We start from the raw sequence: 72089 nt of genomic DNA on the forward strand, positions 1-72089 counted from the left end.
CTTATCCTGTTGTACCCATGGCTGTGGTCCCAACATTGGGATGTGGTTTAACTGGAGATCCTCGTCATTAATTTTAAACCAACAATGCTGCAGCAACTATGTGATGCTCTAATGTTAATGTGGACTAAAATCGCACAGAAATGTTTCCAACACCTTGATCAATATACGCCAGAAAATCAACAGTAATTCCTGAAGAAACAAAGGGGGTCCAACCTAGTACGAACAAGGTCAAAATAATAAAGTGGTGGTTGAGTCTATGCTCCTCATTTGTGCTATGAAGATTCAATATTGCCGAGGATTTTTCCAAACCATACTGTAAAAGATGATAGTACCCTACCACTCAGCCCACCTTGTTTTAAGGTCTACCTTTTTTTTTCATATTACTGCCTTAACACTAAACGATGAACCTAAAAAAGGCCGGCATACCATAAGGTGCAGGTTTAAGATTTAAAGCTTTTATTTAAAAAAAATCTATTTTCAATTGCATTTCATCAAAACTGGGCATATGTTGATTTTAGGCCAAGACAAACCACTTTTTTAAAATAAAGATCACATTTTCAAGTTATTTTTCTAACTTCGCTCAGCGTATCACTAGAGTGGCTGTAGCCAACAGCCAGGACCCTTGCCTCTCGTCATCTTCAGCCGAGTAACGGCCATCAGCCGTGAGCTTCTAGGAGCCGGGCGGAAATAATGGAGGAAGAATCCCCATCCATGCCTCCGCGGTTTGAGGGCTTTTTGGACAGTGGCAAACTCAAAGCTGGCGGTGGAGAAACAGAGGGTGTTGCAGCTCCTTGAACTGGAGGACATAGAGGAAGATGAGGACAACTCCACCTTCCCACGTCAAAACTCCAGGCCTCCTAGTGGGGCGTAATTTGAAAACAGGAGGGAGAGGTTTTTAACATTTGTCTGCCTCATAAGCCAAGTCAAACTCTTCGTTAGGGACCCAGACCTGGTTTTGTAGCTGTGGCAGTGAGAGTGAAACAAGTTGGAGCCAGGACTTCAAGGAGACCTGCCTCACAGCCTCCCAAGCAGAACAAAAGGGGAGAACCCAAGACCATGGGGGGAGCACTCTTTTGCAGCAGGCCACCTAAAACTTCTATCCACACCCTCCCCTTTGAAGAGGAGATTTCCAGACTGCAGAGGAGGCCTCTCAGTCCGGGGATCAGATGCTCTGGTAGTTCCCGGTTCACCAGGTGCCCCACAATTACTTCTCTCCAAACATGAGAAGGAGAGAAGTAATTGTGGGACAGACAACACTATGTCACCAAGCACTTCAGCAGTGTAATCCAACACTTCACAATATCTTGTCAGTGTCACCAAGCACTCAGCAGTGCCCCATTGCCTATTTTGTTCCGGGGGAAACAGAGAAAATAAAATAAGCTTTTCTGCAACCAGTCATGTTGCCAAGGGTAAAATGCCCCACACAAAAAAGAGATAAAAATAACAAAAATAGTTCTCTGCCACTCTCCTCTGCGCACAGCAGAGGGAGCTTGTGCTCTTCAGAAGAAAGCCGAGCTCAGCAGGGCAGAGGGGATGACGTCACTCGGCAGCGACGTGGGCCCTCTCTGCTCGGGCAGATCTGTGGCATGCATGCGCAGTCTCTCCTTGGGTTTTAGCCACAATTTCAAAGGGATACAGACTGCTGTTTGCCATGACACCTCCGAGTGCTCTTTTCAGTTACCAGTTGGGATTCAGCACACATCCTGGAAGACAAAATTGCATCCTTAGTAGACAAAAAAGCGATCAGAGTAATACCGAATGAGAAGGTTCATCAGGGCTTCTACTCACACTTGTTTCTCATTCCAAAGAAAGACGGTATACTTACGCAAGTATACATTCAGGATAGCAAGGTTAACACACAAGGCTCTATACCGCTCCATTCATCCGGGAGATTGATTTATAACAATCGATCTCTCGGCATTCCCCCCCCCACACCAAAGGTTTCTCAGGTTTGCTTATCAAAGCACAGCCTATGAGTTTCGAACCATCCTGTTCGGGCTGTCATTAGCTCCAAGGGTGTTCAGCAAGTGTGTGGAGGCAGTGCTGTCCCGTCTGAAGACGAGCGGCGGCATCAGAATATTTTCGTACATAGACAACTATCTAATTTGCTCCCGATTGAGCCACCAGGAAATCAGTGACTCTTGGGAGATGATGAGCCACCTCATCAACCTCGGCTTCAGTACAAACTGGGCAAAGAGTCGCCTGGTCCCCCGTGGAGTATTTGGCTCTCAGAATAAACTCCCTCGGTTATCGTGTCACACTATCAGATGGGAGGATCTTATCATTCACTCGGTGCATGGCACAGTTTCGGTTGGGAAAATTAATTTTATTCAGACTTTGCCTGTGGCTCTTAGTAAAGACAGACAACTCCACGGTGGTGGGTAATATCAACTGTCAAAGCGGGACCAGGTCCCTGCAGCTACACAGACTGGCCAGGGAAATCATTCTGTGGTGCAGTACCAGAGTTATTTCGGTTCATGCAACACACGTACCGGGACTTTTGAACAGAGGGGCCAATCTGTTATAAATGGGGAACCCTCTTGACGGGGAATGGAAGCTACACCCCCAAGTGGTGGAACAGATCTCTTCATCTCATGGGAAAACACTCATTGCCCCGTGTTTTTCTTCCTGTCAGATCTAGATCCTCCATTGGGCATGTATGTGCTGGCGTACTCATGGCCGAATGTGTTGCTCTATTCTTTCCCTCCTCTCAGCCTGATGTCCCCAACTCTAGTCAGAGTGAGGGAGGAGGGCTTGTCCTTGGTTCTGGTCGCTCCATGGTGGCCATCGACGCCCTGGATGGCAGAGATAATCCAAGTTCTGTCAGCAGAACCATGGCCCCTCCCCATTCGCAGGGACCTGGTGTCTCAGGCTCAGGGGGAGATTCATCATCTTCACCCAGGTCACCTGGCTCTCTGGGTTTGGCCCATGAAAGGTGGAATTTAAATGCAGCAGGTCCATTGACACAATACAAAATGCTAGGGCTTCTTCTACTCACTCTCTTTCCAGTAGCAAATGGCGTGTTTTTGAAGAATGGTGTGGGGAAAGACAGGCCATTCCTTTTCAGTGTTCGGCTTTGGAGGTGCTCTGTTTTTTGCAGAGCTTCTTGGAAAGGGAAGGCCTTTTCAACTTTTAAGGTCTATTTAGCTGCAATTTCACCTTATCATGTAGGTTTTGGAAACAGACCTGTGGGTCAGCACCCTTTAGTGTGTCGTTTCAAGAAAGGGGCACAGCATAAATTGCAGATCTCTAAGCCCCTGGTGTTATTATGGGACCTCACTCTGGTGCTGGAGGCCCAGTGCCACCATCCCTTTGAGCCTTTGGAGGGTGCTGGCTTGAAATGTCTTCCATTGAAAACTGCATTGCTCTTAGCCCTGACCATGGCTAAACTGAGCTAAACTTTCAAGTATGCAGGCAAACTAAAGTCAACACTAACCACCCATCACCATAATCTCTGATCCTAGATAGATCACAAGCTGTATCAGAATCCTAAGTTTCTTTTTCTCTTCTCACTGCAATAATTTTGATTTCCTTGTATGTAATTCTGGTGTTGATTTCCTAGAAAGATCCCATGCAGTTTCCATGTAAAGGTTTTATGTTTATCTCAATAACATAATTTCATATTCAGATATTTTGTGGTAAAACAAATTTCACAATACTTGAGAGTATAGTGGTGAAAGTGCAGTCAAACAAAGCTAAACCTAGAAGATTTTATAATTTTTTATCACTTTTTTTAGTTTTACGAGAAAGACTGAAGTAAAGCTGCTGAACATGAAAATGTGGAATGTTACAGTTTAGATTGGACTTGAACTTTTCTGAAGGAAACTTAAATTTGCATTATGTAAAAATTAGACTGTTTCCGGGTGGAGATTGAGAATTTCACAACCTGTTTTTATTTTTTCTATATTTTTCATTGGATGTGGTTAAAACTGGCTTTACATTGAAAAACTTCATAAATAAAAACAACATTTTTAGCAAGGAAAAACAGATTTTTAAAAGTTAAGATTTTCAAATAATTTACTCTGCTGAGAATTTTGGTTATTGATAGAAATTGGTGAACAATGTCAAACTACAAATGGACTGGTTTAGGGCCATGGTTCTTAAACTGTGGTACAAGTACCACTAATACTTCAGAAAGGTTAGGTAGTCTGTGCTCCATTTATATCTTTTATATCACTGTGTCAATGTTTCTTTTTGTGCCACACAAAGAATTGAAAAATGATTGGAGCTTCTTCTATGGGTTTTGACAGCTAGGCTGATGAGCAGGCTTTGTTGCTTAACTACCAACTTAAGTTAAACACAATGTCCTTTCTTACTTCGAAATAAGAGTCTTAAACAGATATACGTGATGTCAAATGTACTTACTGCACTCACTATCTAGGGCTCATAATGATAGGAATATTGTGTTGATATCACAAAATGTCATGCCAGGCTATACATTCCTACTCAACACCCTCATATTTATATATATTTTTTATCTGTCCTTTAATTTTTTTACTTTCATAATTATTAACCTTTCTAAGCAACATATTTGGGAGAGACGCTGACACCGTGGTCACTTTAGCATCTCTGAGTCACTTCTTGCTAATGTGATATTATTTAAACTTTTTTTGGAGGAGTAAATGTTCTGTTATCTTTCACATCCAGCAGGTGGTTGTCTGACAGTGGAAAGAGAACACAGTAACAGGCAGAGCTCCAGCGCTTGAATTGTCAGTCAGGGGCTTCTCATAGACTTTTGTGACAGTTTTCTGAACAATATGACACGTTTAAGACAAGGAAAAATAAAGTTTTTTGTGTTACAAATGCCTTTAAAGTCACAAGAACTTCCAATGGACTGTGAAGTTCAACTACCTGGAAGGCATTTTTTTTATTCAGTGGATTTATTTATAATGGTAAGTCCAATGTTTTCCTCCTAGGTTTAACATTACTGCACTAGCATGCATTCACAGCAATTTATTCACTCAAAGTTGTTGTTTTGAAACCTTAAATGTGACTCGAAAATCTTCCAAGCCTGACACTATGTGTATGCCTCAAACACTAATGTCTTTCACTGTCAGTGCGGCAAGAAAAATGAGCTGCAAGCTAATGTGGCTGTACCCTGGTGTGTTGTGTAACATGCCCGGAGAGTTTTATATTCTTGTTTTTATACCATCTCTCCCTCAAAACACCTAGAATTTCTGCAGTGCAAGAGTTTTTCTTCTGAATTTAGACCTCTTAATTTGGTGCAAAACACTAAATGCAGAGCAATTACAGCTTATTTACAAGTTCTTGCATTGAGAACATTGGCAGGTTTTACAAAAGGGCTCCTGATGTGAGCTCAAGAGAACCTCTCCAAAGTTCTCTCAAGATATAGCCCAAGCACTTTAACAATAAATTACTTTCAAAAGTCATATTGTTAAAGTCTGTCCTGAGTGTGCATTATCCCCTCATTTCGTCCTTGAGGCCCTTGAACTGTCTGGTCTACATGAATGTGTAGGATATGAAAAGACATCAAGCTGGAGGACTTAATTGGCCCATGGGGGGCTTTTCTACGAACAGTATAGAGTTGAGGGAAGTGTACATTGACAGAGCAAAAGCAAGTAGGTCAAGGAGAAAAGACCCAAAATACGCCAATAAAACAGAACATTCCAATGATAGGAGATGTCGGAAAGGAAGTTTGTTAAATAAAAGGAGGAGAGATGATAGACAGGTGGAGGAAGTGAGACAGAGCTTGTCTGAAAAGGCTGTGGAATAGAGGTTGAGGAAGATTAAGAGATAGGGCTGATATGGAAGCAGCTGTGAAGGAAACTGAGGGAGGGAAATGAAAATGGATTGAATGGGGACAAGAGGGGAGAAACAAAAGAGGAAAAAATGAGCGATGGTAATCGACGGGATGTGTACGGGGCTTCAACTGACGAGAGCAGAAGAAGGAAGGAAAGGGCTTTCATGTCCCTTTTTTGGTCTGCGATTCAAGAATGAATTATAGTCATGGCAGAGAGCTGAAGGAATATTAACCTGACACTCATCGTGAATTCAGATTTCGTTCCTTGCTATCATTCACTCACATAACTGCCATCCTTGTACTTACTTTCAAAGACTGGATTAGAGTTCATTTGTGAAGACCCCGTCTTGTCTAGATCATCTTAATTTACAAGTAGAAGGCTTCAAGACAACATCAGAAAATGGCTTTCACATTGAAAGTTAAAGTTAAACACCTTAAATTGCATCAGTTTTGAAAGGATCTTATATCCACTGCTAGGATCATTTTTTTAATTCCTAACAAGCTGAATAAAAATTCTCAATGAAAATTAGGCACCTGTTATCAACACTGCTTTTCTTTTTCTGCTCCATGTTATTTTCATTGACTTTCCTTGTCTCCATGTGACGGCTTACTCCATTTCTGCCGGGTCATGCATAATATGTGCCCGCTCATGAATAAGGTTTATAAGGCTTATACGGCATACAGACACCCACCACTTTTTATATAATTCATCAGGCACTGGGACGTGTGACTGACTGCAAAGTCATTCCTGCGACGTGGGCGTGAATCACTCCGTAAGTCCCCTTGATCATTTCAGGCCAGCGGCTCGGGGCTTTGCTGAGACCGGCACTAGTTTCAATTAATTTTCATCTGGGTGTCCTTGTCTGTATTGTTTGCATCAAACAAGAGATGCCGAAAAGAAGGGCATGCGAGAAACTACTTTTTCTCCATATTACTGCTGGCACTGCCTTTGTCTTCCCTCAATAGGATTTCAGGACTAGAAGGTTCAGTCTTGGAAAACGTCACCAGGAGAAGAAAAAAAATTACCGATATATTGGCAAGTTTGAAAACATATTTTTACAAGAACATGTTTGTTTTTTTTTTGTTTTTTTTGTTGAGAAACCCAAAAAAAACCTGTAGGCTAAAGGAGAAGCCTTTAAGATTAAAACTGACAAAGCAACACGTAATATTTTTTGACTCAAGTGTATCTGCAAGGTTTTATATCCTGTGTGAAGCTTTATGTAGCTTTTTGTGTAATTTGGGACTGGTGTTATCAAAAAAAAAAAAAAAAAGCAATGAAAGAGAAATAGAAATAGCCAAACACTTGTCTGAGGTTGCCGAGGAGGGACAGTGTAGTGAGAGGAAGACAGCACAGCAGGCAACACAGCAGTATAATGGATTCTTACCAGATTTCCACAGCATAACGCTTAGATATAATTCTAAAATAACAAACAAGCAAACAAAAAACATGTTTTCGGTGGATGCTAATGAGAAAATATCCTAACCCCTACATACATCACACTGTAGGAGCAAACACTTACATTTCGCAACATCATTCTCTGTCATCTGTCATCGTTTTTAAGGCCAATTTGACCCACATGCAGAGAACACTTAAACAGAGAAACATTTAAAGAATTTATTAACAATTTGTGAAATGTACAAGGAGTGACGTTTTTGGGTGGGGCAATCTGCCAGGGGGGAAATGGTTGCGAGTCTGGGACCGTGAGGTAGTGCTGATTCCATTGATGATCCAGGAGGAACCGTAGGAGGGTGGACAGGGTTCGTTTAACCAGACAGAGGTATCCAGGGTGGCCCGCTGCATGGAATGAATCCAGAGTCCAGACTGTGATCAGAGGTTTTCTTGAGATCTCCAACAAGGATCAAGGCTGAGGTGCCATGAAGGGCAAAAACACTCAGGTGCAGAAGTGCAGTTGAGCCGCCCTTATATAGTCCTCTGAACTGATGACTCAATGAAGAACACCTGTCACACCTTCGGTCCTCCAGCTCTGTGAGCTCTGTGGCCCCTACCGGTGGAAAAAGGAAGCAGCAGGCACGGAGACAACCAGACTCTGACACTATGTAGTACAGATTAACATTTTTTATTTTACCAACCAGCTCAAAATGCATGGCAATCTCAAAATGCATGATGAATGTTTAACACAATCTATCAATGATTAAAAAAAAAGGTTTTTTGATCATGGTATACATTTATTCTAATGATTATGGTTTATATCTTGAATGATTGTTTTGTAAAACAAAAAATAACTAAGACAACAAGGACTACAATTAAATAAAAAACAGACTATATATATAAAATAAATCTAGTTCAAAATCAAATACACACTAATTCAAAAATTTTACTTATTTGGGAAAAAGGGAAAGTTTTTTTTGTTGTTGTTTGTTTCCCATGTAAGCTATGATTGTTTAAAATATTATTAAAGGTTTATCTTTTGCCGAGGTCCTCTCTCTGGATTTTAAAGAAACTGCTTGCAGTCTAATTCTTAGTGATAATTTCTAATGATATTTTGACAGGGAGAGTTTAGAAAAAGAAAAAAAAAAGAAAAAAACATGGACGAGTTAATTATTTTCCTTACAGCTGGAGCACCAAAAACTACGATAGCAGAAGAAGTAGGACTCCTTACAGTAAGCCGGATCATGTTATGTCAACTCTCAATGAACCAGATTGGGTCTCTTACTCTAAAGGTTCTCACTATCTTGTTTCCAAGCTTGGGTGATTGGAATAAACCACAGGCCAAAGATTGTTTAAACTGGTCTGAAGGCTGTTTGGAAAGGAGAAAGCAGTTGACATAACCAGCAAAAGGTTGTTTCGAGAGTTTCTCAACCAAATATGTCAAGATGATCAGATTTAATTTAATTTGCTTCTCAAGAAGGAGATGTCACGGGGTTCTGGTCAACAAATTAGAAGTGAACTTTCAGAAATGTTTGGCTACGTCATGCTTGTCAACCAATGAGAAGATCCTATTTTTTTCCCACCACACTTAAAACTCAAAGAGAGTGGGACAAATACAAACAATTACTGTAGGCAAAACTCTTTCCTGGCCGTAGCTGCTTTCCCATTTAGGGTTTATATAAGTAATAAGTCATTAATCACTATTTAGAATGAACTAATTATGGATTATTTAAAAACATTTTTTTAGAATTTCCAAATCAGCTACATAGGATGATACATTTAAGGATACTTTGATACACATTCTGACTAGATATGTTTTGAGTGTGACCCTTCAGGTTTATAACAACACTGAAACTGTAAATTCATGACTTCATTGGTCTGTTATTAAAGGTTGTTATGACTGCCTACAAGAGTTCACAGTGGCATTTTTAATGTTCTTCGATGATAGCAGTTCTTGCAAGTGGAAGGTTGAATTTGGGTATTCATGAACCCCATATTGATATATTTAATATATACATATGAATTATTTTCAGAATGTGTGGCTTTTAAACAGGATCTAACAAATATATTTTTCTTTGTTTCCAGAACTGTTTTACGTTGCCTTTACCTGTCTCCATTCTTTCGCCACTATGTGGCTCAACAGATTAATATGTACAGTACTTATGTTTCATAACTAAAAGCTATACAACTCAACTGATGACCTCAAAGCATTCTTTATTCTTTGGAGGCCTTTGACCATGAGCCATTATGTGATGAAATAGAATGTGTTCAATTTGTTCAGGTCGTTATTCACTCCCCCGGCCTGTGTTGTAAAGCTGAAGCATTGATGGACCCATGTACTGTAAACGAATTGGAGTGTCTACTCCCACCTGATTTTCATTCCATTGATTGTAAACACCTGAGTCTAATTTCACCTTCAAATTACTGCTAATCATAGAGCCTCTCATACTTGTGCCACAAAGTGCCGTCTTCCATTCTGCTCTTCGTCTTCCATTCTACAAGTAATCTTTATCTTTGAATGGCTCTGCACAGGCAGGCACTACATGAACTGGCTGACATTGATTGTAACAACACAAAACCACCCTCACATGTCTGACAGAAGGAAAATAATGAGAGTGGATAGAGGGACAGAAGAAAAACATTTCTCTATAAGAGCATACATGGTGTACATTCACATGAACACACACACTTTACTCCAAGCCAGTCAGTGAGCCAGCCAAGAAGCTAGCTCGCTAACAAACCAGGAGAGTGCGTGGGCTGTCATCCCTATGTTTCTGTAGCTCCACAAGCATAAATTAAGCCCCTGGGAGAGACTGAGAACCAGATACAGAGGGATAAAGAGTGGGAGAGAGAGAGGAAACCAAGAGAGCAAGTAAGGGAGTCAGAGATGAAGAAGGAGATGGGAGGAGGGGGAAACAAGGCCTGGAGACAAGGCAGAAGCCCCAAAGACTGAACACAAGAAAGGGAGGGAGGCGGCAACCCACTCTCAATTTCCCTCTAAAACCTCTGCCAACTGTGCAGCTGAGAGCTTTCATCATCTCTATTTTTTATTTTTTGTGGGGCCATTTTCCAACTCGAAATGCATCACATCATCAACCATGGGTGCTGAAGAAACCACCCACACCGATTTGGATCATTTGTAAGGTTTATGATATGCAAGCAATCCTTGCTTCCATTTTACACCAAATCAATGGAATGTTTTATTTCCAGCACATCAATTATTGAAGGATAAACCCTGAAGTTGAGACTTACATCATAAATGAAAGTGCCCAATGTCAGCTGTCAGTTAAAGGACAATAGCAGTCTCTAACTGACCTCAGTAGGGAAACATTACTTCTTACTTTGCTCTCTGAAAGTCACCTCCAAAAGTGTTTTGTTGTTGGATGTTATCCATCACTCGGCCATCAAGGGAAAGACATTGACACGTTGTACTATTGACGCATCTCTCTTTATCTTGCTCTAAGTCCAGATTTTATCTACATATCGACTAAATCCGTTACAGGTTCTGGGTTTCCAACACAAGCTGGTTGACAAAAATCATAATGTTCACAAAAATATCTAAGCCCTAAAAGTATTTATCGCTTTTTGTTTGCAGGCACTTTAGAGGACAGATCATGATAAATGTTGAGGAGTTTGAAGATGGCAATTATATAGAAGGAACCAACACACTTTAACTTTAAAATCATACAGAGAAGATGAATGCTGAGTGACGGTCAATAGTTCCTGTAAGAACACACAATTGTGTCAAAGTTTCAAGCATTGGCCCCAAACTTTCACCCTCTATTACCCCCTTGTTCTGAGGTGCGTCTCAGAGCAATATGTTTTGGTGCGGCCTCTTTAAATGTGCTTGAGGCACTTCACACCCCTCAAGGTCACAGACCGCTCCACTTTGACCCGTTCGGCTATTGTTGTAGTTTAATAACAATTATCTAGCGGCGCAGAAACAAGACAAAAACGGCAAAAACAATGCAAAATTGTTAATGTAATAATAAGAATTCAAAACACGCTGTAGGGTTCGGTCCTCAAGTAGCTAAAGGCAGCACACAGGACTAACATAAGCAGAAGGTACGATGCTGTTGCTATCAAAACAATGGTCAGGACGTCATATCAATAACAATTTGACTTTTCTGCACTCCTACAGACTCTAAGTACACAACAACATATATTTAAAGGCTAGAAAAGTGGATTTTGCATGATATGTTCCTTTAAAGGAAAACTATAAGATGTTCGGATTGCCACAAGCCACATAGTGAACATCAAAACATGCAGAAAAGGTGTAATTGGTGAGCAACTTTTTGGCGTTCATGCAAAAAACTACAGTATGTGTATCAGAAAACTAATGCTATATATCAAACTGAATACACCATGCTTACAGTGAAACATGGTGTTGGCAGCATCATGCTGTGGGGTGCATATACCCAGAGGCCACCACTTCACAGTTCTACATTACTTTGCGATGACCTGTTAAATAAAGTCTTAATAACATATGTGCTTTGAAGTTTGTGGTGGTGAAGTGACAAAATCTGAACAAGAATAAGGGGTAGGAAGAATTTTGCAAGATATGGTAAGGATGAATTAATTCTTAAGCAACATTTCGCTAGCTAGATTATGCCTTTTTAAGGGATGGCCTATTGTCTTATTTAAAAAGATAAAAGTGTCACTTTCAGATGTCCATAATGTCTGTACTGTGTGTCTGTGGATAGCAAGAAGTCTGACGAGGGAATTCTGGTATCAATAAAAGCTGAGGTCCAAGAGAAGAACTCTGCCTTTGGAAAAAGTAAATAATTTCAGCTTATTTCTTACAACAAACCGCCTTGGGTTCTATTTGACTCTCACTCAGAGATAATCTAAACTTAATTTATCCTCAGATGGATTCTTATAGCAATGAACAGATGGTCCCAGTGCCTTATATATAACACGGTCTCCACATCCAGCTACCACAGTGCTGTGACTTAAAAATATTGAGGAGAGGCCATAAAATGATACACCTTTTGAACTGTTTCAATAGGGATTTGTATTGGTAGGTTTTTGCCTTTCTGTTTGCTGTTTATGCACTTGTTACCCTCGTGCCAGTCCTCTATCATGCTGCATCTCACATACAACTGGCGGCAGCTATCCCTGAAGGTCTGCTCATGTTGCTTTTATTTGCTGAAACAGAATCAGTGGCTGTCTCAGCTCACCAGACCACTAACCACAGTGGCTGTCAGACAAGCTATTTCGTGTCATTTCTGGGTAGTCTTCTGAAATGAGAACATGTACCAGTTGAGCCTGGGGAAGATTAAGAGGCGATTAAAGCAAGTAATCACACAATTAGAAAAATATCTGTGGCTCATAAATATGACACCTCAGAAGCAGCTCAACAGAAAGGTTAAGAGAGGCTGGGAATATAGCATCAAACATTAAAATTTGGCTCTACTCTCCTTCCCACTGCTGGCGTCTGATTCTCTGAATCACCAAGAGTATCTCCTCTCAGAGCATAGTTATCTTAACCACTGTGTATTTTTTGGAGGGCTTCCCAAATACGGAGTGACTCAAAACACAAGATTGCTTGATAGGGAGCACTGGGAAAAAGCCAGATTTTTTTTTATGTAGCTACCATTCAGAAAGAGAGAAAACATCAGAACCGAGGTGTAGAACTTGCGTTTGTGTGGCTCAGCCGGTGCAAACGGGGGCGCAGATGCTTCTGTGAAGACCCTTTGGTCAGGAAGGTGAACCTAGTGGGTCTCATTAGACTTGACATCACACAGCACTTATCCTCTTATCAAGCATGGGTGATTGAGTGGATGTCATATGAAAAGCTTTGTGTCTGTGAGGGTAAACAAAAGTTTCATTTCCATGAGAGCTAACAATTTAGAACCCCCAGTTTTGATGCCTGAAAAATGTAATGTTTTATGCTGGTCACACAGTCATGGTACAAAAGTACATCCTTTTTAAGTTCCAGAATTTTTGCAGAGCTCTCCTAAGTCATGTTGTGGTCTGGACTTTGACTGGACAATTGCAACTTTGATTATTTTCTTTTTCAAGTATTATGTAGATGTACTACTGTGTTTAAGACCAGTGCCCTGTAGCTTGATCCCTGCTACATGAAACACTGTTGCAATTAACCCACATTTCCCCCACTCTTTTTTCCCCCACTCTTTTTCCACCACTCTTTTTTTTCCATCCTCCACCTCATCTCTCCTTTAATTTTATCATCTTGAACATTAAGATCTATAAAGCAGAGCTTGTATGCATTCCATCTGAAATTTACCTACCAAACCTTTTAACCAGTCCTAAGCAACTGCGATTATGCATATACAAAAACTTCAAGGATGATTCTAGACAGTATTGTGCACCTGAACAATAAAGATGTGATCCACGTAACTGACAATGCAAATTTTATAAATCATTGGGAATCTCTTCAATTTTTACTCCACTGGTGTACCATTTACACTAAAAGTTTTTTATTACTGATTGCTATATAAATATTATGTATTAACACATTTCTTCAATTTCTTTATTAATGCCCTTATTAACTTCAATACTTATCAAATATAAGACATATTAATGACATCTCAGAATTATTAACGTCTTTGATGCCAGTTTTGGTGATTAAGTACTCTATTTAAAAAAGGAGGTGTATTCCAAGATGATTGATGAGTGAATAGCATAAAAAATGCCAATGTGTATGTACTTCTTACATTAAAGGCCATAATATGGTCAATTTGTCCTACGTTATGCAAAAAAAAAAAAAAAATAATGTACACACATGATGCACAATGCACAAATCGAGTACACGATTTTAGTTTTGTCAATAAATACTTTCTTTCCTTTAGCATGAAGAGAATATTTTTATTGTAGCCCACATCTCTGTTTACCTGTTGATGTCTTGGCATAGTGTTAACATGTACTCATATTTTAAAGACCAACAAACTGCCAAACTCCCTGTGCTGATATTGTGTTATTCAAAAGTATTTTATTAGCACCAACCTCCTGCTAATTTTCCTGATATATCCACAGTTTTTTTTTTTTTTTTTTCCTTTTTCTTTACTCACAACTTTCTGGTTTTGTTTTTGTTGAAGGGTAGCAAATAATGACTGCAGACTGTTGTGTTTTTTGAACACTCGAGGTTTATAGACCAGATCGTTGTTTAATTATCTTTCCAATTTTCTGAATAAATTAAATGAGAGTGAACCTTTTTTTGTTGTGACTGCAAACATTGTATTTGCATATTTGAAAGACACTTTAATCAGTCCAAACTAACACTGTTCCACCCCGCTTTTGTTGCTGTTTGCAATCACTGGTTTCATCTTGTGTAATACATGTTTTCCCTTTTAACCACAACAGATTTATGTGCAGCAGAGCCGCAACCCAAACCCCTCTAGCTCTGGGCTGCCACCGCTTCGCTAACTTGAATTCCAGCGCTGCGAACACAAAGCAAGATAAAACCTCTTAATCTGCTCATCGACTGCTGTCACTACCGCTCAAAATGTGCAGGCGTGTGTGTGTGTGTCTGTGTGTGTGGCTGAAGCGACTGCTCTACTGGTCTTTGTACAAAAGCGGGCTCGAATGCCCAGGGCATCTGTTGACCCAGCTGGCATTTGCTGAGCGGTTGTACTCCGCCAGGTTTAAGGACAAAATTTATCCAGCATCCATTTGTATTTCCTACTCATGTGTATATAACAGAGACGGATGTATTGTAGCTGTTTTTTGTGTGGGTGTGTGTTTCTACACTGTGGGGTGAGGTCAAGTGTAACATTTCCATTTTTTCTCTTAATTTGAGTGAGGAACATTTAAAACACATCTGAATAATGCTGAAAGTTATTTAGCAGCTAAAAGCTCTTGGCAACTGCAAATTGCCAGGAAACAAATGCCAGCATAGCAAACTGTGTATAAATTGCCAGGAACATTTTTTGAAATGACTGCTTAGTCTCAATCCACCTGGTTTTTGTGTAATAAACCCCTATCATCTTATGTCTTGTGCATGAGTGCCATACTAGCTGCCTTTTTAGCCTGTACTGCAAAGAAACAATCCGCTTGCTGTTTCTGTCATATTTTGTTTTGGAAGAAAAAGTTAAGAATATGTTTTGATTTAAGAATAAAAGTCTCTCAGGCAGTTAAAAAAAAAAGAAAATGAGTTGTCTTGAAAAGCAGTGGCAGCTTTGACAGTGAAAGTCTTTTTGCATACAGTCAAAGATGCAGAAACACAGCTAGAGCTTCCAATAACATGCAGGAAATGGCCATGTGCAGCATTTTAAAATCATTTTAAGGTTTTCCACTTTCTACCGAATGTGCATGTTCATTTGATTGATAAATCATACGTGTGTATGTGTTCTAGCATTTGTTACTGTGTACACCCATTTTTCCAACGTATACTTAATTGCGAGGACCCACTGCTTCTTATGGGGCAGAGGCTTTCTCTCTGCAGACCTGATAATGTATGTAGCTCACTCCACACGAGTTTTATGTTTTATTGTTTATCACAAGGTAACGCTATTTCTTTATGTACTGTAAGTCTATTTTTTGAGATTTTTTCCAAGACAAAATTTAATCAAACCATTTACACAAATATAAACTCTACTTCTGGGAAGCCAGCAAAAAAGGGAAATTATGGGGATTATTGTTTTTCATTAAAGAATCTTGGACTCTTAGTTGCTTGGAAATGACGTAATAATCTGATGATTATTGAAGGTCTATTACACCTGTTACAGTAAGCACTTAATTTTACACACACAGTACTTCTGCTTTATGGCGTAGAAGTAATGACACTATAAATAAACTGTGTTGAGGCTCCTCTGAGGTTGCTTGGGAACTTGTAATAATTAGGGTATTTTTGATTATGCCTTGATCATGCCTTGGGTCCCCCTTGGAATGGAATAAACTGATAGACTGCATCCTAAAGTCATTGCTATTCTGAATCCTCTTTTATCGATTCACCTACTGTCATCATAGAGTGACAAAAGATATGCCACATTTATCCAAATTGATGTTTTTGCTGAGCTAGACCAATAGCAAACAGCATGGTTAGGAAAAGTAAAAAGGAAAAGCTAACATGTGTGTGACCTTTTATTTTTTTTAATTTTTTTTTTACTTTTTCACCATAAGGCAGTGTTTGTGTGTCAAGGAAGCTTTGTCATGTAAGGTCAGTCATGGTATTTTCTTCTTTCACTGTTCACACAAAAACATTTCATACACCAAACACCTTCCTCTCCTCAGACCCACTACCTGGACTTAACATCCATGAGGAAGAGGTAAATAGGTTATTTCAGCATCAGAAGAACAGGAAAACTCCAGGACCTGATAATGCCCCTCCTCTCATGCCTGACCGCTGGCCCCAACCAACAGGCCCCCATCCTTACTTAGATCTTCAACAAGTCTCTGGAACTATGTGAGGTTCCCTCATTCTTCCAATACACCACCATCATCCCGGTCCCCAAAAAACGCAACATCATGGGGTTAAATTACAACAGGCCTGTCGCACTGATTTCTGTGGTCATGAAATCCTTTGAGTTACTGGTGTTGAAACATCTGAAGGACATCACAGTCTCCCTGCTGAACCGCCTGCAGTGTACTGGGCAAACGGGTTGTGAGATGATGCAGTCAATTTGGGACTACACTTTATCTTGTATCATCTTGACAACCTAGGGACATTCACCAGGATTATCTTTGTGTACCCAGATCAGCAGTTGAAACTGGGGAACATATTTTCCTAGGACAGAACCATCAGCACTAATACACCCCAGGGGTGTGTTCTCTCCCCACTCTTCTTCTCTCTGAACACAAATGACTGCACCTCAGCAGTCCCTTCTGTGAAAGTTCTGAAGTTTGCAGATGATGCCCCTGTTATTAGTCTGATCCAGGACAATGACGAGTCTACATACAGACAGGAGCCAGATCAGCTGGTCCAGTGGTGCAGTCAGAACCACCTGGATCTGAACCCGCTTAAGACAGTGGAGATGATTGTGGAACTCTGGGAGAAAACCCCACTCTGCCTTCCCCCACTATCCTCAACAACATTGTGTCTACTGTGGTTTACTTCTGGATCCTAGGAACCACCATTTCTCAGGAACTGAGCTGGTCTTAACACATAGACATTGCTTGGAAGAAGCTGGATGTCATCCTTTACACTGCCATTATTTAGTCTGTCCTGTGTTCATCCATCACTGTGAGGTTTGGCTCATCCACAAACAGGACAGGTTTAAAGTACAACAAACATTTAGGTCTGCAGAGAGAATTGTCAGTTGATGTTGACTTCCCTCCTTCCAGGACAGGTCTAGGGTCAGGAAAAGGACAGCTAAATCTCTGCAGATCATATCCACTGTGAGTCATATCATGTGATACAAGTCCCACCTACTATTACACATACAGGTGTTGCCCATCGGCTCTGACGCTGATTCTGACACTACGGGTGTGTATCCAATGAAATTCCTGTCATAACAACATACAGCATATGCAGCCAAAATTGCAACCAACTTAAAAAAACACAATAAAAAACAAAGTATATTTCTGCATCCCTGCTGCGTAATTGTGCATATTACCAGGTGAATTTCATTCAGAGCTGGTCAGCAGCAAAGGACAGCAACTTTTCAGAAGAGGACCCATTCAGAACGGACCAGAAGGCGGAAGAAGAAGAAAAAATTTTGTCCCTGACCAGTAATTGAAAACTTTTAAGTACAGGTACAATTTGTTTATAATTTTTAGCTGGGGAACACTGTAAATACGAAAATAAATATGTCGTCGAGAGGAGTTTAGTGTTTACTTTTGTGTGTACATGGTGTTGAGGGATGGAGAGGTGCTTTGCTTACTTGTGCAAAGTGGTACAAAACCTGTTTTGTTTTGTTTTTTACCACTTTTGTTCCCTTATGTTTGCTGTATGACTGTATGTTGAAGGAATTAGCAATTACAGCCTTTGAAGTTTCTAGATTAATTTTTGGCCATTTTGGATGCCCCTGGAACATGTAAATATACCCACAGAAAAACCCCTCCAGAATAGTTATTTTTTATCATTAAATTTGAACTTTCAATAGGTAAGATTTGTATCTATAGCCCCATTTGATTTCTGAGCCCATATCTTTAGCCCACCATGTACAATCACATAAAAATAAACCAAACAAAATCCAAATGAGGGAACTAATTTTAAATGTTTATGTGTTCCAACTTGAATAACTACAAAATAGTCTTGGTTACAAAAAGTTTGACTGCTCAGGTTAAATATTCATAGTGTTACCTTTACAACGAGAACAAGCTTCTGCATGTGCTCCAAAGGGTTAAAGAACCACATCTAATTGAATTTGGTTGTGAGTTTTATAATCGCTTTTAGGTATTTTGGGTGGAATGTTATGTGGTATGTGTGCTCAACAGAAGCAAAGTTTATTGAAACCAATTGAAAATCCTTTCATCTTTTCATCGTTGAAACCTGATATTGTGCAATCCAAAGTGACTGCTTCCTCTTGGAGGACGTTAACTGAGCTGAAGAAGCAATTTGGACACAAAACATGAGGTACACAGTGTCTTGATTTTAAAATGTTGCATTTATATATCTGGTAGGGATTAATTAGGCTTGCCATGATTATCATGTCCAAAAGCTTTCTTGTTAAACCTCTTCATTATGCTCCTTTTGGAAAACAAATGACTCATTTAAATAAAAGCAACGTATCCTTGAAATGATGCTGCTTTGATAGCAAAAGAACCAATAAGTTTGTCACTTAAATTGTGCCACTTTGCTCTTCAAAAACTTTGAAGAAGTTTAGGTGGGTAATTAGGAGCAATTGTGTAAGAATTACTTGAAGTACCAAAATAATAATCACAGATACTGAGCCAGAGCTCTACAACAATTTCTAAAGAGCAATTGTTTTAGTTTTTTTTTTTTTTAAGTATTACTGAGGAGACCCTTAACCATTGAATATCCTTCCATCCATCTTTTTTTTATCTTTTTTTTATCTGATTAATCCTGTGTAGGATTTTATCACCATTGTGCACAACGTAGACATTGTTAAGAGAACAGAAGTGAATAAAAATTTTATTTTTTACTAATAAACATCTGAAAAGTGTGCTATGCATTTGTATTATTCTGACACCCTTGAATAAATTGAAGTACAACCAGCTGCATCTACAACTACAAAGTCGACATGTGTGTAAATTTTTTCTCATAATCCCAATTCTGTGAAGGACTTAGAGGTTTGTTAGAGAACATTAGTGAACAAACAGCCTATTGAAGACCAAGGAACACAGCAGACAGGTCAGGGATAAACTTGCAGAGAAGTTTAAAGCAGGGTTAGATTATAAAATCAAGTACAAAATCAGGACAAATATTAGTTGTGCAGTCCACAAACCTGGCCTTTGTGAAAGAGCAGACAAAGGTAAGCCATTTTGAAAGAAATCCATAAGAAGTCCAAGTTAAAACTTGTCACAAGTCATGCAAAGGATACATCAAACATATGGATCAATGTACTCTGGTAACATCAGACAAAACATTTAATAATTTTGGAGTACATGCAAAATGGTATGTGTGCTAGAAAACTGATAGCGTTCATCACCCTGAACAGACAATCCAAATGGAGAAATGTGGTGGTGGCAACATCATACTGTGGGGATGCTAATTTTCACAGCTAAATTAAAGGGAAATACTGGAAGAAAACCTTTTAGATGCTGCAAAAGACTGGACAAGAGATTCACCTTCTAACAGGACAATGACCTTTAACATAAAGCCAGAGCTACAAAGGAATTGTTTAGATAAAAGCATGTTCATGTGTTATAGAGTGGCCTAGACCTAAATCTGATTGGGAATATGCTGTTAACAGCAGGTCTTCATCCTATTTATTTAAGCTTAAGTTATTTTGCACACAATGTCCAAACATTTCAGTCATCTGATGTAGAGACATATTCCAAAAGACATGCATCTATATTTATAGGGAACAGGAGATTTTACTACCTATTATTTTCCTTCCACTTCCCCATTATGCTGATAGTTTATTATCCAAATTCAATAACATGCATTGAAGTTTGGGGTTGTAATGTGACAAAATTTTAAAAAGTTGAAGTTATGTGAACACAATAGTGGACAATATATTGCAAATATATTGTCAGCGTAATATAAGTATGTGCAATATCCTTATCACAAAGGACTGTCTGAAGTGCAACAATTGATATGTTAATTATGAACTTGCATTTTCCATGTTAGTGTAATATTTAGCCAGTTGGACAGTCTCAAGGTAGCAGATGCTCACACCAGAAACAAATGACATAGGCCAAAATGCTCAAGGTCACAGAGTGTAGGATGCACAGATGACAGAGAGAAGAAAAAAAGGCTTATATCACAACTAATGTCATCATCCTAATATTGTGACTTGTTTTGCTCTATTAAGGTTCAAAAATTTCCATCTGTTTTTCTCACTTTACATGGCCCAAATCTAGCACAGAAGAAAACTGAAATAATCTGTCATATAGATAATGACATAAAATGTCAGCTTCATCAATGCAGACATTTAAAAATTGCTTCAAGAGAACCTTGCTTCTTCATTGATGTTATGTAGTATTAAGTGAGGCCATTCACCCAAATAATATTCTGTTTTAGTGGTATATTTTTTAAATAACCAAGAAGGCCAAAAACATGTCTCAAAATTCTTGATGGAATTAATCTAAATTGTCTTTTTGTTTTACATTTTCCTGTTTCAGGTCTTTACCCCCTGGGGAACTATTCTTGTCCTAGCTGTTTTTGCTACACTCTTATCTTTGACTTGCAGCAGTTACTGATGGAAGTGCATTAATCTTCAAGACAGTTGAGTGCTCTATTGTCTCCAGCTATTCAAGACAAATTTCACCATAATGCTTGAGATAATCAGTACGTGATAAATCACTTGATTTGTTTGGTTTATTTAAGATGCCATTCCATTAATTATTTGATTGAATCTTCAGTAAAATCTGTGAAATTATTTGCTGGTGTGGTATAATAAAAGAAAAGATTTTCAATATGGAGGAGTCTGATATTTTAATATAATCAATCTTTATGAAAAAGGGCTTAAAGCACATTCAACCAATATTGTAAAAATAAAATGAACAAAAATAACTTATCGCAGCAGAATCATCATACTCATTCAGTCAGTTGGCATAGCATCTATTCTCTCCTGAATGAAAAGGTCACATAAACACGACCGAGCTATTTCTCATAAAAGCAGGCGAGGCTTGGCTTTAGGTGAACAGGGTTTCTTCATTTAAAGACAGACATGCATTCGGATTTAGAAAAGGTCTCGGGAGCGAAGCAGACCTAAGGAGAGAAGCAGGTACAGTCGGAAGAATGGACCTGGGAAGAGATAGCTGACCCATTGAGAGGACAAATGTATGCATGGTGGTGATGTTCAAAGGGGTGCAAGACTAGTAGTAAATTAATACATATGTGCCACAATCATAGATTATATATTAAGTCTTGTCTCTCCTAAATATTGATTAAGAGCTGGCCTTAATTCAGATGGTCATCTCTTATGGGCGCTGAGTGCTGTAAGGTTTCTAGCTTTCTCTCCATTGTGACAAATTAGTACACAGACCTACTGCACATACAGTCACACACACACACACACACACACACACACACACACACACACACACACACACACACATCCAGTCTACACACAAACCCACCCTAAATAAACACACTCACAACTAATACAAATAATCCAAAAGGTTGAGGGGAAAACATAGGTTCCTGCTTCATTAATGTGACCTATCTACTATCATGCAAGATTCTTCATATGGTGTTTCTGAAATGCTAAGACAGAACATGTGTAAAAAAATAAAAAAAAAGAACTGGCTATTGCTTATAATGCTATAAAACTACATGAAATACAGACCACAATTGTGGAAGACCATGACATATTGGAGAATGTGGACAGCATTGGCATAACAATCATTGCTTGGACTTGGGTTTGAATGGAATAGTGAGCAGATAAAGGAAGTCAGGCAACTGTTCTTCTAGGTATAGTGTATGCTCAATATCCAGTTTTGTGATCTTTATACATTTCGGGTGTATATACAGGTCATAGTAGAGTTGGGTATAATGAAGGGCATTTACATAATCTGTGTTTGTTTTTATTCTAGAGAGCTACAGAGATGGAGTCCAATGAGAACCCTTATAAATATTTAGATGAGGCAGGGTTTAGGCTGGCCAAAAGGTGTAGACAAGGAGGAAACATCACTGGAAAAGAGAGACAGTCAAAGAGCCAAAGAGAGGAGTAAGCATTTCAATGTGGATTTGCAATATCAGTCTCTGGATTGGTCCTTCATAGATGCCAGGTGTGGTCCTATAATACAGAGCACCTACTTATGTGTCTGTATGACCTCTACCAATGCCTGGTGCTAGAGATGGGAAGGGGACAGGTGGCAGGAAGCATGACAACACATATCCTTTGTGGGACAATATTTGCTTCCAACCACTCTCAAGCCCTAAACACATTGTTTGAAACCCAGTCGAAAAAAGGAAGCTCATCTCCCTCCTTACTCACCTTTTTTTAGTCCCATACAGGAGTGTTTTCCTGCCTGGAGGTGGAACGCATATGAGCATCAGTCATATAACCAGGTGTCCGTCCTTGACCCTACGAATGCAGGCTATAAGGACCTCACAGCTGAAGACTGCCAGGATTGAATTCAATGCTCCAAGTAGTTTTAACACCTATGCGTGGTTGTATTTCATTATTTATATATTTTTATTTATTTTACTTTAGATGACTTCAGGTATAAAGTTAATGAAAACATGTGGTCAAACCAGAAGTTCACAGTTTAGAGAACAGCATTTTTTGTACTTCTGGGCCTCTTTTGCTACTATTTCTGTGTATATTTGAAATGCGCCATCACATATCATGGGTACTTTGCTCAGTATCAGAAATCTTTTTCTGCTGTACCTCCAACTGTGTACAATGAAGAAAAAGGTCTGATGTGATTTGTTTTTCAATGGTTTTGAATCTAAACTTTAGATGCTGAAATTCAACTGTCACACAATAGTGCCATACTTAAAAAAAATCAACTGTACAATTAGTTGATATTGTTTTCTGTATTAGTGTGTATGAGGGAATGAGTGCGTGTGTGGTTGTTTGTCCGGTGTGTGTCTGTGTTGCCCTGCGATGGACGCCCACCCATAGACTGCTGGAGATAGGCACCAGGTTCCCCGCGACCGAGTATTGAAGAACCGGTAGAAATGACTGACTGTGTTGTGTATCCAGAAACAAAAACATGCAAAGCATAAAATGCAGTTTTTTTAAAGCCAGCAGTTGCTAGTATTTTGAAAGTTGGTGCATTCGTACTGACTGTACGCTTCTTGTGATTTGAAAACATGTGCTATTGTTTGACAGAATAATTTCCAATTAAATGTATATTATCTGCATCTTGTGTTTTGAAACCCACAGTTAATGTTTAATTTTGTATTGCCTGTCCTGGCTGTCCGTTTCTTTTGAATTGTTTTTAAGATTTTGCTTTTAGTTTTCATATGTCTAAATGGTCTGGCACCTCTTAATGAGTTTTTACATCTCAAGACTAGAAGGTTTACGTAGTCTCCGTCTTTCTGTGAGGTCTGCTGGGGCTTTAAATGATTTAAAATCTCTTTTAAAAACTAATCTTTTTAAACAGTTTTTTCATTCCAGTTCTTGTTTCTTCAATGCCTTTAATTGATTATTTTATTGCTTATATTGTCAACCTTGTGTTTTATTGTTTATTGCTTTCATCTTATTTTTTCATCTTCTATGTTATCATTTATTTACCTGTACAGCACTTTTTTTGCCTTTTGACTTGTAAAGCGCTTTATAAATAATAATAATGATAATAAAATTTTAAAAATTAATTTTTACAAAGAAAATTAACAATTTGGCCAATTGTAGATTGTAGGTGTTGTGCTGTGATATGAGATTAGTACAAATATAATAACTAGAGGTAAATACTTGTTATTAACTGCAGAAAACAGTAAAGTTAGTTGTGGTAGTAGTAGGAGTTGCCAGTTTTAGTAGTGGATTGAAGATTGTGTCTGTTGAGATCTTTGTAATGAACAATGCTTTATAACTACTACATTAATTCAGAAAAACTCTGAATAGTAACCCTTTAACACAATAATAGCATAAATAATGTTAATTTAGACCAGGCTAAACTTGTATGAAAAAACTCCTTTATTGAATGTTGCTCATCAACTGTACATTCAATAATTTTTGTTCCCCTTTAAAGGCAAATTTCAGCTTCTTCATTGAACTTCTCAATGACTGTAGAGCACTGCATCTGCAATCTTCTGTCTTGGATGTTCACCATTTAAAAAATGTTAAAGTAAACAGAGAAAAATGTGCATGTAGGAATCCAGGCATACAATAAATGTCACTGAAAATTAAAACTACCATCTATTGCTTACAAAATACAGGTAGCAATTCAAAGAAAAGAAATGTCACACAGCATGCAGAGATAAATCCTTAGGAGTTTTTCTCTGCAAAACAGAACAGGAGGATCAGTTTCTGACTTGAACAGAAGTGGACCCACCAGATGTACATCAAGGTGTAAGCCTTTGTAACCTGTTTGAAGTATTTTTCTCCTTACTGACTCAGCAGATTATTGTCAAATGAGCCAACACCTTAGATTATCTCAAACCTTTACTGTGTGACTTTTTGTTAGAACAATAGATATGTGCAAAAAGACAAAACAAAGGTATGGTGTGATCTAGACAAAGTACAGATGTAAATCCAGTTACGATGGTGTGGCATAACCTTCCAACGGTCATTCATGCTTGAAACTCCCAATGTGGTTGGATAAACTATTATGCAAAGAAGAGTGGGCCAAAACTAAACACCACTCATTGCTAGTTATACTAAACGCTTTTGGGCAGTTTTGCCACCACCCATTATACAAAATTCCAATGTGTTATAACGTTTGAGGTGCAATTACTTTTTTATATAGGGGCATGTTGTTTTTTTTCTCTCTTATTAGATGAAATCTTCATCTGAAAACTACATTTTGTATACACTATTTTTTGGATGATTTTCAATTTTTAGGTTTGACAAAAAAGAAAATAAATCAGTAAGGGAGTAGATATATTTTCACAACACTGTTTGTTCATATCAGCCACCTTCAATTGATGAAGTTCTGGTTTTTGCTAGAGAATGAGTTTCTTCCTTGGTCATTTTTTACAAATTAAGTTTTAATGAGATGAGACATGCAGAGAAATAGCTTTTTGATGGCTATAGATGACTCCACAAAACACCAAGGCTGGTTCTGATTTTTTATATATTTCTTACAATGATTTGCAGGTTACCTTGTTTTTATAATATATATTCAATTTTAGCTTTTGTGTCAATCTTACTTTTGCCTTGAATTTGTACTGTCTTGGTGTCTGAAGCTTGAATGACCACAGCAGGAGCAAAGTGCCACTACCCTCCCAAAAGTATGTGTTTCTTTAAAAATAAAGAAAGCATTTGCTCTTGTCATTGGTTGGCTTCTATCTTCCCTGAGGTTCTTACCTTCAGAGAAGGAGGAGGAGGAAAGCAGGTCGGTTCACCACAAGGTCTGTTGTTGCCAAAGGCTGATTATATCACTTGTATAAATAGAAATTGCATATGTGATGAAGGTGCTTTGATGTGTATAGACTCTCCAGTCTACAAGGCAACACTATTGAGACTTAGAATCACTTTAATACAACTTGTCCTATTATGACTGTGCAACAATCATACATGTACATGCAAGAATTGTTGCACAAAACCACAGCATGTCGGGGTCCGGGATTTTCTGTTTGTTTTTGCCTGCTATTTACACTACCTTACCACTAGATGCCGCCTGAGCTCCGGAGGTGAGAGGGAGACAGGTGTTCGCAATCTTCAACAAACTGGAGGAGTATAAGAGAGCAGTCGGCCAGCACTTCTACACCTGAGTGTTTGCCTAATGTGGTAACAAATACCGGCCATCCAGCTATAGGTTTTTCAATGCTTCAGAAAACTATAGTAACCCTCGTCGTTTCTGTGTTCCTCTCTAGGCTCCTCTGCAGATCTGTTCTGGTTCAACTGACTCCTCATTTGAACTGCTTCCAAGGCTTCAAGATTTCAAGGAAAGTTTTGGATTCCAGTCCAGCTGGCTGCTACTAGCTCTCCCATCTACCAGATTCAAGCTCAAGTGAACCCTGTCCACCCTCCAACGCTTACTCACCTCCAAGCCCGGCATCTGGAGCTCACTTCCTCAGTAAGTGAGCTGCCTTTAGAGAAACCTCATTGCTGCACACTGAGTGAAGGATCGAGAGGAAAATAAATTAAGGCACCTCTGTGGTCATCTTCCGTCCCAGCTCCGACCCCCTCCATGCAAAATCATCAACAACACTCAGTAAGCCTGAAGATACCTTCTTAAGAAAGTCTGTTTTTTGTTCTCCATCAACTCATCCAACCTTCTCTCCATACAGTCGGTGTATCCAGTTCCAGTTCCCAGTCCACATTCACCTTCTATAAATAAATTAATTAACTTTTCCTCTGTCTCCTGAGTGTTCTCTGCATGTAGGTCAAATTTGTTAATAAAACGATGACAGAACACTCAGGCCAAACTGACCCAGCTGAGACTCTCAGGAGGACACTTTCTGAACACGGCCTCCAGATCCAGTTCCATGATTCCACTCTCCGGGCATTGTTCGGGCAGCAAAGACAAACAAACCAACAGCTTGAGCAGGTGACGTCTCTGTTACAGCACATTCTACTTCCCAAGGCCTCCACCACCCCAGAGGGCGCTGTAGGACCTCCTGTGTCTCAGTAACTTCCTCCAGGACGAGACATAACTCCCCCTAACCTCGAGAAATTTTCTGGAGAGGTGGGTAGTTGTCGAGGCTTTTTGCTTCAATGTTCCCTTGTTTTCAACCGGTCACCACAATTGTTTCCTCATGACGATGCAAAAAAATCATACATTTTAGGGTTGTTAACAGGAAAAGCACTCCGCTGGGCAGAGGCCAGGTTTCCAGATTGCAATCAGTTCGGCTGGTCTTGTGAGAAATTCATCCAGGAGTTTAAATTAACTTTTGCAACCGAATCTGACCCGACCAATATTTCTCGCCGCATGTGGGTGCTGAAACAGCGAAATAAACCTTTAACTGAATTTTCCATAGATTTTCGAACCATGGCAGCAGCTTTTGGCTGGGATTCCAACGCTCTTAAAGCAGCATTTTTCCAGTCTCTAGACGAAGCTTTAAATGATGAATTAGTTTTATTAGATGAACCCAAGGAACTGAATGAATTTATTACATTGGCAACCCGAATAGAAAACCGGATGAGGGATAGAAGGAGGACCCGATCAGAGAGAGTAGTTGTGATACCACAAGTAGGTTCTGCGCCTTCACCTCATCACTCCTAATCACTGCCTACTATTCGTTCTGAATCAGAACCCATGCAACTGGGACACACCAGACTCACCCCCGAAGAGCAACAGCGACGTAGAGAGTCCAATCTGTGTATTTACTGTGGTTCATCTAATCATTTCATCACTCTCTGTCCCGTTCGGCCAAAAGAGAGAGTCCGTCGGCTGTAGAGGGGAAGCTGGCAGACCAATCAACTAAAGTTTTTGCCCCTAGATTCACATTACTTGCTACCTTGTTCTGGAACCAAAAGACTATGAAATTGTCTGCTCTAATTGACTCGGGGTGTGAACAAAATTTAATTGATTAGTTCTTGGTTGAGCAAGCACAGATTGAGGTGGAAATTCTTCAAATCCCGCTTCAGGTCCAGGCTCTGGATGGAAGGACACTTCACCGCATAACCCATTGTATCAAAAATTTGGAGCTAGTACTCTCAAGTAACCACAGAGAACAGATTTTGTTTTTTGTTTTTCCTGTCCGCAACAATCCTTTAGTTTTAGATTTCCCCTGACTCCAAATTCACAATCCACATCTCAACTGGTCTGAATTACCCATCAATTCCTGGTCCACTAAATGCCTCTCTTCATGTTTACATTCTGCAGTCTCTCCTAAGCCGCCTCCTGAGGATTCAGAAGAAGCTGAACCCCCTGATCTAACTCGGATTCCAGAAGAATACCATGATTTAAAAAGTGTGTTTAGCAAATCCCGAGCTCTGTCTCTTCCACTTCATTGTTCATTATACCTGCGCAATTGATCTTCTTCCTAGAGCTCCATTGCTCTCTAGCAGACTGTATAATATTTCCCAATCAGAACGACAGACTATTGAGAAAGATATTTCTGAATCCTTGGCTGCTGGAATCATCCACCCGTCCTCATCCCCTTTAGGTGCTTGTTTTTTCTTTGTGGGGAAAAAAGATGGAACATTACTTCCCTGCATCAATTACAGAGGTTTGAATCAAATTACAATCAAAAATAAATATCCTCTCCCTCTATTATCATCTGCTTTCGAACCTGTCCAGGACTCCACCATCTTCACAAAATTGGATCTACGCAACGCTTACCATCTTGTCCGAATCCGTCAAGGGGACGAAAGGAGGACCACATTCAAGACGCCCCTGGGCCATTTCGAATATTTGGTAATGCCTTTCGGCCTCAGCAATGCCCCAGTGGTGTTTCAAGCATTAGTCAATGACATTCTGCATGATTTTTCTGAACATATTTGTGTTTGTATGCATTGATGACATTCTCATCTATTCCAAGAACCTCACAGAACACAGTCATCACGTCCATTTGGTTCTTCAATGTCTCCTGGAGAATCAACTATTTGTAAAAGCAAAGAAATGTGAGTTTCACCAACACTCTGTCACATTTCTAGGATTTATCCTCAAGGGTGGATAGGTTCGCTCAGACCCGGATAAAGTCAACGCAGTTTTGGATTGGCCAGTTCCTGACTTCCGTAAGCAGCTACAATGCTTTTTGGGTTTTGCTAACTTTTACAGGCGGTTTATCAGAAATTATAGTCAAACAGCAGCGACCTTAAATGCGTTAACTTCAACAAAGGTTTAGTTCCGGTGGACTCCTGAAGCCAAGGAAGCTTTCTCCTCCTTAAAGGAAAAGTTCACTCAAGCACCCATTTTGATTCGTCCTAATCCAACCAAACAACTCATCCTTGAGGTGGATGCTTCTGATACTGGAGTTGGGGCAGTATTGTCTCAGAGATGACAAGATTCATCCTTGTGCATTCTTTTTCCCGCATATTGTCCAGTGCCAAACGAAACTACGATGTGGGAGACAGAGAACTGCAGGCCATAAAACTGGCCTTTGAGGAGTGGCGGCATTGGCTGGAGGGAACCGAGCATCCTGTACTGGTATAGATAGATCACAAAAACTTGTCATACATTCAATCTGCCAACGCCTAAACTCTCGTCAGTCCCGTTGTTCTTCTCTCGGTTCAATCTCTCCATCTCCTACAGACCCGGATCAAAGAACCAAAAACGAGATGGTCTATCCCGTCAGTTCTCTCCAGATGATTGTAACAAACAGCCAGCATCCATTCTGCCTCCCAGCTGCACAGTAGGAGTCCGAACTTGGGAAAGAAAGAGTATAGTATTGTGAATCAAGCTCAATTAAATGAACCTGATCCCAAAACTAGACCACCCAACCGGACTTTTGATCCATCCACCGCCTGAGCACGTCTAATCCACTGGTTTCATTCCGCCAAGTTTTCCGCCCACCCAGGTACCAGTCGAACTGTAGCCCTCTTATCAAGGCGGTTTTGGTGGTCCACCATGCATAGGGATGTCCGAGAATACATGAAAGCATGTTCTGTTTGTGCCAGAAATAAATCAACTAATCAACCACCGGCAGGTCTGCTCCAACCTCTTAAGGTTTCAGGATGCCCCTGGTCCCACATCACTCTCGACTTCATTACCGGCCTTCCTGAATCTAAAGGTATGACCTCCATCCTAACTATTGTTGACCGTTTTTCAAAAGCATGCCATCTCAGAAATCTCCCGTCTGCTTTCCAAACGGTTCAACTATTCATTAAACACGTCTTCCAACTACATGGAATTCCCCAGGACATCCTCTCTGACAGTGGTCCCCAGTTCATCTCCAAGGTATGGAAACCGTTTTGTACAGCTCTTGAAGCCAAAGTATCTCTCACCTCGGGTTACCATCCACAAACTAATGGACAGACTGAAAGAATGAACCAGGAACTAGAAGCCACTCTCAGATGTTTGACATCATCCAATCCCTCTGATTGGAGTGTTTATCTACCTTGGGTGGATTATTCTCATAATTCTCATGTCTCCACTGCAACTAGTTTCTCCCCCTTTGAAATTTATCTGGGCTACCAGTGTTCATTATTCCCTGCTGACGAAAAAAATATAGCTGTGACTTCTGTGAGACACCACATTTGTCGTGTTAAACAGGTTTGGAACGCCACAATCAGAGCCTTACAGAGAACCGCCAGTCAAAACAAGCGGTTTGCTGACAGAAGACGCACAGCGGGGTATCAACCGGGGCAAAAGGTCTGGTTGTCTTCTCACGACATACCCTTTAAGTCAATGATTAGAAAACTCTCTTCTAAATTCATTGGACCTTATGAAATGGAATCTGTGATGAGTCCCACCACAGTCAGACTCCATCTTCCTCCCACTTTTTGTATACAACCCCACTTTCCATGTCTCTCAGTTGAAACCAGTGTTTTCCAGCTCGCTTTGCCGTCTGGCCAAACCCCCTCCACCCGCCCAGGACTTCCAGGGGCATCCGGTTTATACGGTTAGGCGGATCGTGGTCTCCCATCGGCGGGGTAGAGGCTGGCAGTACCTCGTCGACTGGGAGGGCTACGGTATGGAAGATCGTTCTTGGGTGCATATAGCGTATAAACCCCGCTCTTTTATCTGCAATCCATCTTTGATCACAGATTATCATTCTTCTTTTTCTTCTTTGAGGGGGGATGATGTCGGGGTCTGGGATTTTCTGTTTGGTTTTGCATGCTATTTACATTACCTTACCACTAGATGCCGCCTGAGCTCCGGAGGTGAGAGGGAGACAGGTGTTCGCAATCTTCATCAAACTGGAGGAGTATAAGAGAGCAGTCGGTCAGCACTTCTACACCTGAATATGCCTATATGTGGTAACAAATACCGGCCATCCAGCTATAGGATTTTCAATGCTTCAGAAAACTATAGTAACCCTCGTCGTTTCTGTGTTCCTCTCTAGGCTCCGCTGCAGATCTGTTCTGGTTCAACTGACTCCTCGTTTGAACTGCTTCCCAAGCTTCAAGATTTCAAGGAAAGTTTTGGATTCCATTCCAGCTGGCTGCTACTAGCTCTCCTACCTCCCGGCTTCAAGCTCAAGCGAACCCTGTCCACCCTTCAACATATACTCACCTCCTCAGTAAGTGAGCTGCCTTGAGAGAAACCTCACCGCTGCACACTGAGTGAAGGATCAAGAGGAAAATAAATTCAGGCACCTCTGTGGTCATCTTCCGTCCCAGCTCCGACCCCCTCCATGCAAGATATTCAACAACACTCAGTAAGCCTGAAGATACCTTCTTAAGAAAGTCTGTTTTTTGTTCTCCATCAACTCATCCAACCTTCTCTCCATACAGTCGGTGTATCCAGTTCCAGTTCCCAGTCCACATTCACCTTCTATAAATAAATTCATTAACTTTTCCTCTGTCTCCTGAGTGTTCTCTGCATGTGGGTCAAATTTGTTAATAAAATGATGACACAGCATGTATATACTCGAAGAGGTTAATAGCATCTTCCAAAGTAATAGTGAAAGATTTTCTTGGGTCCCAATGACATTTTGAAATGTCTTGTACCTTTGCTGAGCCTTCCTTTATAGCTTGCTTCCTCTTTTAAAGGAGTCTTGAGCAAATGTCCTCCAGACATTCAAATGGACTTCTTCCTTGAATTTTGGCTGCTTTGGCACACCATACATAATCCTTAATTTGGTCCATCCTCTGCATACCACATTTTAAGCTTTATATGTTTAGGAATCTCCTTGGTGTAAATACAAAGAATGAAAGACTTTCAAAAAGTAGAGAACCATTGACCAAATCCACTTTAGAAGATTAAAAAAAAAAGTCTTGTTGCTGGAAAAGGAAGATAAAAGAAAAGGACAGGTGACTCGCCATTTTTAGGTAGTGCTTTGTTCGGTAGGAGTCTGTTTGAATTCCTGACAGCATTTTTCTACTTGAACAAATTCTATACATCCTTACTTTATGAGTGCGAACAGACCTCTTTTCCTACTGCTCCTATCTGACCAACCTAATCAGATCAGGAAGAGGCCAGAGAGTGCCTGAAATGTTGGTGAGGGACAGGCGTGCATGTGCCAGCAGGATCAAATCAATTGGTTAATCACTATATGTGGGGGGAGGGATTGGAGGCTTGAAGTAGAGTATTACTTAGAGCCGGAAGCAGATCGCTCAGTCATTTTGATTAAAGGCCCTCACTTGGTGGTTAAGGCCAGGGTGCAATGGGTTGGCACCAGATCTGGGTTACTTATTAGCTGAGACCCTTTTAATTACTGAGAGTATTTGTGCTTTAGTCAGCCTGGCAGATGTGGGAATACAAGTAAGAGTTGAAATATTTAATCTAAGTGGCTTCAGAGATCTTCCCAAGCACGTTCAAACTTTTAGAGTGGAATCACTACATCAAAAGCATGCAACGTTTACTCGATGCACATCTTTGATTGCTGCTTTGGCACATTGAGCTGCAGGTCCAACCTTCACAAGCTTTAACCAAGCTGTCACAATGTCGAATATACAACAATAAAGGACATTAACTCCTCGGGAAATGAAACTACAAAGAGATGGGAATTGACAGAAGAAACCGGCAAAATTCCATCAAGCACAAACGCATTTAATCTCCAAAGATATCCCTTTTGCTTGTGTAATTATATTAGAGGTATGATTTTAGGATACGCTTGCACTCTGAAACGTATTATTGCAAGCTCAATGATTATAGTTTCTCGTGCCCATGTGTTCCCTTTTATGTAAAAACAATTTTGCGTTAGAGTTAATAAACCTAAACCCCATTACTTCAGGGCTGTTGCTCACAAAGAACTACTAAAACCAAGCCACTGAGACTCATGCTCTAAATGCTCCTCAGTGGATGGGCTATAATAATAATAAAAATAATAAATAATAATAACAAAAATAGTAGTCATAATAATAATAATATCTAGTAGCAACAGAGATCCTGAGGGATAAGGCAAGATAATCACTGCTACACTCCCCTGTGGGGTAATACCAACAGCAATGGTTGCAGAGGCTCCAGCGTTTGGAGGTGCACAACTGCTGGCAGCTTTTCAGTGCAACACACAGGACATTCATCAAAGCTAACTTCAAAAGCTAACACCTAAGCTTAAAATCTTTGGGGGATTTCAGACAAACCTAAACAAGAGATGACATGCTGAATGTGACTGCTGGGAGTCAGATAAAAGCCAGCCTCAAATTAAAAGAAAGTATAGTGGCAAGTCTTTTTTTTACATCTCGTAAAGTAATATTTTTGCTTGATTTTTGACAACAAAAATCATAAATATGCGGATGTTTTTTCTTAGCTGCCTTACAATTGTTTGTGAACATGTAATACCTTCATGTCAGAAGAACTGCAACACACAAAATAAAGCAGATGCTCAGGAAATAAGGCAAAGCCTTGAAGAGCTATAGGAGGAAGGACAAGCCAAACAAGACAAAGGTGCACACTTATTTTTGTCCAACCGTGGATGCGTGCCTTGCCAAAACAGAACCCCCTAAACATCCCCTTGGGTAAAAACTCACTTCGACCCATATCAAAACCAAGACCTTCAAGACTTAAGAACAAAGCTGGGTGTAATAAAGTGGTGTGAATGATGTTATCCCTGCTGGAAGTGTTACATCAACTGCCAGCTCCTCGGGGTTGGGTGGAGGTGGGGGGTTCACATGCACTACGGCAGTCCCTCTGGGCCACAATAGTGTCTGAGTGCTGTGTGCCCAGCATGTAAACGAGGCTGCTCAGCTCCGCTGTGTTCCCAACAACTATTATCCGGCGCATTAATGAATGGGCCCCACTGTTGTTCACTGACTCATCCAGGACTGCGGCAGCAGAGCACCTGACAGCCTCTAATGTATTCAAGCAGAGGAAGTGCAATGTTTTGAAGCTCTATTACCCAGCATTACATACAGTGTCTACAGCAGTGTATTTTATTTCCATTTTCCATCACATGTAACGTTTTGAACTGTATTTCCACGGCAAATAAAAGCAGCTGAAGTAACCCCTTTCTCTTCAAAATCATAAATATATAATCTAAAAACATCAGGATGGATCACTTTTCACACTCAGACATCAGCCATTTTGAATATCCGGTATGCCCACATTATCATACACCCACATTCTTATGTGTTCTTTGACAAATTTGATATTTGTTGTTAGGAGCAAGTACTGCATCAGGGATTGGTTGTTTCCTTTAAGTGTAGATCAGGGGTCCCCAAAACCTGGACAGAAAGCGTTGTGTCTGGACTGCAATGTATTTTCTCATTTACTATGTAGATATAGACATTTTATTCCTGTTGTGTCTGACTTTTAAAATAGGCACAAAAGGAAGCTATGTGGGTCGACGACATTCTGGTCCACAGTCCAAGCCAGCTGGTGGCAGCTTGGACTGTGCACCCTATCGTTGTATGCCAACCGCCAGAAAATGACAAAGCAGAAGCTACGTGGGGTCTTTGAACGTGGGTTCTGAATGCTTCTTTTCCACTGACTCATTTCAGGTGGCGCAGCTCCACTCAGTTTCGCTCCACTCTGTACAGTACCAATTGTGTTTCCACCTACCAGCTGGAGCTATGGCAGCTGAAGCTTCTCCTCCAGCCATCAGTGTAGTGCGCTGTGGCACTATTATTGTTACTGTTAACAGCTGCTAAATTACTAGTTTGGAACTACTATTGCTGACAGTACAATGACTCGGTGCACAGATGAGTGAGTAAATGAAGATGGCTTTGTCATAAATACGTAAAGTGGACTATGAAAATCACACATTTAAAGATGAATGGACAGAAGCATACACTTTCCTTTTAACGTCTGTAGGGTGTAAGGCCAGTCTGCCTTATATTTTCTGAATCAGCTGGACTTATACAGAGTGGAAATCTAAAAGGCACTGTGAAACCAAACATCAGAGCTTCAACCAAAGCTATCAGCCTGGGTAGGAAAAGGAGAAGAAATGAACTGAGGGGACAGTATGAGCGAGCTTTACGGCTGATAATACAGTCTCTTTCAGCACAACAGCGAGCATACTCACCGTGAGTACAGTGGATTTCAGAAAAACACAAAAAAAACTTTCACTGACTGGGAAATAATTAAAGAGTGCATGGAAGCTGTGGCAGAGACACCTTTAGATGGAAAAGGACAACAACTTAAGAAAAAGGTCAAGCAAATCGCCTTGCATGCCACAAGCACAACAAGAAGAGGATATAAGAGGATAAAAGAGGTTATACCAAGATGTACAGACCCTGTGCCATTCAAAATATGTTTAATATTGGTACTTTAATTGGATTGCACTTTTCTGTTGAGCAGACAATTTCATGGGCATATGAAAACTTGATCAGTAGTTAAAAAAACCTCTTGCGTTAAATAAAAATGAAAGAAACAACTTTTGTCAGTTGATTTAAAATGTTCGGACCCCAAAGTGTTTGGGTGATGGAGGTAGTGGACTTCCTGCTATTTTAGTCAGGGACCCCTGGTGTAGATTTTCTCAAGTAGATCTGTTGAAAGCTTATAAACAGTTTATTTCACATCTTACTTAGTATTTTCATTTTGTTTAACAACAGATGAGTGTTTACTGGAGGCTAAAGCTAAGAGCTAGTCTGAAGGACACAAAGGCCAATGATTTCTACCACATTAAGACAACTCATCTCAAAAATGTCACAGTGGTTCATGGAAACACTGATTTATGAACATGTAAATTACTGTCATGTTTACATTAAAGTTATTTTCCCCAGACTTTCCACCAGTGACCCTCCATGTGAAACACAAACTGCAAATCGGAGCTGCTAGCCATAACTGGCCTGAGTAACTATATAATGGCAAAGGTTAATCAGGTTAAAAGTCAATAAAACAGCTTGACCTACTGTTATATTTTAATTTTTTACACCGCATTGCTTTTTATAATTTAGAATGTACTCTGACCAAATATGGATAACAGTGTTTTAGTTTGCATAACATGGGTAGATAACTGTCTTGGAAAATGGCCTTACATGGTCTTTTGTTTTTAATAAATTTAGACTATTATGTAAATCATGGACTAATAGAAACATAAAAGTGGTTTAAAGTCTCAAAAATTATACATTAAAAATGCATATTTATTTCCTTAATCATAAATGGTTTTTTTTAGGATAACTAATTGTCAAATTGCACAAAATACAGCAGAACAACACCCAGACCAGTTTTACCATTGGCTTTAGTCTCTGGTTAAAAAAAAAAAAGAAAAATATTAATAATAATTAACAATAATAACCTGTACTTTTAACTACAAATGTTTTGTTTTTTCTTTGAAGCTTGTATTCATTTTGTGCAAAGAAAATGTATATCAGTTAAAAATCCAGGGGAAATTATGGCAGGTAAAAATAATTAAAGTATCATTTACTTGAACAGGTATTTCTTGATTTTACAATTTATCACTTTTTGTATTAGCTGCAAATTTGACCGAATATAATTAACATGTACCAGTTTGCAAAAATTGTTTCATAGAGAAAGGTCATCATCAACTTCGCACTGTCTATTTTGTAACTAACTATAGACCTCTATGTAAATTATCTACCAACATAAACATGACAGTTATTTAAAGTTCTGTAAATAATATAAAAAACTGTTCTGCTGTTTATAAATTAAACAAGCCTTATAAATTAGTTAACCTTTAGCCTCCCGTATTTTTTTTTTTTAGCTATGACAGTCTACTGTAATTTTGTATCTGTAAATGAACAATTTTAGATCATAAGCCTAACCATTGAATATCAGTTTATTTCTTATTGTAATGTGGTATTTTGATTAATCATTGAGGTAACTGATAATAAATATGTTGAAACCTTAAGCATAATTTTACTTTTATGCATGTTATTCACTCTAGATTTTATTTTACGCCCCATTTCCATCGACTGGTTTTGATTCTTGTGTGGGCCAATCATAACTTAAGAAAGTCTAAAGCAAATAATTAAGATATATCTAATCTTTATGAACAAGTAGGAATCAGTATTAGCGCTCATGACAGTACAAACTGATGCATGGTTGGCACAAAACATTCAGTAGTTTCAAACCCTAAAAAGTTAGATATGAAAAAAAAACTGAACGTGAAAGTGACAACAGCAAAATACATTGCAATTAAAATTAAAAATTACTAAAGGCAAGCATCATTTCCATTTTTACTCAACCTCAACCACACTTTATTTAACAAAATAAAAGCAGGTCAAATATTGCAAAGCATATAAATGTAACTTTGAAACACAGCATTTGAAAATCATGACAAATCATCATCATGAGTGGATCTGTGGCACAGTTAATACCCCACAGTATAGAGTCATGGTTGCCCCACAATGCATCAACCCGAAACCCTTTAACCCCAATGTGGCTGCTGCTGTGTAGTTGTGTATTTTGCAAAAAAGGGAAAATAAAAGAAAAGGATGTAGAGTTTTGCATGCTTGCATCAAGTCTGCAAACTCACATCAAGGCTGTGGCATGATAGGTACATTATTATCAATTTGGGTAGAAATCTTGATCAAATTTGGAATATTTGTATACACAAACTTTATAGCAGTGCCAAAATAAACATTATTAAAGCTGTTGAAGAGTGCAAATTTATAATGAATTAAACTTTAGAATAAAAATATACTTGGACACTTGAAACTTTAAAAAAATGTTTCGAATTAAACAATTCAGGCCATACTGTAGATGCTAACCCCTCCCAGGGCAGCTGAGCTGAGCACAACAGCTGCTTAGCCATAAGCCCACATAAAAAAAACAGCAAAAGGAAAAAAATACAAAGGAGTGTCTGCAAGATTTCTAAAACTGCTGACATCACCTATATGTATGTGTATGTGCTGTGCTGTGCCCCCCCTCCCAGCCCCTACTACAGCCTGTTTTGCAGTAAATACGGCCCATTACAGTTCTTGAATTCGGACAGAATTAAGATGGCTTTACAAAAGCTCACAATATGATGAAAGTGAATCACAGCCAGAAGCTATTTTGTGTGGAGGAATACTTTTTATATCACATTAAAAATAAAAAAGCGCCCTATCCTAACGTGTTTGTCTACTTGTTTACATAAATCCAATGAGTAATTCAGAAACACTTCTTTGCACAGTTGTTGAAAAAATATGATGGTACAAACCCCCCCCCCCCAATATTTAAGTTTTTGTCATGTTTTTATCTTCTTCCTCTCACCCAAAAGCAGGCTATGTTCATTGACACACACACAAAAAAGAACCACATAACTGTTATTGGAGCTACATGAACTTTTGCAGCATAAGCATCTGAGTGACGTTAATTGGTCATGCTCATCTGCATGTCTGAATATCTTCAACAATTGGCACACCATTAAAAAATTGTTTTTTTTCTTAGTCTTCATGTTTTGTACATTCATTAAAAGGAGATGATCACCTCAGTGGAGTGCCAAAAGTGCCATGATATAATAAATATATAAATCATTAAATAATTAACATGTCATTATTAAATTGAATAAAAATAGTTCAAATAAATACATTTAATAAATAAATAAGCATATGAGAATTATTCAAATGTGCCAACAAATAAATAGATAAATAAAAAAATCTATGTGAAATTTAATATGTTAAATTATTAAATATTAGAATATACATAATAATTTCAAGATTTAATTAGTTTATACGCTATATGCACCCTAAAAGACTCAAGTAGTAATTTAATGAATTATTTATTTAGGGTATTGTGGCACTTTTGGACTTCCATACCCACAGGCTGTGGGGATTTTTAATCTGCAACTACCTACCACAGCTGGCCCAAGGTTGTATGACTGTTAACAAACCATCAAACCATGATTTTCAATCCTTTGTCAAAATTCAAAATCATTAAATAAGTATTTGTTTAAATTTGGAAACAGTATGAGCAAGTTCAAAATAATGCTCATTCTTCTGCATTAACATGACAAATGTCATGTTAATGCAGAATATATATTCATATTTTCTGCATGAGAAGTCAAGCACACTTTGGTTCCCCTGCTGGCCTAGAGGGGCCTAAGAGGGCCTAACCGCTTTGTTTGTTTATACTTGGGAACAGCTTTGCCACCTAGTATACAGTATAAATAACCCCAAATATTAACTGATGATCAACTGATAAGTAACAGAAATGGTAATAGAAAAACATGCACTGACAGCTTCACTTTGATCACTCCTTCCCCAGTTGACATTTTTATTTTCATCTCTTTCAGCTCTGAACAAGTTTTAAAACAACAAATACAAATCCTAACTGCAGGTTCACAAAAAAATAGAGAAATGGCACTTTGTAATAGTCATATATAATTATTAATATGTATATATATATATATATATATATATAGCCGTTGTGTTGGTATATAACATGAGAGTGGGGGGGGTCGAGTTTGCCTCCTAGTTGGTGGTTATGGTTCCTCACGTGTTGTGTGTCTTGTTGAAACCATGCGGAAATATCATCATGCATTTTTATGTTACATCAGTCCAGGTATTTACATGTACATTCATGCGTTCGTGCACCATTCCCAGGTCGTTCCTTCTCTCTTTCACATTTTCACATACATACACACACCCACACCCTGCTCTTCTGCCCCCCATCTCCCCCGTTTTTTCTCCTGTCTCGAGATCTGTAGTCCGATTGTGGCAGAGAGAAAGAGAAGGGAGGAAGGAGTGGAGGGTTTAAGCCAGAAGGGCTTGGCATATACATATATTACAGAGTGGGGGCTTTGGGTCCGTGAACAAGTTTTTGTCCCCAATCTTAAACAAATTCTTGTAGGTTTTGTCTACTATTTATAATCCAGTCTCTGTCTTTCATGCATCGTCCACAGCTGAGAGGTGTGTGCTACAGTCGAAGCCCCGATGGGCGCCTCCGTCCGCGTGATACGGCCCACTGTGCCAGTAGGACGAGTCACACACTGTCTGTAAGGAGTTGATCTCCGACGCAGATGAGTTGCCGTCCCGTCGCTTTGACCTCTTCCGGTTGCGCAGGATGAACACGAGCATCCCCACCACCGTGAAGGCGGATGTGACAAACACTAGCAGCAGCCCAGGCACAAGCACCGAAATGGAAACCCGGTTGGGCTCTAAGTATGAGTTTGAGTGCGTGCCGCCCGAGTCCTGGGTGTAGGTCCCGTTCTTGGACACCGGTGTGGGTGGACCGCGATCATATAGCTTGGGGCACATCAGGTCATTACGCACATAGCGGAAGTCTCGTTTCCAGAACTCCTCTGGTGACTCGCACTTGAGGTCGCTCACAATCACGTCAGCCCCGAGCCTCTCGGTCCACTGCTTGAAGGGCACAATGTTGCATGAGCAATCCCATGGGTTCCCGTGCAAGTCAATCTGGATAATGGAGTTGAGCTGGTCCAACACGCCAGCCACAGGGAGATAGGGGAAGTAATTATTATGCAGGCTGATTTTGGACAAAGAAATCCCAAGGAAAGCATCCACAGGGAGAGCCTTAAGAAGGTTGTTGTTTAGGAACAGAACTCTCAGGTTCGGCATGTGGCTGAACGCGCCTGCCACTATCTGCTGGATGTCGTTGTATTCCAAACTGAGGTATTCCAGATTCACGAGGCCCACAAACATCTCTGCCATTAGTGTATCCAGGTAGTTCTTATCCATGTATAGCCACCGGAGCTCACTCTGGTTCTGGAACGTGCCATTGTCAACAACCTTAACGTTGTTTCCACCAAGATCCAGCAGGTTGAGGCTGGAATAGCCAAGCAGCTGGTTCCTTTTTACTGCATGGATGTTGTTGTCTCTCATGTTCAGCTCGTGGGCAGCCAGAGGCTTCGGCTTTAGACTGGCCAGGCTTTCAATCTTTTTACCCTCACAGTTGACTCCCAGGCCCTGTCTGGAGCCCACTAACTTGCAGCTGCATGGCTGTGGGCAAGTCACATTGCGTAACTGCTCTCCACCGCCATCCCCATATACATCTGCCATTACTGGAGTGGGCTTTGTTTTCAGCTGCCAGTTCTCGCGGGACTTGGAGTGGCTCTTGGAACCATTGGCTCCTGGCGTAGGGGGCCCTCCACTAGCAGTTCTGCTGGGCTTGTAAGGCGTGGGACGAGAGGTTTCCTCCTGAGTGGGAGGAGCAGCCAGGCTACTATCTCCACCCACACTTTGTGATGGGCACAGTTCCCCCTCTGAGGTCTCGTTCAGGTCACTGCTCTGCAGCCTGGTGGGGGCCTCACATACCACCCTCCCAATGAGGGCATTGCGTGGTATGTTCTCTAGCCACTCCTTCAGGGACAGTAGCTCACAGTTACAGTCCCACGGGTTGTCCTCTAGCAGCACCTCTGCAATACCAGGTATTTGTTCGAGAATCCCCTCATAAGGCAACGTTTTGATCCGATTCCCCCGCAGATCGAGATGGGTGATGGGCACGTGCTGGAACACGTTTATAGGTAGTGCACTGATGAGGTTGTCATTCAGTATCAAAACTTCCAGTTTATTTAGGTCCCTGAAAACCGCTGGGTCAATGTCCCTCAGCAAATTAAAATCAGCCTGGAGGTATTCCAAGTCATCCAAGCCCAGAAAGGTGCTTTTCTTAAATGATCGTATCTTGTTATTGCTGATATGCAGCCTTTTGACCAACTGCAGCCCCAGGAAGGCACCAGGCACGATGTCATGCAGGCCGTTACTCTCCAGGTGCAAACTCACTGCATTGTAGAAGTTGGCGAACTCGTTGGGGAAGAGCCTGGACAGCGAGTTGCCGTGCAGCAGCAGGTGGTAGAAGTGAGAGCTGGGGCCGGTCAGGTGCCGCAGCGTGTTGAAGCCCCGCTTCTCGCAGTCGACATGCAGGTCGCCCTCCACTTCGCTGCAGGAGCAGATCTTCTCCTTACAAACCTCCCTGGTGACATTTCCGCTCGCAACGCAGAGAGCTGCATTCAGCAGGACGACCCAGAGCAGCATTTTCCCCCAGGTTTTTTTTTTTTTTTACTCTCAGCGCGAACGATTCATTCCCGCCTTTCAAGACATGTAGTTGCTGCGAATCTAGTCTGCATCAGCGAGAGGTGGCGGTGGAGGAGGGGGAGATGGAGATAGAGACATTTAGGAGGGAGATATCACATCCAGGTTGCGTGCAGACGTCCAGTTTGACTGTAGAATAAAAACAAAAAATCGTCTCCCTTTATGTCGAGTGATTCCTCTGATTTAAATCAACAGAAGGCAAAAGCAGCAGTTTCCAGAACATCTTAAATTTAATCTATTTATTTATCTCGCCTCTTTTCACACTGACCTTGGCGCGCTGATGGAAAGCTGAAGAAATCTCCAGGAGTCGTGCGGCGCGCTGCGGCGTCGGGATCTGTCGTACCCCCTCTCTCCTCTCTCGTCTCTCTCCTCCCCCCTCTGGTGCTGAATTCACAGCCTGCGCAGCTGATCCGAAACACCCGCATCCCCCTCTTTCACATCCCTTTCACCTCTCGTCGTTTCGGCCACAGATTTCCTTTTTCTTTTCTTTTTTTTTTTTGTTTTTGTCACAATAAGACCAGCTCGGAGGCTGCGCTCATCCCCGCAGCGCGCCGCTCCGAGAAATATCTGACACCCTCTACTGAGCTGTGGTGACACAAATCCCGATTGAGGCAAAGAAGGGGGAAAGCAATCCACTGAAATATGAAAGGGAAAAAAGTATTTGCAGCTGCTGATGTTTAAGTCTTCACATTTAAAGCCCCAGCAAAACTGCCTTAGTCCGCATCGTCCAAAGCGCTGCTTAGTTTTGTGTTTTATTGCCAAAAAGCGCTCCAATCCGGCTCCTTGTTCATATCCTTGTTAGAATTTCTCATTTACTTCCACGGCTCTAACTCCGCTCTGATAGGGAAAACACTGTTGAATGCGGTAAAGCAAACCGTCCGCTATAGGCATGCCTCAGACCAGCTAAGAGAGAGAGAAAGTGAGAGAGAAGGAAAACAAAAGATGCGTCAGTGTGGCTCCCTGTATGCGCATGTGTGCGTGACGTTTTTTTTGTTTTTGTTTTTTTTTACTTCTTACTCTCTTCCAGATTAAAAAAGAACAACCTTTTTCTCTTTTTGCAAAAACTGCACAGGAAAAGGGGTGTGGATCACGTTCCCATCTCCAATGGATCCGCATTATACTCCACCGTTTGAGATTATTACATCAGATAAAACGAGGGGAGGGGGGAATAGAGTTATCCTCCTTGCTCAACCCCCCACCATCCATCTGCACTCCTCAGTCAGAACTGTGACTGTGACGCGTAATAAGATCCAGACGTGTCAGGGGATCTTGTAAGGAAAAGCAACATTAAGCCCACCCACGCTGCTTATCATAAGTGCTTACACCCATTACACCGTTCACACATTTCATCACGTTGCAGCCGCAAACTTCAGGGTTTTTTAGTGGGATTTTGAATCTCTGTTAGAAAGTGAGGTGTGCATGTGTATTTAGCCCCACTTAATCAGTACATTAGAGCCAATTTTTGCTGTAACATCACGAGCTGTGCACATCTGGAGACTATTCTATATCTCTTTTTGCAAATTTGTCTTTAAACTCAGATTTGGTTTGGAGGGTCTGTGAACATCAGTGTTCAAGTTTTGCCACAGATGCCTAGTTTGATTTTGCTCTGGACTTTGACTGGGCCAAAGCTCTGGCAGTTTGTTTAAGGTCATAGTCCTGCTACAAGATGAACCTACAACCCCAATCGCATGCCTTTTGCAGCCTCAACAGGTTTTCTTCCAGAATCGCCCAATGTATAGCTCCACCCATGTTTCCACAAAAATGAGCAACTTCCATCCCCGGCGTGAGGTACAGCATTAATTTTACTCCTCAATTAGCATTTTAGTTGTTGGCCAGAAAGTTTAGTTTGATCTCATCTGACCAGACCACCTGTTTCCCCAGGTTTGGCCTATTCCCTTAACAGGTTGGGGCAAACTGACAACTGGTCTTTTTATGGCTTTTTCCTTCAGTAATTTTCTTTTGGCCACTCTTCCATAAAAGCAAACTTTCTGGTGTGTATCTATTCACAGATTCATCCACATGAGCTGTAGATCTCTGCACTTTCTCTAAAGTTACCATGGGCCTGTAACCAGCTTCTTTGATGAATGCTCATCCTGGCCATTGGGACAGACGACCATTTATTTGTAGGTTTGCAAATTGGATTAAACAGTCGTCTGTCCAAAGTCCAAAGTTTAGAATACATTTTCCATTAACTAACCCTGATTTAAACTGCATCACAAATTCCTTTTAACCTGTCCAGGATTTTCCTTGATCTTCATGATGCTGTTTGTTATCCAAGAAACCCCTCTTGTCCTCACAAAACAGCTGGTTTTACACCAAGATTCAATTACACAAAAGTAATTATATGACTTCTGAAGGCTATTGGTTACACTGGCTGTCAGAATAAAAGGGGCTGTGAATCCATCCATCCAAGCAGGAGAAGCATCAGGAAACAATGGAGAATGGGTCTTTATTGCTTGACGAAATGGATAAATAAACCCTAACACACAACTTTCAAGTTTTGACAAATAATGGAATCGCCACTTTAACGACTGCACACAGCAATATAGGGTTTAGTTTTTGGCTAAGAGATATTAATAGATTCTTGGGGGGAAAAAAAAAACGTTTAAGTTGGACCTATTAAAAGTAAAAGTGGTATAAATGTTTAGCTGAATATCATTTTAAGATACCATCTTTCGTGCTTTGTCAAGCTAGCTAGTTTTAAAGTTTCTAAGCATTTAAGAATGAATTCTGTTAGCTTCAATGTATTATTTTGTGTAATGTGCTGTCCACATGTGTTGTTTGTTTGACAGATAAACCTCGTGTAAGCAAATGTTGCATATTGGGTTGCAACTGTGCATGCATGCTTCTACATTTGAAGCTTTCTGGTCCCACATCACACTTATTTAGCTCGACGGTATCTGCATCCCATCACCCTGCTGAGCTCCATGCAGTTATTTCTTTGGATACATTCAGATACATAATCCAATTACCTTTGACTCCAAGATAAGTGCCCCCCTAGCCCCCCACCCGTGTCCCCCCAACTCGTCTTCCTCAAACAAATGTGATTTATCCTGTTTGGAGGATTATCTCTGAGTCTAAATGCTCTGCCTACAAGGACTAATCTAAGCTTATGTGGAGTCAGAATTGTTTTTGTTAATTTTCTTTGGTGGGAACAAGATGCTCAAGCGTGACTAAGCGGTGTGTGTACTAGTGTGCCCCCCCACCTGCTGCATAAGAATGCATGAATGTTGCAGCCTAAATATTAAGCTAGCAGGAGGTGCTCCTTGGAAACAAATCCGCAGGAAAGGTGTCCAACCCCACACATTTATACATCATTCAGCTATTTGGTAAGAACATCTTATGCAGTCTGTTGTTTGATGACGGTAACCCCATCCCTCTTTCCCACACCAAAAGGTTTGTTTGCTTTATGCACACTAAGAACTCACACCAACAACAGACTATTGAGCATTTGGCCCAAACACGTCTGCCCCACAGCAGGAGTCCAGACTACTTTACAAATTTCAAACAAAATATTTATTAAACCCAACAATCCTGTGAATGGAAGAGTTAATATTTTTGAAACCTGATGAGCACAGACTGAAATGCAATAAAATAATAGAATCATATAGTTTTGCTAATTGTGTGTTGTAGTATCTACACGTTTTAGTGAAACACTGTGCCATAAAAGTGTTTTAATGTTTTCATTGATCACATAGGTCTGAAGTTTTAGCCACAAGTCAGTAAGTTGGTCTGCACTAGACTGGTTACCTTCAAAAGGCTAACACAGAAACACCTAAAGGGGATTAAGACTATTTGTTTACCCTAACGTACATGTCTTTGGACTGCAAGGGGTTTTATGTCATTGTCAGGGTTTGACATTTTGGACTCTGTTATATATATATATATATATATCAATAACTCACCTAACTAGAACCTCTCCTACAATTTAAAGAAGGCCACAAAATCTCATAAAGTAACACGTCATCCCCCAATCAAAAGATTCAAAAACAGATGAGAGAACAAGTAATTGACATCTATAACAAAAGGAGTGGTAGGCCTACAAATATTTTTGAAGACTGCATTTACAACTCATTCAGAATGTAACAAAAAGCGCCACAAGCCTCACTTGCCTCTGTTAAGGTCAGTCTTCATGATTTAACAGTAAAAAAGAAACCAAATATTGATTCTGTAGGGGGGTTTCCAAGGCCAACCAACACATCTGGTTACCAAATAAAACTCAAAGGCTTGTTTCACATAAAAAAGAAACATTGATGATCCCCACTACTTTTTGACAAAAGTAGAAACATTTGGAATGGGGAGGAAATCACATTACATTTGAAGTAAAATTAGCAGAATTTGAGAGAAAGAACATCATGTCAGCAGTCACACATGGTTGAGGTAGTGTGATGGTCTAGGGGTGATTTGCAACCTCAGTAATTGATGGCAACCTTAAATCTGCTCGCTAACAGAAAATTCTGAAGGAGCCTGTCAGACTGTCAAGTGGAGCTCAGAAGCACTTAGATTATGTTCAGGACAGTCATTCATCACATAAGCAAGTCACCCCCCCAATGGTTCAAAACTAACAAAATTAGGGTTTTTGAGAAGTCTGGTCAAAGTCTACACTCAAACAACCTAAAAGAATTAAATCAGGTTGAGACACAATGCACAAAAAGTCTCCAAAGTAGGTGAATTCTGGCAGTGTGTCAAAGAGAGGGGCAACATTTGTCATTTGATCATCATTTGAAAGCATAATTTGTGTGTACACACTTTATTGTTGCTTGACATTAAAATGTTTTTAATGATTTGAAATATTTAAGTGTAAAAAAAATAACAAGTGTATAAAAAAGCTAAAACATAAGAAATCTGTAACGAGGAAAACACTTGTTGACCACACTGGGCTTCACTCCAATAAATAATATCTACTAGCAGGAGGTTGATTTGTGTCAGATGTCTACAGCTCTTAGGAAACATGAACAAAGAATTCACCCTTTTCTATTCAAGTCTGAAAAATGGTTGAAGAAACCTTTGCCGTCTCAGTAAAATGAAATCCATGCATTCTTCAGAGATGCATCTCTCGGGGAAGGATTAAACAGAAAATCAAAAGAGGTCTGTCTTTATCTCTTATGCTAAATTTGTCATAACATCTCAAATATGACATCTTGTTGACAGTGACATTTTTCTCCAAAAGCTTAAACCACAACAGGCATGACTCTTTGACAGCACGTTTTCATTTCTTCATTCACTTGACAGGGACCTGGCTGATTGATCGACACGCAAAATGACTACAAATCAGTTTTGGCTCATAGGCTGATTTCAGCCACCTAAATATCACAGGGGTATTAAAGGTGATTGCAACAATGGCCACTTAGATACATTCGTCTGATGTGGGTGGCAGAATGAGAGCGGGAAATTGCAGGCAATCTTGGGTGCTGCCTGATTGAATGCTATTGATCCGCTTTTAGTGTTCGGTTTTATTTGCGGCCCCCACCGGGACTATATGAAATGTGAGATTCCATAGAGCTCTGTAATTAACTAAAACGCGAGTCATAACAGTGACTCCCTGCATGTCGATTACAATATTACAGTTAGGTTATTCAGACCAATGGCATCAAAATAACAATGTGACAGAGTTGATTTGGGTAGAACTGCAATTACATGCATCAAATCTGAACCATAATCTTTTACATTGTAAGATAGCAGTCGTGAAACAAAGGCCAAGGTTAGGATTGGTATTCCATCAGAAAGCCTTGCAAACATCAAACAGGGACAAGCAACTGATTAGAAAGTTGAACATTACAGGCATTTTCTAAGCAACTTTTAGCACTGTGTGGAATCTCTGAAATAGGCAGATAAATGGGCAAGTCTTGATTGGCCCTTACACTTGCCCATATCTGACTGGTATATAAGGTGCCTGGTTACAGGTGACTTCAGTCTTCAGATATGTAAGAAACATTGTGTAGAAAATAAGAAAAAACCTAATGCTTGAATTTAGATACAGTTTATAAAAACAAAAATGATCTTTTTGGTGTGGAGAAAAAAATAGTAGATTGTTTATTTGAAAATCACAAATAGCTTCAATATAATCCCAAATTACTAAACTTTGTCACATCCAACCAGAGAATCTTCTTCCACATGTTTGCAAACCGCAAACAGGATTACTTATGGCATTCTTTCAACAATAGCTACTTCTTACCAGTCTTCGACGAAGAGCAAATTTGTGGAGTCAATGTCCAGTTGTCCTTTCAACAGATTCTCCCACCTAAACTGTAGATCTTTGCAGCTTCTCCAGAGTTACACATGGTGACTATGGAGGAAGTGGGTGACCACGCTTGGCTGCTACTCTTATTAATGTTCTCTAGAAAAATCTCTGAGGCCTTCATGTAACATGCATTTACACTGAAAGTTTATTAATTAGTGTATTATTTTCATCCTACTTCAGAATTATGAACTACTTTGATTTGGTCTGTCACATAAGATCCCAATGGAATGCATTAAGGTTTGTAGATGTAACATTAAAAAAGTGAAACATTGCAGGGGATGTGAATACTTTAGCATGGCACTATATTTATATATAAAACTAAACCTGTTTCTTAAGCTCATTTTAGCAAAACACCTCGTCAGACATCAGGGACGGTGGTTGTTTTAACATCTAAATTCAACTGCTGAGACTCTTAATTTTCCTCATTTTGGCAGTAAACACACACACACATACACTAACCTTGTAATATATGTTCTTGCACCCCCCAGATCATGGGGAGGAGCACTTTCTCCCAGAGCTTCAAAGGCGGGAGGGTTTTCATGAGACTGAAAAGCGCTATGGGGCAATTACCGAAAAGGTCAGGAGCCACGTAAAGCTGGTTTTCACATGAGAATGTACATATCAGCATCTGCAGACGGCATTCAAAACAGTGACATTGCTGCTGGGGGGTTTCTGATCAGTGAGCACACATGGAAAGCAGGAAAATACTTCAAAACAGTTGAAACGTGGCTGACATATAATTAAGCAAATGGATCACTAAATCATGACTGGATGAAATTTAATAATTCTTCTGCTGAACAAATAAGGATACCTATTTTACGTAACCCTTACTTCTCAAAACAGTCAATGTTTTTTTCTTTCTTTAGAATACATATATATTTATGCAGTGATGTAATTTGCAGTGCCAACTTAAAGTCAATCTAGCTATTGACAGAGTATTTCGGATCAGAAACAAGCGGACCCAAGATTCAGCCAGACACAGTACTGAATATTTAAAAGGTTTTTTCAGCCACAGGAAAATGTCACTCAGGTAAAACTCCACACAGCTTCTGGGAATCACTTGGGCAGAAAGAGGGATTAGTGACTTGTAGTTTCTCCAAATATTGCAAGGATCAGAAAAGTCACTAACCTGCTTTTGTCTTGGGTAGAACTTGAAACCCAGAGGGGAAATCTTGGTGGGTGGCACGCAGTAATCTCCACAGCGCAGGTAAGAGAGACAGGTGACTTCAGGCTGAATAATCCAAGGGCTAGGCTGGCTCAATAATCCGGGGACAGAAACAGGGTCAATGATCTGAACAAGAGACGTCAGGTAGGGGTCTGTGTCCGGTTGGCCATTCTTGACTGAACCAGTGACATTCTGATCATCGACCTCCTGGCCTTTCTCCATATTCTTTGGCACCTTAGGGCAGCCGCTTGGGCGGACGGAACATTAGCCTCTCTCTCCTGAACCGAAAACATGGGTGGCTGGAAACCAAACACAACATGGAAAGGGGACAAACCAGTGGCACGTGATTGCATAGAGTTCATGGCGTATTCAACCCAGGGCAAATTTTGTGACCACTTGGTCGGGTCTGACTCACATAAGATGCGAAGTTTGGTTTCCACTTCTTGGTTTGCCCTCTCAGTTTGGCCATGAGACTGAGGATGAAAACCTGAAGAGAGACTGATAAAAATTCCCAACAAAGAACAGAACTCCTTCCAAAAACGTGACACAAACTGGGGTCCTCTATCAGAAACAATTTCAATAGGAATTCCATGAAGCCAGAAAACGTCTTTGGTCAGTATCTCACCCATCTCCTTTGCAGACGGGAGCTTCTCCATGGGCACCAGATGAACCATCTTAGAAAATCTGTCAATTATGGTCAGTAGAACAGAGTGACCATTTGACACCGGTAAACCTGTTACAAAGTCCATAGCAATGTGTGACCATGGGCGAGGGGAAATGGGCAATGGGTGCAACAACCCCGCAGGGGGGCGACGAGAAGACTTGGCCTGGCAACATTGAGTGCTTGCAGAAACAAAGTCTTTGACATCCTTAACAAGCGATGGCCACCAAAACTGAGTTTGAACTGTCTGAATCGTTCTGCTGATTGCAGGATGACAAACGAGACGAGAGCAATGACAAGACTCCAGTACCTTTGGCACAAGGCATTAAGGAACAAAACAGCGGTCCGGTGGACATGATGGTGGGATAGGCAGATCCCTAATGGCCTCCTGGACCTCCCTTTCCACCTCAACTTGGGACACAGACAACCTGACGGGCTCAGGAAGGATAAACTCCTCTTCACCCGCAGACTGAGATTCTGCGGGCTCTTGAATCCGGGATAGGGCGTCAGGTTTGCCATTTTTACTCCCTGGCTTGTAAGACAGGGAGAAATTAAAACGACCAAAAAACAGAGCCCACCTTGCCTGCCTGGGGTTCAGCCGTTTTGCTGATTTCAGGTACTCCAAGTTCTTATGTTCAGTCCACACCATAAACGGCTCCTTAGTCCCCTGCAGCCAATGTCTCCACTCAGTCAATGCCAACTTGACGGCCAGTAACTCTGTCTCCCACGTTGTAATTCCGCTCAGCCTGTGACAGAGTCCTTGAAAAGAAAGCACATGGGTGAACACAATCATCCTCACCTCTTTGGCTTAATACAGCTCCGACCCCAGTGCTTGAGGCATCCACCTCCACGATAAACTGTCTCTCTGGGTCAGGAGACCATAGCACTGGAGCTGACGTGAAGAGTTCCTTCAACCTATTGAAGGCCTTCTCTACATTCTTGGTCCACAAAAATTTCACCTTGGAAGAGGTAAGATCATTTAGGGGAGTAGCAACCAGGCTGTAATTTCTAATAAACCTCCTATAAAAGTTTGCGAAGCCCAGAAATCTTTGAAGCTGCTTGCGATCAGTTGGAACAGGCCATTCCAAATCAGCCTTTACTTTGGAGGGGTCGACAATCACTTGATCTGGGGAAATAATGAAGCCCAAAAAGGAAGTGGTAGTTATGTGAAACTCACATTTTTCTGCCTTGACGAACAACTGGTTTTGGAGAAGATGCAGGAGAACAGCTCTGACATGTTTTCTGTGGGTATTCAGATCTTGAGAATAAATCAGTATGTCATCAAGATAAACAAATACGAATTGACCCACCATGTCTCTTAGAACGTCATTAACCAATGACTGAAAAACTGCAGGAGCGTTAGTAAGTCCAAATGGCATGACCTTGTATTCATAATGGCCCGTAGGCGTGTTGAAAGCTGTTTTCCACTCATCCCCTTCTCTGATTCGGACCGGATGATATGCATTCCTTAGATCCAGCTTAGAAAATATCTTGGCTCCCTGGATCTGATCAAAAGCTGTGTTCATGAGTGGTAAGGGGTATCTATTTTTAACTGTTATCTCATTAAGGCCTCTATAATCAATGCATGGTCTCAACAAACCATCCCTCTTCCCAACAAAAAAGAAACCAGCACCTGCAGGAGAGGAAGAAGGTTAAATTTGCTCTGCCTTTAATGCCTCATTAACATAATTCTTCATGGCCCTGTGCTCTGGACCAGACAATGAATAGAGTCTGCCTTTAGGGGGTGATGTGCCAGGAAACAAATCAATAACACAATCATATGGTCTGTGGGGTGGCAGAGCAGTGGCCTTGATCTTATTAAATACTTCCTTTAAATCATGGTATTCTTGCGGTACCTTGGATAAATAAGGGTAGGAAACGAGCAGGAAACAAGAAGGAGGAGGCAGTTAGCTGACTTCGGCTCAGTAGAGACCTCCCTTCCTCTGCTGAGCCTGTCCTTTTTAATGGACACCTGAGTGCTAAATGTCCCTTCTCTCCACAATAAAAACGGAGCTTGAATCTTCTCCGACGATCTTTCTCCTCAGGGGTAATCTTGGTTCTGCCCAACTGCATGGGCTCACAATCCTCATTTTCCTCAGTGAGAGGTTACCGGCTCCTTCTCTAATGCCGGTGTGCAGCACCCTGAGTTAATGATGAGCGACCCTCCTCATGTCGCTTCTCCCTCCTTCTCTCTGCCAGCCGAATATCAATGTGAGCAGCCAGATCCTCGAGTTGTTTCAGGGAAGAGGGGTATTCACGGGTCGCCAACTCATCCTTGATATCTGCGTTTAGTCTTTGCACAAATGCATCCATCTGTGCTGCCTCATTCCAACGGCTATCTGCGGCCGACAAATGAAAGTCAATTATATAGGATGAGACAGGCTGATCACTCTGTTTGAGGGACAGTAATCCTCTTGCGGATTCACGACTTGGAAGAACAGAGTTAAAAACTCGAATGAGTTTCTTGGAAAAATGTTCTTATAAGGTATGAGTATCAGCTCCTCCAAGTCCGAGGCCATGGTACTCGACCGGAAAATGGTGGCTTGTCCTCTTCAGGTTGGAGGGGAGTTCCTGCCTCAAGTGGAGGAGTTTAAGTATCTTGGGGTCTTGTTCACGAGTGAGGGAAGAATGGAGCGGGAGATCGACAGACGGATCGGTGCAGCTGCCACAGTAATGGGGGCGCTGTGCCGGTCCATTGTGGTGAAGAGAGAGCTGAGCCGAAAAGCAAAGCTCTCAATTTACTGGTCGGTCTACGTTCCTACCCTCACCTATGGCCATGAACTTTGGGTCATGACCGAAAGAACGAGATCACGGATACAAGCGGCTGAAATGAGCTTCCTCCATAGGGTGGCCGGGCACTCCCTTAGAGATAGGGTGAGGAGCTCGGCCATCCGGGAGGAGCTCGGAGTAGAGCTGCTGCTCCTCCACATTGAGAGGAGCCAGTTGAGGTGGCTCGGGCATCTATACCGGATGCCTCCTGGACGCCTTCCTCGGGAGGTGTTCCAGGCACGTCCCACCGGGAGGAGGCCCAGGGGACGGCCCAGGACACGCTGGAGGGACTATGTCTCTCGGCTGGCCTGGGAACGCCTTGGGCTCCCCCTGGAGGAGCTGGAGGAGGTGTCTGGAGAGAGGGACGTCTGGGCGTCTCTGCTGAGTCTGCTGCCCCCGCGACCCGGTCCTGGATAAGCGGAAGACGACGAACGAACGAGGTACAAGATGCAGAGCTGTTCTGCCATTCAGCAGTCCCCCACTGTTTAGCCCTTCCTGCCAGCAGAGATATAACAAAAGCCACCTTGGAACCTTCAGTGGGAAAGGATGATGGCTGAAGCTCAAAATGAATTTCACACTGAGTTAGAAAAGCTCAACATTGGTCTGAGTCTCCCCTGAACATCTCAGGTGGAGAGAGGTGTGGCTCCCTTACCTCTGCTGTTGTCCGTGTTACTTGGGCGTGGTTTCAGAATCAGAATCAGAAAAGCTTTATTGCCAAGTACGTTTCTTTGTGACGGTGGCGGCTCGGACACAAGATTGTCAGAACGTAATGTGGAAATGATTTCCTCCAAGCCGGAACCCAACAAAGAAAGGGTCTCATCAACGTGGGTGCGCCACCACTGTGCTGGCGATGGGTCCATTTTTGGCCAGATTTTTCTATTACGGATCAGAAACAAGTGGACCCAAGATTCAGCCAGACACAGTACTGAAAATTTAAAAGGTTTATTTAGCCACAGGAAAACGTCACTCAAGTAAAACTCCACACAGCTTCTGGGAATCACCGGGGCAGAAAGAGGGATTAGTGACTTGTAGTTTCTCCAGATATTGCAAGGATCAAAAAGTCACTGACCTGCTTTTGCCTTGGGTAGAACTTGAAACACCAGAGGGGAAACCTTGGTGGGTGGCAGGCAGTGATCTACACAGCACAGGTAAGAGAGACAGGTGACTTCAGGCTGAATAATCCAAGGGCTAGGCTGGCTCAATAATCCGGGGACAGAAACAGGGTCACTGATCTGAACAAGAGACGTCAGGCAAGGAGCTGGCTGTGGCATAAACCAGATGCGGAAAACAGGGTCGAAAACCAAAATCCAAACAGTCCGACAGGGAGCAGGCAGAGAGGCAAAAATCCAAGAGACAATGCAAGGTCAAGAAACAATGATCAGACAGGAAGGAACGCTGGATATCTACTCACACGATGGCTTTCAAAAATCTGGCACCGTCTGCTTGTCAAAGTCAGTATATATCAGGGAAGACACAGGTGCTTGGCATGCCACAGATTGCACTGCACTGCAGCAGTCACCAGGTGCATCTCATCTGCTGATTGCAGCCAGGGAGACAGGGTAGAGCAGACGTGCCAGAATCATAACACAGAGCAAGAAAGACCAGGAGCATAAGAAGCTCTCTAGATGTTTTGATTGGTTGGACCTTATGGGCAATCAGCATAATGTTTATATGTATCAATCCAGCAACTCCAACCCCCCAATCGAACAAACATCCAGGTAACCTTCAGAAAGGCTGCTGGGAATCCAAACAAACCAAATCAAGCAGGACTTTGTGGATTGTGGCTTTTTAATGGTTTTGTTATACCCTAAAACCTAGATAAAAATTAATAGTTGGGGCTACATTAGGGACATATCTAAGAATGTTTAATATCAAGAGTTAAATAGGGGCCCCATTTAACATTTTGTACTAAAAGTATTTATGAAGATTTAGTGAACAACATTTCTGTTTACAAATTACTGTTTAAAAGCATCTACATTGACTTTTTCTTTTAAGGTATAAACAAAGCTTAAGGATAGTTGAAAGAACCATGTAAACAGCTAATGTGTGTAGTTTTTACTTATTTCTAAAAGCTGGGCAGCAATGACTAGAGGGACTACATCAAGTACCAGTTCAAAATCAGCAGGGACTGGTGTCCCCAATGTCCCATGACTGAAACAGGTTGCACATATTTCCTAGAAATTAGAACCTTTCGTATTATTGAATTATTATCAGAAAATCTTGATTTAAAGTGTCCTCACTTTAAATCACTACTGAGTTTTCCAAGTTAAGGTATCTGAATATGACAGTATCATGAAAAGAAGAAATTAAATATGTTTCTTCCTTGTCAAATCACATCACAATAAATTAAGAAATAAACAAAACAAAAAAATGGTTTACACCAGCATTTGTAAAAAGATATAGAGGTTGTTTTGAGCCAAAAGCAACACGTTTATTAATTTGTTAAAAAATTTCTGCCTTTGTTTGTTTAATTTTGATATAATTGATTGATTTGTTTCATATTCCTTTATTTTAATCAGTTTTTTGGTCATTTATTTACAGGTCCTTCTCAAAATATTAGCATATTGTGATAAAGTTCATTATTTTCCATAATGTCATGATGAAAATTTAACATTCATATATTTTAGATTCATTGCACACTAACTGAAATATTTCAGGTCTTTTATTGTCTTAATACGGATGATTTTGGCATACAGCTCATGAAAACCCAAAATTCCTATCTCACAAAATTAGCATATTTCATCCGACCAATAAAAGAAAAGTGTTTTTAATACAAAAAACGTCAACCTTCAAATCATCATGTACAGTTATGCACTCAATACTTGGTCGGGAATCCTTTTGCAGAAATGACTGCTTCAATGCGGCGTGGCATGGAGGCAATCAGCCTGTGGCACTGCTGAGGTCTTATGGAGGCCCAGGATGCTTCGATAGCAGCCTTTAGCTCATCCAGAGTGTTGGATCTTGAGTCTCTCAACGTTCTCTTCACAATATCCCACAGATTCTCTATGGGGTTCAGGTCAGGAGAGTTGGCAGGCCAATTGAGCACAGTGATACCATGGTCAGTAAACCATTTACCAGTGGTTTTGGCACTGTGAGCAGGTGCCAGGTCGTGCTGAAAAATGAAATCTTCATCTCCATAAAGCTTTTCAGCAGATGGAAGCATGAAGTGCTCCAAAATCTCCTGATAGCTAGCTGCATTGACCCTGCCCTTGATAAAACACAGTGGACCAACACCAGCAGCTGACACGGCACCCCAGACCATCACTGACTGTGGGTACTTGACACTGGACTTCTGGCATTTTGGCATTTCCTTCTCCCCAGTCTTCCTCCAGACTCTGGCACCTTGATTTCCGAATGACATGCAGAATTTGCTTTCATCCGAAAAAAGTACTTTGGACCACTGAGCAACAGTCCAGTGCTGCTTCTCTGTAGCCCAGGTCAGGCGCTTCTGCCGCTGTTTCTGGTTCAAAAGTGGCTTGACCTGGGGAATGCGGCACCTGTAGCCCATTTCCTGCACACGCCTGTGCACGGTGGCTCTGGATGTTTCTACTCCAGACTCAGTCCACTGCTTCCGCAGGTCCCCCAAGGTCTGGAATCGGCCCTTCTCCACAATCTTCCTCAGGGTCCGGTCACCTCTTCTCGTTGTGCAGCGTTTTCTGCCACACTTTTTCCTTCCCACAGACTTCCCATTGAGGTGACTTGATACAGCACTCTGGGAACAACCTATTCGTTCAGAAATTTCTTTCTGTGTCTTACCCTCTTGCTTGAGGGTGTCAATAGTGGCCTTCTGGACAGCAGTCAGGTCGGCAGTCTTACCCATGATTGGGGTTTTGAGTGATGAACCAGGCTGGGAGTTTTAAAGGCCTCAGGAATCTTTTGCAGGTGTTTAGAGTTAACTCGTTGATTCAGATGATTAGGTTCATAGCTCGTTTAGAGACCCTTTTAATGATATGCTAATTTTGTGAGATAGGAATTTTGGGTTTTCATGAGCTGTATGCCAAAATCATCCATATTAAGACAATAAAAGACCTGAAATATTTCAGTTAGTGTGCAATGAATCTAAAATATATGAATGTTAAATTTTCATTAAGACATTATGGAAAATAATGAACTTTATCACAATATGCTAATATTTTGAGAAGGACCTGTATTTCAGTTAATTTATTTATGTTTCTCTATGTAATCTGTTTACTTCTTAATAACTTTACTTTTTAGTGTTCCAAGTCCGCAGGTGCAGCCAAAAGCCATGCAAGGAAACCTATTGTTTTTGTTTCGTTTTTTTCACTATTATAATTATTATTATTATTCTCCATTAAAAGTCGTTGAGCGGCAAGAACCAGAAAATGCTGGAAAGAAACTGACATAGCAACCTAGTAGAGAATCGCGACCGCTACTCAGATACTAAAATTCAGACCCCCTAACAACTAGGGGGCGCTATTACAAATGACAACAACACATCATTGTTGTTGGTGTGTGGGGGGGGGGGGGGGGGGGGGGGGGGGGGGGGATGTGGTTCTTCCCCTGCCTCTCAAAGTCAAAGCACTTCATCATGAGTGAGTGCGACAGGGCAATAATCATTGAGTGAAATAAAAATAAAATGTTGAATTCAGGGCTGAACAGTTATTTTAGTAATCGAGTATTCTATCGATTGTTCTGACGATTAATTGAATAACAATTTTTGTGTCGGTGTAGCAACTTAAGATATATATGAAAGAGAAAATGCAAGAAAAAAATTCAATTTGTTTTTTAAATAAAATGTTATTCATGTTCAGTATCTTTCTTGGCGGCGCATCTTTCCCCTCGCCTTCTTCCTCCATAGCTGCTAATATCCCTAAACACTAGGACTCCCAGAATTCTAACACTAGTACAACTCCCGAGCCCGTCAATTTGACAACGAGCATTCTGGATGCGAGGGCGGTGATGACGTCATCATATTACGTGCGGTCAGAATGCTACAGGTTTTCTTGCACGCTATAAAATTATGGTTTTGACAAGAATTAATAATAGTATTTGATCAAAACCTATTATGTTTTATTATTATTTATAAATAGTACTGAAAAATAATACAGAGTAGTGGGTACATTTTTAAAGAAAAGCTTTACTAATGTGACCAAAAGCTGGACAGCTCCATGTTACGCCCCCCTTTCACTTTGCGGACATAAACTATTGCTAAAAATACCTTATTTGTTCATTTATTTATTTATTTATATTATTGGTATTTATTCATTAACAGAAACATTAACTTACTTTGAAACTGGAAACAATTAGCAAGTTTTCACATTAGATGGGGGTCATCTCACTGCAACAACTTTCTTGCTAAAATGAACAACACGGTTGTTGACGCTACCTGCTGTCTGTTTCTCCAAGATTTTCCTGCTTTCATGGCCTTCTAAATATATTACAGTGCTAAAGGATGTTGTATCTTAACCTCTGTCTTCTCCCGTGGTTTGGATTGTATTTTTACAACTCTTTATCCAAAAAAGCCCTTAACACATTCTCATTTGGAGTAAAACAACCATTATGTTCCGTGACAGAGTCTTAGTCCTGTGTTGTGAGATGCCACAAGTAATGCTACTGTGGCTTGTTACCATAGCAGCCGGTTCATCTCTGCTGAATATGTGTGTCCCCTCATTTTTTTCTTCCGCTCTCTCCCTCAACTTGGAAGCGTTATCCAGCAAGAGTCAGCCTTGATCTATTGGTAATTGGCAGGAAATCATATGAAAAGAGGTGCTTCTATGTTTCGTAAGCTCTTCTTGAGAAATCAGCGCCTGGAATGTGCTTAGGACATGTTTTTCTGGATGGTTTGTGATACCAGAAGCAGATCCAATGAATAATAGCGGATGTTAGGATTAATTTTAGGAATATTAGGGCTGTTTCCACAGCCTCTCTGAAAGCATAAATGTTTTAGTATTAAAAGACTGTAAAATGCATGTCAAAAATCATTTGTAAAGCTGGTATTTTTTTCTCTTGAAGGCTTTCGCTGTGATGTTAGAAGAAATCACAAGTGAAGAGAGCAAAGGTCATTCTCAGCACTCAAAGTAAGATAATAAAAAAATGCTCTGTTATATATATTACATCTTCGCCACAGCTCACACCATGTATCATGTCAGCAATTAGATCCGCCTCGCCGAATTTGAACAATCACTAAGCTCAGAGCTTTGGGAAGATGATCTGTGATCGCTGTCAAGATTCTGTCCAATGTGATATTTGCTTTCCATCCGAGAATTTGATGATCCTGACAGTGTGAGCGCCGGGGTTGGATGTTCTCCAAGGAAAACACAAACGTGATTACATCTCCAACACTGAAGCATGAATTATAAATGTCTGACCTGAGGGCTGAAGCACTCTTGTATCTCCATCGTGGATGGAGCCATTTTCAGATAACTGTGTTGAGAGCTGATTTGCTGCATGTGTAAAAACATTCTACAAGCACAGTTTATATCTTAATTTATCATTACCACAGAAAGGTGCAAGAGCACCACTGAGGTGATTCACAACGTGCAGCATAATGGGTGGAATAATAGCAACAACGGCAAAAGATTTGCAAATTCTCTCATTTGTAATTATTTAGTTTTATCAACAAAAATTCAAAAGTCTAATAGAAACTTCTGCTAGACTTCTGCTGCTAGTAGATAACTCTGGCCAATTATATCTTAAACAAACACAGAGGCAGGCAATAAATTTCATAGAAAGAGGCCAGAATTAACATGTGCAATTACTTTGGGCAGGATCAATAATAAGGAAAGAAATGGTGGTGTAATTTAAGTAACACTAGAGTCTGACTACTAATTGTTATGTAACCCTATGAGAGGATATTTTTTTCAGTTTCTTTAAGGTATACTTTAGATCCAACAGTCCGCTCCTTCATCTGTCCACTCAAGCTGTGATGTGAAGCCTGTGATGTAAATTTCCCATGCACTGGGATCTGCTATGACTCAACAGATGTGAATAATTTGAATTAAATGAATATGATTTAATGTGATGAATTTAAACATTTTATTGCAACCTACTCCTTTCCCGATATCCTATTTTGTGTGTTTGTGGACAAGTTTCTTTCATTTCATTCGTATTTTCGTTCCAAGTAAATAAATAAAAACATTAAAAGTTTAGATTTTGATGATGTGTTGGCTAAACACACTGACAGCGACCATAAAACACCCAGTCATTGGGAGGCACCAAAAAAACACAGCATAAACAAAAAAATGAACACTAGGACTCCCAGAATTCTAACACTACTACAACTCCCAAGCCCGTCAATTTGACGGCGAGCATTCTGGATGCGAGGGCGGTGATGACGTCATTGCATTACGTGCGGTCAGAATGCTACAGGTTTCTTGCACGCTATAAAATTATGGTTTTGACAAGAATTAATAATAGTATTTGATCAAAACCTATTATGTTTTATTATTATTTATAAATAGTACTGAAAAATAATACAGAGTAGTGGGTACATTTTTAAAGAAAAGCTTTACTAATCCGACCAAAAGCTGGACAGCTCCATGTTACGCCCCCCTTTCACTTTGCGGACATAAACTAGTGCTAAAAATGCCTTATTTGTTCATTTATTTATTTATTTATATTATTGGTATTTATTCATTAACAGAAACATTAACTTACTTTGAAACTGGAAACAATTAGCAAGGTTTCACATTAGATGAGGGTCCTCTCACTGCAACAACTTTCTTGCTAAAATGAACAACACGGTTGTAGACATGAATTACATACCAAATATCTACAACAAACGCAAGCTTTAATCAGACTCATAAGCAGAAAAAAGTAAGAAATACTTGCAAGGAAATATCTGTTATCTCAGTGTGGATAATTGCCAAAAATATATAAAAACTGCAATCATATTCTGGCTATCACCTAGACCATCACTTTAGTCTTTTTCACTTCTTCTCTATATCTACACCTATGAGTAGACAGTGTATAAAGCAGTTTGCCTTCCAAGAGGCTGTTGTAAAAATATTATATTTGAGTGTAAAATGGTAGGGAGCATGCTTGTCTAAGTAGCTCATGTTCACAGATTCGTAGAGGTATGCCAAGGTCTTGACCCTTTAGGCATGGGCTGGTGTCTAGTTTCATTTCTAGTACCATTGCTCTGGTTTAAACAACTTTTAAATTAAAGGACCAATACGGTTGTATGGGGGTTTCTTTGTTCATATAAGGTGTGTGGTACAGTCAGCTGATACGAGGTGATTCTAGAAAACTGTCCATAAATAGAGATAAATGACAAAAAGACCTCATATTATGTTAAGTAGGATTATTTAGAAATTTTATCTAGAATTTAGATCAAATTTAGCTTCTTTAGCTGACATTATTTAATAAATTTCTGCATTTTGTTTTAATTTTGTTGTTTTAATATATTCAAACATTGGAACATTTTCTAAAGAGAATCATACAGTCAGAATCTCATGGTCCATGCCAACTTGGTATTTTGGAGGAAATTAGTTTTTTTGAGGATGCTTAAAGCGGCTCCATAAAACCTTCATTCAACTCCTTTTACACTTCATGAACCTGAAACTTGCTGGTAAAATCACAGCTGACATTCACACCAGAGTTCTCTGTGGGGTTGACAGAGTTGTCAGTGCAGCTCCACTTCCTGTTTTAGGAGTCCGGTCATTTCACGACAACCCTGTCATCCTGTCTTCCTTCTTCCCTCTGAGATCAGAGCCCTACTTTTGAAGAGCTTGACAGATCTGGGGGGGTCGTGGTTAGCGTTCAGGGCTCTTCAATCAGACTTTGAGTTTCAATTTTATGAATATCTTCTCTTTTCTCTTAGCAACATTTATGTAGATTAACAACTTTTATTTGTGACAATTCAGATGATGATAAGCAATAGTTTTCATTCTTTTAAGAATACACAAAGAAGGGCTCATGTTTTAAAAAAACAAGGATGCAGGTTGTGGTCATGTTCAGGTTCTATGTAAGGTGAGAAGAAACTTAAAAACAAAAAAATCTGCATTAAGTAAGAAACCTAAAATTTTACTTTCCTACCCAGTTTTAAGATGTAAAGGCAACATTGTTTGCATTTATTTGAAAAAACTTCACTTCTTATTAGCAGTAAAATGTTTATCTATGTTTATCTAGTTTAGGCAAATAGAGCAGGAGACTTTGAAAGTCAGGCTAAATGTAAATAAAAACACTCCAGTGAAAACATGACAAGTGAAAGACTAACTCTGTCACAATGTTGTTTTGGATCGGACCAAAGTGCAGACAAGAGCTCGGCAGGATCATCTTTATAATTCAAAGGTTTATTTCTGAAGTCAAAACGTAGCAAGACACATTGCAAGAACGAACCAGAGTCCAAATACAACAACTCACAAAAATTACTGCAGGTACTCCAAGGCAAGGCAAAGCATAAGGTTTCCAAGGCAAAGCAAAACAAAGCAAAATTATGGTCGAGGCATAGCAAAATGAAGCATAATCATGGTAGGGAACGAGGAGTGACGAATAAAGGAACCAGCAACGAACAGAGACACCAAACCAACTAATATACTGGGGATAGACAAAGGCAGGTAATCAAGGAAACTGAGAACAGGTGCGACAAGGAGGCTGGGAAGCAGAAGAAACAGGTGAAACAAATACAAAGGCTGAGGAAGAGTGAAAAGACTAAATAAACAATAAACAGAAAACACAAACTAAGCCAGAGAATAAATCAGAGGAGGAAATAAAGAACTAGAATAACTGTGAACTAAAGTAAACAGAGAAACTAGAGGGGAACCATAACAACAAAAACAATAACCTAAGAACAAACAAAGAGCCCACAAGAAGAATCTAAATTACAAAATAAACAAACCAAATGAAAACAATAACTAAAGCAGGAATAAGAACAAATACCTAACCACAAATAAACACAGAGCTCCTAAATAAGAATCCAAGGATAAATAATAATAATAATTATAACAAGAATAATAATACTACAAAAAATAATAAAAAAGCAACAACAAAAGGAACTAAGAGTTAGAGGAATACAATACATTCTAGGAAATGATAGAGGGATGAAAAGGAACTAATAACCATGAAGCCAAAACCAAAGTAGGAACAACTAAACAAAAGTAAACACACAAAACAACAATTTAAGTCCAAAATGTCATGTCCTGACATAACGCTGCCCTGAAGGTCAAATTCCAGACGACCTCTGGGAACTAACAAAAGTTTAAAGCAAAACAACCCACCCAGGGTGGGTGGAGGGAGGCCTTGGGAGGAGGGCAAGAGTCCAAAACAAAAATATCTCCCAAAAAAACAAAACAATAAAACAGAGTCCATAATCCCTGGAACGAGAACAAAAATCCAGAAGGCCGATGATCAGGAGGCCTGCAACGACGTAGCCAGCGAAGAGGTCGATGATCCGGAGGATGGCGGCGACAGAGATGCAGGCGTCTAGGAGGCCGGCGGCAACGCCAGCGATAAAGGAGCCGATGATCCGGAGGCCTGTGGCGGAAGAGCCAACGAAGAGGCAGGCGCCTCGGAGGCCTGTGGCGAGGAAGCAGGCGCCAAGGAGGCCGACGGTGAAGAAGCAGGTGTCTAGGAGGCCCTGGGCCAGGCGGTCAGCTGAGCAGAGCAGAGGATTCTCGGAGCAGGTGATCAGGAGGTCGACCACGAACCCAGAGGAACCCACAAAGTGAGGTCTGCGGTGAGGATGCAGGTGCCTCGGAGGGCTGCGGAGGTCTGGAACTCAGGACACTTGGTCCTGGTGTCCGACATGGACCCATGCTGGAACCTAGAAGACTTGGTCCTGGTGTCCGACATGGACCCATGCTGGAACCTAGAAGACTTGGCCCTGGCGTCTGGCGTGGACCTGGGATGGAACCTAGAAGACTTGGTCCTGGCATCCGGCATGGACCCAGGCTGGAACTCAGGAGACTTGGTCCCTGCGTCTGGTTCAGACCCAGGCTTAGAGTCGTCAGGCGCATGGTCAGGCGCACGGTACCAAAGGCCAAGAGTCAGTCCTGGTGTCTGACATGGACCCATGCTGGAACCTAGAAGACTTGGTCCTGGTGTCCGACATGGACCCAGGCTGGAACCTAGAAGACTTGGCCCTGGCGTCCGGCGTGGACCTGGGCTGGAACATAGAAGACTTGGTCCTGGCATCCGGCGTGGACCCAGGCTGGAACTCAGGAGACTTGGTCCCTGCGTCTGGTTCAGACCCAGGCTTAGAGTCGTCAGGCGCATGGTCAGGTGCACGGTCTGTCAAAAAGTCAGTCGTCACATAGTCGGGCTGTGGTGTGTCAGGCAACAAAGGCAAAAGGTCAGGCAAAGCGTCAGGCAAAGCGTTAGGCTGCAGTATGTCAGGCAAAGCGTCAGGCTGCAGTGTGTCAGGCAAAGAGACAGGCCGCAGTGTGTCAGGCAAAGAGACAGGCTGCAGTGTGTCAGGCAAAGAGACAGGTTGTGGTGTGTCTACTGGTGCATAGTCAGTCGTGGAGTCTGGTGCCAAAGGCCAAGAGTCAGTCGTGGAGTCTGGTACCAAAGGCCAAGAGTCAGTCATGGAGTGTGGTGCCAAAGGCCAAGAGTCAGTCGTGGAGTCTGGTTCCAAAGGCAAAGAGTCAGTCGTCACAAATCCAGGTAGTGGGTCCAGCGCCTCGTAATTAGGCGCATAATCAGGCTGTGGTGTGTCTTGCGCCACAAAGTCAGGCTGTGCTGTGTCTGGCCCTGAGTCCAACAAAAAATCAGGTGTAAAGTCAGTCAAAGTCAAAGCGTCAGTCCATATTTCCAGTAGCAGCCCCCAGAGGAAACTAAGCAGGTGCTCTGGACCAGGTCGTGGAGGCAGCCCACCCAAGGGCTCCTCCGGAGCATGACGAGGAAATGGAGGCAGCCTGACCACGGGCTCCACCGGAACTAGGCGAGGAAGTGGAGGCAGCCTGCCCACGGCCTCCTCCGGAATCAGGCGAGGTTCAGATGACCCTGAAGCGGCCGGCTGTAGTTCTGAAGAACCTGAAGAGGCTGGCTGTGGCTCTGAAGATCCTGAAGAGGCCAGCTGTGGCTCTGAAGACCCTGAAGAGGCCGGCTGTGGCTCTTAAGATCCTGAAGAGGCCAGCTCTGGCTCTTGTAACTTGGCTGCAGGCGGAGGCTCTTGTAGCTTGGCTGCAGGCGGAGGCTCTTGTAGCTTGGCTGCAGGCGGAGGCTCTCGTAGCTTGGCTGCAGGCTGTGAGTCCAGAGGCTTGGCTGCACGCTGTGAGTCCAGAGGCTTGGGGCTCTGTGCTGCTTTTGCGGCCACCAGAAGAGGATCGAAGGGACCTCCAGCAGAAAGAGGAGCTGGAGCATCGAGCCATCCCTCCGCAATGAAATCGGCCTATAGAACAGAGAGCACCAGGTCCAGATCCTCTGGGTGATCCATTAGGTGAAGCACAAAACCACAGCAACGTTCCTTCATGAACCTTTTCTTCATTTCCTCCAGCCCGGCTTGAACCCACCTCGGGGCTGGAGGCTGCACTGGTGGCTGGAGAACTGCAAAGGGCGCTGAGTGACCATCACCCAACTCAGGGGAAAACAGTCACGAGAAAACAATTGCTGATGGACCCTCTGTGGAAAGGTTGGAGGCGCCCATCTGGGACTCCCCAATGGCGATTGTTTTGCGGCGACGATGTTGGCCTGGTCGAGAGAACCGAACCCAGCGGGAAACTCAGCTGCAGCAGGAGTTGCTGCAGACGTAGGTGACTCCGGAGAAACTGCTGTGGTTGTGGGTGACGAGGAGGGCCCGCGGCGATGACGTCGGCGGCGTGAGGAGGTGGAGGTGGCCGAGAATGAAGATAATATTTCTACCTCTTCGCCATGCATCTTCCTTAATTCCGCTTCTTGCTGACGCACCCATTTCTTCAGCTCGTGAGCTTTGTCTGCTTGGTCCTGATGGCTGGTTCCTTCTGTCACGATGTTGTTTTGGATCGGACCAAAGTGCAGGCAAGAGCTCAGCAGGATCATCTTTATAATTCAAAGGTTTATTTCTGAAGTCAAAACGTAGCAAAACACACTGCAGGAACGAACCAGAATCCTAATACAACAACTCACAGAAATCACTGCAGGTATTCCAAGGCAAGGCAAAGCATAAGGTTTCCAAGGCAAAGCAAAACAATGCATAATCATGGTCGAGGCAAAGCAAAACGAAGCATAATCATGGTAGGGAACGAGGAGTGACGAATAAAGGAACCAGCAACGAACAGAGACACCAAACCAACTAAGACACTGGGGAAAGACAAAGGCAGGTAATCAAGGAAGCTGAGAACAGGTGCGACAAGGAGGCAGGGAAGCAGAAGAAACAGGTGAAACAAATACAAAGGCTGAGGAAGAGTGAAAGGACTAAATAAACAATAAACAGAAAACACAAACTAAGCCAGAGAATAAATCAGAGGAGGAAATAAAGAACTAGAATAACTGTGAACTAAAGTAAACAGAGAAACTAGAGGGGAACCATAACAACAAAAACAATAACCTAAGAACAAACAAAGAGCCCACAAGAAGAATCTAAATTACAAAATGAACAAACCAAATGAAAACAATAACTAAAACAGGAATAAGAACAAATACCTAACCATAAATAAACACAGAGCTCCTAAATAGGAATCCAAGGATAAATAATAATAATAATTATAACAAGAATAATAATACTACAAAAAATAATAAGAAAGCAACAACAAAAGGAACTAAGAGTTAGAGGAATACAATACATACTAGGAAATGATAGAGGGAGGAAAATGAACTAATAAACATGAAGCCTAAACCAAAGTAGAAACAACTAAACAAAAGTAAAAACACAAAACAACATACTAAGTCCAAAATGTCATGTCCTGACAAACTCCCATGAACCAAGAGGCATAACTTTGTTCTATGCCAACTCCTCCATACACTGTACATGGATCATTGCAAGAGTTTGATGGTCTAACTCACTCCCATGTATTGCAGTGTTTTGTGATCAGTGTGTAAAGCTTTAATGAGCTGGTGAGGAAAAGTAGCTACTTATGTATTTGTGATAAACAGTGCCACCTTTTCTTGTTGACTAGCTCATGCATGAGTGGGTTTTTTGGCTGCTGTCTTTACATCGAGGCAAAATGTTGGGGTAGCATGCATTCATTTCTCTTTTTACTCTCCATTAGGCATGGCCCAGTTGCTGGTAGCAAGGTATGCCATGCGGGAGACACTAGAGTTTTATGTCGTGAAAATAATCCCACCGCCCAAGGTAATCTCGGGTTAGGTGGTCTTGACTACAGCAACTGTCCTTAAAATTAACAACAGACACCAGGGTGGCAACCAAAGCATTTAATGGGTGCTTAAATAGCTAATACCAGCTTTGTGGGAAATTACTAAATTACCTTTGCAAATAATAGCAAAAAGAAGAATTATTTTTTTATTTGGAACTTTTTCCTGAAGCAAAACATTTAGTCAGAATTTCATTACACACATAATCATAACTGAACTAACAGAGAATGTCACCCATTACTCTTTTTAGGGCAAAGTTGTTTTGACATAAAAAATAATATGCAGAGAAAAAAACTGCCCTGTAAGTAAACAACAAACAGTGAAATAGCAAATAAATTGGATGACATCAATTTGGTGGGTGCATAGTTACAGGAAATAGGTGCTTGCAATTTGAATGTTTTTCTTTAAGCAAAACTGGTATGATTTAGCTTCGAGAAAAAAGCCAGCTATCATTGTTTTTAAAGTAGTGCTATTCTGACATAAAAGCTAACAACAGAATTAGCATTTCTGTCTTGTAAAATAAACAGCAGGCTACCTACTGAAGGAGCTATATAATTATCCAATCGCGTGTCAGACAATTTGAATGTGTTTTTGGCAAATAGCAGAACAACATAAAAAATTGATATTGCTATGAATCAGAAAAAGGCGGACCCAAGATTCAGCCAGACAGTACTGAAAGTTTAAAAGGTTTATTCAGCCACAGGAAAACGTCACACAGGTAACACTCCTCACAGCTTCCAGGAATCACTGAGGCAGAAAGAGGGATTAGTGAATAGTAGTCTCTCCAGATTTAGCAGGGATCAGAAAAGCCACTAACCTGCTTTTGTCTTGAGTGGAACTTGAAACCCAGAGGGGAAACCTCAGTCGGCGGCAGGCGGTGATCTCCACAGCACAGGTAAGAAGTGACTCCAGGCTGAATAATCTGAGGGCTAGGCTGGCTCAATAATCCAAGGGCTTAACCTGAGAAACGTGGAACGTGGGATGAATCCTCATGGAGTTGGGTAATCTCAGTCGTACAGCGACAGGGTTAATGATTTTGGAGATTGGGAAAGGTCCAACAAATCAGGGTGCCAATTTCCGGGATTCTACCCTTAATGGGAGGTCCTTGGTGGAGAGCCAAACTTTCTGCCCCACCTGGTACTTAGGGGCAGGGATCCATCTCCGGTTGGCCATTCTTGACTGAACCAGTGACATTCTGATCATCGATCTCCTGGCCTTTCTCCATGTTCTTTGGCACCTTAGGGCAGCCGCTTGGGCGGACGGAACATTAGCTTCTCTCTCTTGAACTGAAAACATGGGTGGCTGGAAACCAAACACAACATGAAAAGGGGACAAACCAGTGGCACTTGATTGCATAGAGTTCATGGCGTATTTAACCCAGGGCAAATTTTGTGACCACTTGGTCGGGTCAGACTCACATAATATACGAAGTTTGGTTTCAGCTTCTTGGTTGGCTCTCTCGGTTTGGCCATCAGACTGAGGATGAAACCCTGAGGAAAGACTAACAGAAATTACCAACAACGAACAAAACTCCTTCCAGAAACGTGACATAAATTGGGGTCCTCTATCGGAAACAATGTCATTTGGAATTCCATGGAGCCTGAAAACTTCTCGGGTCAATATCTCACCCATCTCCTTAGCAGATGGAAGCTTCTCCAAGGGCACCAGATGAACCATTTTTGAAAATCTGTCAAGAATGGTTAGTAGTACAGAGTGACCATTAGAAACCGGTAGACCTGTCACAAAATCCATCGCAATATGTGACCATGGGCGAGGGGGAATTGGCAAAAGGTGCAACAACCCCGCAGGGGGGCGACGAGAAGGCTTGGCTCGACAACATTGAGTGCATTCAGCAACAAAGTCTTTGACACCCTTAACCAACGATGGCCACCAAAACTGAGTTCGAACTGCCTGAATGGTTCTGCTGATTCCTGGATGACAAACTAAACGAGAGCAAAGACAAGACTCCAGTACCTTAGGCACAAGGCGTTCAGGGACAAAACAGCGGTCAGGTGGACACGATGGTGTGATAAGCAGATCTCTAATGGCTTCCTGGACCTCCCTTTCCACCTCAATTCGGGACACAGACAACCTGACGGGCTCAGGAAGGATAAACTCCTCTTCACCCGCAGACTGAGATTCTGCGGGCTCTTGAATCCGGAATAGGGCGTCAGGTTTGCCATTTTTACTCCCTGGCCTGTAAGACAGGGAGTATTGGCATATTGGAAATTCCAATACGGCCTTAACTTTGGAGGGGTCGACAAGCACTTGATCTGGGGAAATGATGAAGCCCAAAAAGGAAGTGGTAGTTATGTGGAACTCCCATTTTTCTGCCTTGACGAACAACTGGTTTTGGAGAAGACGCAGGAGAACAGCTCTGACATGTTTTCTGTGGGTTTCCAGATCTTGAGAATAAATCAGTATGTCATCAAGATAAACAAATACAAATTGACCCACCATGTCTCTTAGAACGTCATTGACCAATGACTGAAAAACTGCAGGAGCGTTAGTAAGTCCAAATGGCATGACCTTGTATTCATAATGGCCTGTAGGCGTGTTGAAAGCTGTTTTCCACTCATCCCCTTCTCTGATTCGGACCGGATGATATACATTCCTTAGATCCAGCTTAGAAAATATCTTGGCTCCCTGGATCTGATCAAAAGCTGTGTTCATGAGTGGTAAGGGATATCTATTTTTAACTGTTATCTCATTAAGGCCTCTATAATCAATGCATGGTCTCAATGAACCATCCTTCTTCCCAACAAAAAAGAAACCAGCACCTGCAGGAGAGGAAGAGGGTCGAATGTGCCCTGCCTTTAATGCCTCATCAACATAACTCTTCATGGCCCTGTGCTCTGGACCAGACAATGAATAGGTTCTGCCTTTAGGGGGTGATGTGCCAGGAAGGAAATCAATAGCACAATCATAAGGTCTATGGGGTGGCAGAGCTGTGGCCTTGATTTTATTAAAAACCTCATTTAAATCATGGTATTCTTGTGGTACCTTGGATAAATCCGGATAGGTCTCCTCAACCTCATTCTCCACACTGACCTCCGTAGCAGCAGACAAAAGACAATCATTGGAACATGACTCAGACCAACCCAAAAATTATTTTTTCTTCCAGTCGATGTGAGGGTTGTGTTTCTGCAACCAGGAGGCCCCTAGGACTACAGGAAGTTCAGGTGAATTAATGATCATGAAAGTTACTTTTTCTTGATGATTACCTCCAACTGTTGAGGTAATCTCCTCCGTCCTGAGATGTGAATTGTTCATGCTGTGACCATCCAAAGCTAGCGTGTTTCTTGTGTCAGCTGACGGAATAAGTTTTATGCTGTTCTTATTTGCAAATGTTTCGTCCATGAATTCAGTATCTGCTCCTGAATCAATAAACATGGCCCACTGGAGAGACAAAGAAGAGGTTTGAAAATGGGCAGGAAACAAGAAGGAGCAGGCAGATAGTTGACTTCAACACCACCCCAACCTCTGCCCACAAGCGCAACAGAGCAGACACCTCCGAACACCATACTCACAACAACGACCACATAAACACACCACATCACCACCACTGCAATGACAGCCCAGGGTGAAACACCAACCAACCATGCAACTTAACCCTAAGAGATGGGCACAGGAAGCAGAAGTGAGGTTAATAAAATAAACTCCCCTCTGGATGCCATTAAGCATGCTCACCCCCAAGGCCCTACATGTGCGTTTCATAAAAATGTGAGTGTCTATGTTGTACAATAAAATTGGGGCCCAGGCTGCCATGGGACCTCAGAGATGGAAAACTGTCGAGGCACTTCAATGATGCACCACACCTCAAGGCCCTACATGAATGGTAGCGTGATAAAGCAGGCGAAAGGAGGTGTTCGGGGATGGGGATGGAAGGACTGGGGGGTAGACACTGAGTTTACCTGTAAGTTTGTGATATTACTTGAGCATTGGCAGTTTTAGGACTTGCCTGTTTTTAACACTAATCAGGCTGTACATTTTTACATTTTTGTTTTACATATCTTATTTTATTACACCAATTCAAGGAAACTGGTATATTTGCTCAAGGTCATCAGACTGCCACAAACTTATACAATCCTAAAAGTCTAAAGTATGCCTAGAATAACATAGGCAATTCACGCATTGTAAAAAATTAGACAGAGGATAGAAGAAAACAATGTACTGATGCCATTTCCGTTTCATCTTATTGTAACTTTATTAAATTCAGTCTGACATCAACAGTTATATCACTGCCGTGTGTTGTAGTTTTCCATTTACCCATTTTATTTCTCCAAAATGCTCTTCAAATAAATAATTGGGAAGCAAGAAAATCTCTGTCAAATCCTATTGTTACCCAAGCCCCCAGATTTTCCAAGGAAAAAAAAGTTACATATTTTTTTCAGGGTTTTTGGCAATCTTGTAAAATTGGGCGTTTTTACTCAGAAGCTATTCAGCCTTGTGCTTTCGGTCATCATGGGATGATAGTGGAGAAGCAGGTTGCCCTCTGTGTGAATGATTTCTGGGCTTGTATCCAAGGTTTTAAATTCTCATTTCATTGTGCACTCATTGTACCAAAACTAATGCAGGCATGCTGTTCCGTGGCAGCTCTTTCGGTTTTCATATGAACTCCTTGGTAAAGCTAGTTAGGCAGCTTAGTATTTATTCCAGACACCATACGACTACTACTTAAGTGTGTAAAAGTGCATGTTCCTTTTGTAAGCAGTTTCAGTGATTAGACACTAAAATCAACTTCAGATAAAGCTTATAAAATATGTTAAAGGAGTCTGGGTGAGAGAAAGTAGAAAAGAAAAAGATGCTTATTGATTCTAACCAAAGAGGAAGAGGATGATAAAACAAACAAGGGCTAGTAGCAGCTGAAATCCCAAATAAGTCAGAGTGACATAGGATG

General features: G+C 41.1%; 1 protein-coding gene across 1 annotated transcript; it reads right to left on the reverse strand.

Annotated features, from left to right (window-relative positions):
* Positions 1 to 35467: 35467 nt before the first annotated feature.
* Positions 35468 to 43172, reverse strand: LOC124861641 (SLIT and NTRK-like protein 1). Its single transcript, XM_047355518.1, has 2 exons — positions 42432 to 43172; positions 35468 to 42292 (listed from the first exon to the last, which is right to left on the reverse strand). Exon 2 carries the CDS (start codon positions 42104 to 42106, stop codon positions 40001 to 40003), a length of 2106 nt encoding a protein of 701 aa, XP_047211474.1. The 5' UTR covers positions 42107 to 42292; positions 42432 to 43172; the 3' UTR covers positions 35468 to 40000.
* Positions 43173 to 72089: the final 28917 nt, after the last annotated feature.

The sequence above is a fragment of the Girardinichthys multiradiatus genome, chromosome 24 (assembly GCF_021462225.1).
Source record: "Girardinichthys multiradiatus isolate DD_20200921_A chromosome 24, DD_fGirMul_XY1, whole genome shotgun sequence".
Taxonomy (NCBI): domain Eukaryota; kingdom Metazoa; phylum Chordata; class Actinopteri; order Cyprinodontiformes; family Goodeidae; genus Girardinichthys; species Girardinichthys multiradiatus.

Excerpts from the sequence above, each read along its gene's own strand:
- LOC124861641 (XM_047355518.1), bottom strand. The coding sequence starts at position 42,106 with ATGCTGCTCTGGGTCGTCCTGCTGAATGCAGCTCTCTGCGTTGCGAGC.